General features: G+C 44.1%; 1 protein-coding gene and 1 long non-coding RNA gene across 2 annotated transcripts; both read left to right on the top strand.

The window, feature by feature from the left end:
* Positions 1 to 3,463: 3,463 nt before the first annotated feature.
* LOC310831965 lies at positions 3,464 to 13,114 on the top strand. The gene is made up of 4 exons (XR_014558069.1): positions 3,464 to 3,614; positions 3,945 to 4,087; positions 12,701 to 12,780; positions 12,986 to 13,114. It is a non-coding gene; the product is annotated as an uncharacterized lncRNA (long non-coding RNA).
* Positions 13,115 to 47,245: 34,131 nt separating this feature from the next.
* ARRDC4 (arrestin domain containing 4) lies at positions 47,246 to 69,944 on the top strand. The gene is made up of 8 exons (XM_083713217.1): positions 47,246 to 47,706; positions 54,158 to 54,227; positions 56,848 to 56,995; positions 62,184 to 62,286; positions 62,997 to 63,253; positions 64,808 to 64,970; positions 65,728 to 65,882; positions 65,987 to 69,944. The coding sequence occupies exons 1-8, from the start codon at positions 47,376 to 47,378 to the stop codon at positions 66,041 to 66,043; spliced, it is 1,284 nt and encodes a 427-aa protein (XP_083569343.1). The 5' UTR covers positions 47,246 to 47,375; the 3' UTR covers positions 66,044 to 69,944.
* The last annotated feature ends 2,145 nt before the right edge of the window (positions 69,945 to 72,089 follow it).

Here is a 72,089-nt window from a genome sequence, read left to right as displayed (position 1 = left end):
GAAATGAATATGGGTGTCCAATGCTGACATTAAATGAAATATTAGCATGTTTAAGGGTGTGTGTTCAATATACAAAGTCACTTCCACCTTAAGGAGGATGTGGGGTTGCCCAGGGGGTGGGAAGCTTGCCCCTGCATGATTGGGGGATTCCCGGCTGCGTCACCCCCTGGCTGGCCAATTGGGTTGCTCTGGGGGTGTGGCCTGCCCCTTAAAGACAGGATGCAGCCGGGGATCTCCTTCTTTGTCCGCCTGCCAGCTGCTCTGGTTTTCCCACCCTCCTGCCCTCTAAGGTCTTTGACCTTGCTATGGACCTTGGTTGTCACCGTTGAGGGGCCTGGCAGGAATTTTTCCACTTGGCAAATTGGCACCAGCCACTTGGTTTTCGCCTAAAAGGTAAAGGTAAAGGTACCCCTGCCCGTACGGGCCAGTCTTGACAGACTCTGGGGTTGTGCGCCCATCTCACTCAAGAGGCCAGGGGCCAGCGTTGTCCGGAGACACTTCCGGGTCACGTGGCCAGCGTGACATCGCTGCTCTGGCGAGCCAGAGCCGCACACGGAAACGCCGTTTACCTTCCCGCTGGTAAGCGGTCCCTATTTATCTACTTGCACCCAGAGGTGCTTTCGAACTGCTAGGTTGGCAGGCGCTGGGACCGAGCAGCGGGAGCGCACCCCGCCGCAGGGATTCGAACCGCCGACCTTTCAATCGGCAAGTCCTAGGCGCTGAGGCTTTAACCCACAGCGCCACCTCATAGCAAATCGTCACAACTTCCTGGGTATTGGTGGTTAGGCATTGGAATAGTTCTGTAGATGGGAAGAGGGGCGGTAGCGCCATCACCTGCCCCGCATATTGAAGGGTAGTCCATTAAAGGATTCCAGGGGGCTTAGCGCTGTCCAAAGCCTAGGGAGGTTAGGGCCTAAGGCACGCCCCCTATCAGTGACCTGGGGGAGCTCCTAGTTGATGTGCATCAGCAGGACTCCCCCTACTGGTGGTTAACCCTTCCCGGACTTCAAGCAGATGGGCTGGAGTCAGATATAGACAGTTAGGTCCAATGCCTAAGCCACTCTTCACCTGTAACCAATAAAGTTGTGTCCTTTTTTAGCCCATAGCCTTAATAATTGTGTCGTGTGTCATTATTCTACCTGGGGGGGTCGGGAACTCACCACGCAACAGGCTGTGCCATTGCAAACTAGGCAGGAAGAGCATGTAGTTTCTCATACATTGTGGATTTTTGTTGGTATATTTACTGAGATCCTTTTGCAGGCACCATAGGAGGTGCACACTGGCACCCAAAGGAACCAAGTTGATGCCTACAGGGCAGGAGAGGAGACCTCTTTGGGCGGACTGCCATGCTTTCAAGGTAATCAGTCATTTGGACCACAGTTTTGTGCCTAAGCATACAGACAAAAATCAACTTACATTGCTTCAACAAAATGGTCTGGATCAGGGTAGAATTTGCATCTCTCTTTACATCCCAAATACCTCCAAATAATTACTTATAAGGGGGTCTCCTTTGCCTCCATTTCCAGAGCCTAATTTAGGTGCTTTATCAAAATGATTTAAAACGGCTCTCTCACGAGGAAGCCGTATTTCAAAGCTTTTATTTATCGGGCTCTTCCAAAAGTGTGTGTTTTAATGCACATCCTGACTTTTTGCCAAAGCTGTCCGTCGAAACATTTGAGACTGGAGCGGCCCTTTCCTGGGGAGTTATATTTATGAGATTGTTCATATTAATACAGACCAATTCATCAAAATAAATCTTTCCCAGAGGCTTATAAATCTCTCCCCCAACACCCCCAGCCAGTAGAATTCCCCCAACCAGCAGCTACACTCTGGACAGTGTCCTTACCTGGTAAACTTCAGACAAAGTGTTGCAAATAGAAATAGTGTCAGAACTTGGCTGGGGAAACTCAGTCTTTACTGCTGGTGGGTGGTGGTTTCCTGCTGCAGCTTTTGCTTAACTGTCATGATATTATTATTTTCTTGGAGTTTTATTTTTGATACTAAGTTTTAAAACACTCCAATAATTCTTTTCCAGTAGTGCAGAAAATATATTTTAAGAACCTAAGAAGAACTCTGGCAGATCAGGCCTGGGACCCATTTAGTCTAGCCTTCTGTTCTCACTGTGGCCAACCAGATTTTATTTATTTTATTCATTTATTAAATTTCTAGACCACTCTTCATCCGAGGATCACAGGGCAGTTTACAATAGAAAAACACAAAAATACCATAACAAAGTAACAAACAAAAATAATAACCCCACCCACCCACCCTGTTTAAGAGACCAGATGACTCTGGGAAGTCTGCAAACTGAGCATGAGCACAGCATTCCCTGCCCCCTCCTGTGGTTTCCAGCAACTGGTGTCAGAAGTGTTGTCTCCAACACAATCTCTGCTTCTTTGTGCTTGAGTCTTCTTCCCCCTCCTTGCTGTAGTATTGGCACTGGACTGTCTCCTGGTCTTCCTTCTGCATCCAGCTTTGGACCTTGACTATTCTCTGTGCTTAACCCTCTGGCTTGTTGAAATTATGCTGCTCCTTGAACCCTGTGCTCTTGGCTAAGTGTTTTGTTAAAAGGCTCTTTTCTCCCTCCTTGGCCTGAAATCCTTGACCAAGGGTGAAGAACCTTCTTGGCTCCACAGGTCAGAACCTTAGTGACCTGTCGGTCGCACAATGTCATAATGGTACTACATGATTGGCAGGTAGGTCTGGTCCAGCTGGGTGAAAATATCACTCCAAGCTGCTCTGAGCTCTGACTGGGCCACTGAGTGGCTGGCCAGTGGTCAGTAGGACAGAAAGCCTCATTGATTTGTTCCATAACATTCAATGGGAGCTGAGACAGAATGCAGGCTGGGGAGTTTTCCCTACTCCCTTTCTACAAGTGTACCTTCAGCCTGCTCCACCAATAACTATGTTATCACTAAGGCTGAACCTAGCCTGAAAACCTGTGCTGTCTAACTATTAAATGGGTTTGAACCCTTGCTGTGTTTAAATTAGGTGCTGGTAAACATTGTTTAAAGAATTATACACTAAAGAAATCAATCACAATTCAATTTCTTATTATTATTATTTTTAGTGTGCATTTGATGATGAATGACAAGATGTACTTTCACAAGCGATTGAAGCATATAACCAAAAAAAGCACAATACATTCCCTCTTTTCCTTAATGGCATAGGCTAAATTATCCATTACATGCGGAGGCAGCATAAAAGCCATTTTGAACATCGAGCAGTGGATCAAAGAGAGGGGCGATAACTTGTCCACAGGAGAAAGCCACGCCTCTCAAAGTCTGAGAACAAGGATAAGCAGTCTGCATTTTAACTACCTCTCCTGGACTTAAAACAGTCTGCAAAGTCAAAGTCTCCTACTGCGGCGAGTGTCAAATACTAGCTACAAAGATCTTCTTTGCCCACTTTGCTTTTCTATTACAAATGACATTTTCCTCACCAGTTTCAGGTGAATTGAAGTGAGCTGTGTGTTTTTTTAAAAAAAGAAAAAGAAAGAAAGAAAGAAAGAAAGAAAGAAAGAAAGAAAGAAAGAAAGAAAGAAGCAAATTAAATTCTGCTCAGCTCTTCCTGGAACAGAAAGTAGAGAGAATGGATTTCCAGAACATTCTGTGGTACCTCAAAACTTACTTAGCCCTGTCCAGCCCGTTAGAACTCTAGTTCCCAGAGCAGTTAATAGTCAATCCCTCTTTCCAAGAAACTCTGGGAATTATAGCTCTGTGAGAAGAATAGGAGATCTCCAAACAACTCTCAGCACCCTTATCCAACTACAGTTAATGGCATTCTTAGGGGGAAGCCATGACTATTTAAAGTAGTATGATACTGCTTTAAATAAATAGTGCAAATGGGGCCTCATTGACAGGTGGCACGATGCCCCTACTGTTCCAACAATGACATGTCTGCTTCCTTGGTCAGCAGAGCCACACCCTCTCTCTTCTTGCTAGGCCTCCAGAAGACCAAGCTCCTCACTCCAGCACCTGACCATAGCAGGAAACATGGGTTGGAAGAACACTCTCTCCAGGTCATGCCCCAGACCAGTCCAAATGGATGAGGTGTGGAGGTGGAGGAGCCTCTCATCTCAGAGCAGGTGAGCAAACTCAAGTGAATCATCAGGGGCATGGCAGTATTGGGGCTGGGGCTGGGGAGTGCAACCTGAGAGATTTCCAGGGCCAAAACGTTGAAAGCTCTGGCCTGATCGCTTTTGACAAGCTCATTGCGGCCCTCTCTCAATTGGAACCATTTGTGGTGCTATATTAACGCAATGAAACCTATCCCCCAGCAAAAACAGAACCCGAAAGGTTGACACAAGAGCTGAAGGCCAAGTGAAACCAGATCTGTTTGGCGATCTCTTAAAGAAGATGGAAAGCTAATAAAACACAGCTTTTCCTTTTCTTTCTCGCCCCCCTCCCTTTTATGCCACATATTGACCATCATTCTCCACCAGGTAGAAGAGAATAACGATGTCAATCCCAAACTAATTGACTCCATCCCTTTCCGCTCTTTCATGGGGGGCATTTTTCTCTGAGGGTCAGGATGTGTTAGAAAACAACTATTTCATGACCCGCCTCTAAATGTTCTGCATTCCCCCTCACTCCAATATAGAGAGAGGAGGCTAATATTTAATGAACGGAGTCTGAGCAGCAGTTCTGTTGGATTTCAGCCAACTTGGGGGTGTTGACTGACCTCACTGATTCCGATTAGGCTGTGTGTCTGGAATTGCCATTACTGCGGCCCTTACAAAATCTCCATTACCCTGGATATCTGTTTAAAACTTGATCTTGTACTACCTCTTGATGTAATTCCTGCATGGGAGTATGTCCCCAGAGGATGCTTCTCATTACTGCTGCTGGTAATCTTATGGTTTGGGTGCTGGGTGAGATTATAACTCCTGCAACTGGCAGCATACATCTGATATATATTATCTGTGAGAGCAGCACGGCATTCCTGCAAAGTATACAATAATCCCAAACATTATGCAGTACTGTGTGTGTGTGTGTGTGTGTGTGTGTGTGTGTGTGTGTGTATTTCTTACAACCTGGTAGAACCTCTACCTAAGCCAGTTTGGTTTGGTGATTAGAGGGTCAGATCAGGACCTGGAAGACCAGAGCTAAAATGCCCACTGAGCTATGAAGCTCACTAGGTGACCTTGGTCCAGTCACTGCCTCTCAGCCTGACCTACCTCACAGGGTTGTTGTGGAGAAAAAGGAAATATTGCAGTGCAGTGAAATAAAATAAATAAAATAAAATAAAATAAAATCCACCATTTTCTTACAAGTAAAACTGGAAAAACACGACTTGATTAAATTTTGGTAGGGCTTTCAAGGCCACAAAAAATGACCTTAAGATGCATCCCACCAGCTGCCAATTGCTCTCCTTCAGCCAAAATGGACTTTCGGTGACAGATTTTTGAAAAGCCAGTCATGGCACTACAATGGTACCTCAGGTTAAGAACCTAATTCATTCTGGAGGTCCGTTCTTAACCTGAAACTGTTCTTAATGTGAGGTACCACTTTAGCTAATGGGGCCTCCCACGGCCGCTGCGCAATTTCTGTTCTCATCCTGAAGCAAAGTTCTTAACCCGAGGTACTATTTCTGGGTTAGCAGACTCTGTAACCTGAAGCGTCTGTAACCAGAGGTACCACTGTACAAACTGGATAGAGCAAAAATCAGCCTGCAGCTCTGAGCTATCTGGAACTCTGCAGCAAATACTTTTAAAACTCGCATTCCTCTTGCTTTCAAACATGTGCCTCAAAGCTTGTTGTAATTTAGCTTCTACACACCTCAGGAGGGGGGGAAATCACACAGGGTTGGGGGAGATCGCTTCATTCTTTTGAATTTCTTCTCCTTTCTTTCTGTGTTTTTTTTTAATGGCCTAACTTCTAAAGGAGCAGGTGGAAAGCAGGCTAAACAGACCTCCAAGGTCAACATGGCAGAATTTCAGAGTCCAGTTAACTCATTAAGTTTAAGTGGAAAATAGGGGATGAAAGCTTCGTTTAGGAAGAATTAAGGAAATACCTAGGAATGGGTTTACAAAGTGAAATATTTTCTCTCAAAGCCAAAAGGTTAGCAGGTTGGTCTCTCCCATCTGTGACTGATTAAATGTGTTTGAGGGGACAGGTGGCTTTAGGAAATGTAATACTTAAAGAGCTTTTAAAATATTTTCGGCACTTTGGCCAGGTTATTGGATTCATTCTTGCCAACTCAGCAAGACGATGTCTTGAAAAGCACCACCACCCAGCACTCATAGATGCAGTGCTTTCTCAAAATTATCTCCTTATCAAAAATCTACAGTTCCTAGGTCAATGCCAAGGCATGGCAAATCTTACTGCTGCTTACTAACATTTATGGAAGCGTTAGTTTATGGAAGCATATTGTGTAAACTACACAATAGTTTAACGTAGAATGGGGAAGAATTTTGGTTTGGCTCACCTTTTTACTGTGACCTTACCTAATCCCAAAAGCAATACATGGGAACTGAAACACATCTGTCCATCAAAATTCACACTTCTCCTGACTCTGAGATACAATTCAAGCAAATAAATGAATACAATAATGTGTCTATTAGGGAAAGGTGTGTAGAAAATAGTGTAGAAAATAGTGTAGAAAAACACATTGTATTAGGGGAAATCGCTTGCAAAAATTTGCACACTATTATTCCTATTTATAAAACTCAATTAAAAAGAAGGAATGTGCACTAAAATGTTAGCAGATGTTGTAAGGGTTTGTTTCTTTTTACAATGAGATAGGGAAAGAAACCGAAATTGACGGTTTCACCCATCCCTAAGTTTAAATGATTGGAAGGGTTGGTTCTGCTGTCTTAGGCATAGCGTCATGGCAGTAAGTTCAACAGGCAATAAAGGAAGCCCGTTTCCAAGTAGGGCTGAAGCAAATTTGCTCCCATTAAGCCAGGTAAAGGTAAAGGGACCCCTCACCATTAGGTCCAGTCACGGATGACTCTGGGGTTGCGGCGCTCATCTCGCTTTATTGGCCGAGGGAGCCGGCGTACAGCTTCTGGGTCATGTGGCCAGCATGACTAAGCCACTTCTGGTGAACCAGAGCAGCTCACGGAAATGCCGTTTACCTTCCCGCCGGAGCGGTACCTATTTATCTATTTGCACTTTGACGTGCTTTCGAACTGCTAGGTTGGCAAGAGCAGGGACCAAGCAACGGTAGCTCACCCCGTCACGGGGATTCAAACTGCCGACCTTCTGATCAGCAAGCCCTAGGCTCTATGGTTTAACCCACAGTGCCACTTGCATCCCAGGTAGCCTTTCAATATTTGCTATCTGCATCTAAAAGCTCCTGCAATTCAATTTCAATATTTGATAATGATATTTGACAGCCAACATGTGATGCTGTCTCAGATTTGACAGCATTTGGAAGCTGGCATTCAGTAATAATGGTTGCTGGCATGCAATGGCAAGAAGAGATGTAAAACTTATACCTCTCTTTTCTGTTATAAGAAACTCAACGCAGGCTACAATGCAAAACAACAAAGACATACTTTAAAACATAGCAACTGCACATTCAATATAACAATATCAAGACCAGTAGGAATGTGCCATGCCATTGATCCATATAGCTCAATATTGTCTACAATGACTGTTAACAGCTGTCCAGGCTTTCAGCCAGGGAATTTTCCCCAGCCCTATCTGGAGAAGGAACCTGGGATGTTGTAGATGGTCTACTACTGAACTACAGCCCTTCCCTGATAATGCTTCCCAGTGGCTGGTCCTCTTGCTGTCCCCAGCAGTCTAGTTTAAAGGTTGCCAAGTGATTTCACTGGGAGATGCTGACTAGTTGAAGAGGTGACTTTTTGTGGATGTCTGCTCAGAAATAAGCCCCATGGAGTACAATGAGGCTTACTGTAGCAAGTTTGCACAGGGAACCAGTGTGTGTGTAGATACGATTTGCAATATCTGCATTTTTGGGCCAAATACAGATTACATAGGGACGCGGGTGGGGTGGCCCTGTGGGTTAAATCAGAGAGCCTAGGACTTGCCGATCAGAAGGTCAGCGGTTCGAATCCCCACAACGGGGTGAGCTCCTGCCAAGCTAGCAGTTCAAAAGCACGTCAAAGTACAAGTAGATAAATATGTACTGCTCTGGCGGGAAGGTAAACGGCGTTTCTGTGCGCTGCTCTGGTTCGCCAGAAGCGGCTTAGTCATGCTGGCCACATGACCTGGAAGCTGTACAACGGCTCCCTTGGCCAATAAAGCAGGATAAGCGCCGCAACTCCAGAGTCGATCACGACTGGACCTAATGGTCAGGGGTCCCTTTACCTTTACCTTACAGATCACATGGCATACACTCTATGCATAGTTCCCCATGCAAGCATTTTATTGTACGCATGAAGAGTAAACACATGCAGAGGACAGGGCCTGTGTGTGTCTCCTTTTCCTTCCACGACATGCATTGAGGGAAAAGACTACAGGCAACATTCTGACGTGGCATGGCAGCAGTACATACATCCAGCTTTGCCGCACATAGCATAATTAGAAATTACACATCTTAATTAGAGATGTGAAATACATTTGTGCAGAATAATAACCCAGTCCAGTGCTCCTGAACTGGCAGGTTGGGATAGAACTCCCAGCTGGGTGATGCACTTCTATGGATTTTGCAATGCATTTTTTGTTTTTCAAGATGTGCACACAAAAATTTGCATTTTACGGAAAAGTAATCCTTTTTTGCAATAGCCTTAACTGGTATGGAGTACCATCATTCTTTTTTTGCTGGTACTCAAGACACTTTGATCAGGATACAAGTACAAGCACCTCATTTTTTACACACACACCACCCACCCACCCCAAAAAAGGACATATAAAATATTAATATTATTGGTGAATGTATTGAAAAGTTCACTGTCTTAATTGGCACCCCAAAACACATCAAGGAGACTCTCAAGTCAAGACTCAAACAATAACTTGAGTATAAAAACAAACCCCAAAGTCTTGTCTGTCTTAAGCTACCCCTTTATTGGTGATACTGATGCTCTAACCTCAGAATGTGGAGAGATATTTTTCTCACAGAGGGATTCCTGGGCCCCCTCCACCCACTGGAAACTTTCACAGCACTGGATTACATTTTGATTTACGAGATTTTGCTAAGATGTGAATTAGCTTTCCTTACCTTTCGTAAAGCTATGCTTTACCACTCTGCACTGTTAAGGCAAAGGAACTGATTCTCCATGAAAGGGAGCCACACATCATCACACAAAAGTTGGGCTCATTGAGTTTCTCGGAAACCGCTTTAAATCTCTCATAGGCTTATAAAACCATAGAAAAGCAAAGAATTGTGGATCTTTTGTGCTGAGTTGCATTACTTTGATTGAGCATGATTTTTTTAAAAAAAAAACCATTTGCTTCACTACCATTAAAAAAAAAGACAAAAATAGTCAGAAACAAATTTGCAGAGAGTAGGCTTATGTCAGCAGCACATGCGTGAAAACTAGAGTAATATAGAGAAGACTTTAAGCCTGTGCTGAAATAATCCTCTGGAAGCTGTTTGTCTTACATGTTGATTGCATGCAGACACAAGAAGTTGCTGCTTGAAGCCATACTGTACCATGAGTTATGTGTTACTTAAGTTGTGCAAATATTCTGCATGCCACATGGGTAATTGTTGCATGTGTGTCTTTTATCAAATTGCTAAAATATATGGAAATTCCACCATAAACACAAGTCTCCAAATTATATAAATACTTAAATTGAACTCTGAGCCGCATAATTATTTGACCTGTCCACATTCACACTGCTACATGGGTTTTGTAGTCTATTTCAAACTTGCAGGGCGATATTACATTTGGAGAATACATGTGACAAGTGGGACCTGTAGCAAAATGTTGCAGTGTGTACCTCAAACCCCTAAAGGAGTTCTCCTGTTCCAGGTTCCAGCCAGCTGGCTATGTCCTCCTCTCAGCTATTATAAGATACAAGAGGATCAAGTAGCCTCATTCTCTATTTTCCCCCATTTCCAGTTGACACTCAACTTTCCATGGGACCTGGAGGCCACTGAGCATGCTCAGACCTCCTTGTGACAACTCAACCCCCTGGCTGAGCTTTCTGATTGGCAAGAGGCCCCTCATGGCCATTCCACTACTACATAGCAGGAAACCTGTACTGACAGGCCTGCAAACAACTGGAACTGGCTCTCCAGTCCTACCTGGAGATACCATGGTTTCAACCAGGGACTCTCTGCATGGCATGGTTGTATGAATGAAGCGTGCAGGCTCTATCAGAATGAACAGGCATAGTAGGGTTAATAGAATCCTGGGGTCCCTCTAGACTTCTGCCTGCATTTGTTCGCGAGTTTATCCTGCCACATCAAACTGAGGCAATAATAGTGCATTAGTATAGGATTTATTCGGGATGCGGGTGGCACTGTGGGTTAAACCACAGAGCCTAGGATCAGAAGGTCGGCAGTTCGAATCCCCGCAATGGGGTGAGCTCCCGTTGCTCAGTCCCTGTTCCTGCCAACCTAGCAGTTCAAAAGCATGTCAAAGTGCAAGTAGATAAATAGGTACCACTCCGGTGGGAAGGTAAACAGCGTTTCCGTGCAATGCTCTGGTTCGCCAGAAGCGGCTTAGTCATGCTGGCCACATGACCCGGAAGCTGTATGCTGGCTCCCTCAGCCAATAAAGCCAGATGAGCGCCGCAACCCCAGAGTAGGCCACAACTGGACCTAATGGTCAGGGGTCCCTTTACCTAAAGAATTTATACCGGACCATCTACACACCATTCTGCCTTATTAGTTGTTCTGTGATGGTTCTCTGATCTAACATCAGTTACCACATTATGTTCATCTGGAGAGTCACTCTTGCACTACAGAACAAAAGCAGGACAACAAAGAAGCAAAGCAACAGAACACATGAGGCAGGAAAAGATACAGAATCTCACCAGGAAGCTATGTGAAATAGGCCACTTAGAGATGAAGCAGGATGCCAACCCCCAATACCATCATGAGCAAAAAACCATAATGAATGCACAATGAAATGGGCATCTGTATGTGGTCTCTTTTATTTTTTAAAAAAGTTGATCCAGTCTGCAGCATGGCATTTGAAGCAGTCAGCTCCTTTGCGATCTGCGTGACTCTTGCCATTTGTGCTTAATGGTTCTGCTGCTGGGTAGCTGCCCATGACTTCGAGTGCAACTTCCTTCCCAAATGCTTGCAAATGTGTCCACACCCCATTTTTGTTGCTGTTAATTCTCCGCTCCTTCCCATGCCCCCGCCTCTTAGTTGTAGTATGAGTAATCTAATTTCTCTGCACAACGCGTTGCTGTTTGATAGACAGGTTGCCAAGGGACATTTCATGTGTCAGCATCAGTGAAAATGACTTTTGAAGAAAGCTCACACCCTATCACTAGCGTGGAATCCAAATTGCCATAGAGCTTCTGCAGCCATGAGTACTCCACGCTTCGCTCCCAGATAATGTATTCCATTGCCTCTGGCAGAGAAAAAATCAGTGAGAATCTCTATTGAATACTGATATCAGCTGGGAAGCAGAATGTGGGAAGGGAATCCATAATTAGGAATATTCAGATGTTGTACAATCACTTTTATTAGTACCTTGAACAACAACATAGGAGTGCAGATCCGAACATTAGGGATGAACAGAGGCATCATTTTCCATTCCATCCTGTGGCAGAACTGTTTCCATTCCACTGCAGTTCACCCTCCACCAAAAGCTATATCATTTGTCTTTCTGTCTGCTGTGGCAATTTTTTGTAAGTTGCATGATTAACTATGTGGTCATTATACCGTTCCACCCCATTTCATTTCAATGCAAAGGAATAGAGGGGATGCTCATCAAATTTACAGATTACATCAAACTTGGAAGCATTAGCAAATATCACAGAAGATAGAATCAGGATCACCTTAATAGAGTAGATAACTTGGCCAAAGGTAATTGAATGAATTTCCACAGGGATAAATGTAAGGTTCTACAATTAGGTAGAAGTGTAGGGAAGTGTATCCCTACAAATTGAGGGATAACCAGATGCACAAATATAGGATGGGGGGCACCTGGCTTGACCACATTAGGATCTTAGTAGACCACAAGCTTAGCATGAGTCAACAGTGTGATGCAGCAGGAAAAATAGCTAATGCCATTCTAGGCTGCATCTACAGAACTATAGTGTCCAGATCGAGGTAATTATTAGTTCTAGTCTATTCTGTCTTGGTCAGACCCTCCCAACCCTGTGCTGGGTACCACAGTTTAAGAAGGCTATTGAGCTGGAACATGCGCAGAGGAGGGCAACCAAGATGATCAAGGATCTGGAAACCAAGCCTTATGAGGAACATTTGAAGAAGTTGGCTATATTTAACCTGGACAAGAGAAAACTGAGAGGTGATATGATAGCCATCTTCAAATAACTGAACCGCTGTCACATGGAAGAGACAGCAAGCTTGTTTTCTGCTACACGAGAAGGGAGAACTCAAATGACAAGAACGGCGATTCCAACGCAATATTAGGAAGAACTTTATGAAGGTAAAAGCTGTTCAGCAATGGAACAGATCACCTGAGAAGGTGGTGGACTCTCCTTCATTGGAGGCTTCTAAGCAGAGGTGGGATGGCCATCTGTCAGGGATTCTTTAGCTGTGATTCCTGCATTGCAGCGGGTTAGATTAGATGACCCTTTGGGGCCCTTCCAACTCTACAATTCTACATGCTTTAATCCCTTCATCTCTCTTCTGGCAGATGATTCCCACTTGCTTCCCCATTTTCCACAGAAGTGCAAGAACGAGCTCTGCGTCCACCCCCTGCTGCTATTCATCCAGGTCTGTAAGTGTAAGTCTTTCCAAAGCGATGAAGTGACTCTTTTTTATGAAAGGGGGCATACTGTTACACTTCACTGTCGACATCTGCCATTCAGCAAGCACCACCCTATAAAAGAAACCTAAAATGTTCTGTTCCTCAATTAAAGTATAAAAGCAGAGCTGTTTGGGGAGGTTTATAAGGTGGTTATTTCTATTTACCTGACAGATTTCTGCCCTGGTTGCAGCGCAGTGCCAGATTTCATTGTTTAACTGGGAACAATTGTTTTGTGAGACTGGTATCTATGGAGAAGCAAGATATGTGCACTACATCACTGCTAAAGGTCTTCCCAGCCCAGCCCAGCCCAGCCCCCAAAGCAGATACAGAGTCCGCAATCTCACATGTAATAGAATAAACGGCTCATGGATGGTCTTTGTCGAAAGCCATTTTCTCCACATTGCAATCAGTGAGAGATGATACAGCATCCGCAAGGGTCTTGTTCTGAAGGTTTTAGAGAGAGACCAGAGGCATGTGGGAAGCAGAAGAGAATGTGCAGTACCATATCCCGCACCTGCCTATTTGAGCATTCAGCTGAACAGGAGTTCATTTCCCTCTGGTCTGCAAAGACCTCTAGAAGAAATAAAAGATTAAATTTATGGCATGTAATTCCCTAAGAGAGAATATTATGAAAATGATGTATAGGTGGTACATGACTCCAGTCAAGCTTGCAAAAATATATCATCTGCCCGATAATAAATGTTGGAAATGTAAGGAAAATGAAGGTACATTCTTTCACCTTTGGTGGACGTGCCCAAAGATTAAGGCTTTCTGGGAAATGATCTATAATGAAATGAAAAAAGGTATTTAAATACACTTTCTTGAAGAAACCAGAGGCCTTTCTCCTGGGCATAGTTGGCCAATTGGTGCCAAAGAAGGATAGAACTTTCTTTATGTATGCTACAGCAGCAGCAAGAATACTCATCGCAAAGCATTGGAAGACACAAGACCTACCCACTCTGGAAGAATGGCAGATGCAAGTAATAGACTACATGGAAATGGCGGAAATGACTGGCAGAATCCGAGACCAGGGAGAAGAGTTGGTGGAAGAAGATTGGAGGAAATTTAAAATTTACTTACAGAAACATTGTAAAATTTCTGAATGTTGATGACATTGAAATGAAATGAAGGGGTTCTAGCAACAAGGTAAAATGTAAGATTGGATTGATAATAGATGAAAATCTGAAATTATAATATGTGAGGAAAAACAATTAAGGATAAACTAATAGGATTTGCTGAACCAATTTTTAAAAGGGATACAAAAAAGGGAGGCGTGAGGAAGTCAGGAAAATAAGTTAATCTAAGATGAGAAACTAAAAAAGAGGGATTTTTGTTTTATTTTTGTGTGCTTTTTTTCCTTTTTCCTTTTTATGTTAAATGTTTGTATTTTTGTATTTTGTAACTCTGTATTTTTGTGTTTTTATACTTTCTTGTGTTTTTTTCTTTTTTCTGTTTGTTGTTCTGGAATTTTTTTATTGTTAAAACTTAATAAAATATTATTATAAAAAAACTTATTTCTCATTTATTTAAAGTGTTTTTACCATCCTCTTCTGCCAAAAAGGTTCCCAGAATGGACTACAGATGCATTTTAAGAACGATTGTTTTTAGTATTATTATCATCATTATCAACTGAATGTATTGTTGTCCAATAATTTTAGATGCTCTCTAGGCAGCTCACAAACATAAAATGATAAAACACCATTTAGAACCCTCAGGGTTGCCTACTAACAGACACGACATGAAAGGGGAAAGGTATGTGGAGGGAGGAGGGCTGAAGGGAAGGCTAAGAAGGTGTCCTCATTTCATGTTCAGAAATCTGACTGGACTGGCAATTGAATCTTACTTCAACAATGGGGATGGGCAACATTCTCCACTAGCTTAGGCTAGCTTGGGGGATGTGGGGGAACTCTGGTGCCTCCCCTAGAGTCAAACACTTGAGGCAGCTGTCTTACTCTGTCTAATGGTAGGGCCTGCCCTGTGTCACAGCCAAGTCTGGTTCAAAGATCAAGAACCATACAAATTGAGAAATAGAGCCCGTCAACAGTTTACCCCTGGGCAATATTTTTATGAACACTTTAGTATATGTATTAGTGTAGACATTACCTGGTGTGTTGTTTTTTAAGGTAAAAAGGTAAAGTCCAGTCAAATTTGACTGTGGGTGTGGTGCTCATCTCTGCTTGCAGGCCAAGGGAGCCGGCATTTGTCCACAGACAGCTTTCTATGTCATGTGGCCAGCATGACTGAACCACTACTGGCACACGGGACATTGTGACGAGTGCCAGAGCGCACGGAAACACCGTTTACCTTCCCGCTGCAGTGGTACCTATTTATCTACTTGAACTGGAGTGTTTTCAAACTGCTAGGTTGGCAGGAGCTGGGACAGAGCAACGGGAGCTCACCCCGTTTTGGGCATTCGAACTGCCAGCCTTACGATTGGCAAGCTCAAGAGGCTCGGTGGTTTAGACCACAGTGCCACCTAAAGTGATTCTGGGAACTCATTCCAAGCCCCTGAACAGAAGGTTACACCTGTTACACCTGTGCACTGTACGGTTCACCTCCTTAATGCTAAGGGTGGATAATGAGTCCAGGCTAGAGATGGACAAATCTGCCATTTTCAGTTTCTCTTTGTTTCTCTTTTCCCCCCAGTCTTCAGTTCTCCACATTTCTACATCAGTTTGCAGGGGTTTTTTGATTTAAAAGTCCTCGTGAAAATGCATCAGCATTGTAGTGCAAATTTCTCTCAATATGCACAACTTTGTATGACGTTTTGCCTAACGTACACATTATTATTTTTTTGCAAAGCCATGTTTCCTAATATAATTCCCCTTTGCATGGCATTTTAATGCACACCTTGCTCCAGTATTTGCAATGGTCTACATGTTACTTGGCTGGAGCAATGCCTTGCAAAATCCAGAAAAGTGCTCATTTCAAAGGATGGTTGTGTTTCGCTTTCCACGCTGTTGTGAAAAGTGTGAATTAGGTGAGTTTGCCTTTAAATGCAAATAGCATTTCTCCCCCATCCCTAATTAATGGGCAACAGGGGATGGGAGCATGCCTTCTCCTCCCTCTGGTCGTGGGGAGTGCAGCCACTGAGGATCAAGCTGGCTTTTAGCTGCAGAGCCCAATGCCGCACTCTGTTTTCTGAGGCATGCGAGAGCTTGGCCAAAAGAATATCTGGAACTGGAGGAAAGGCGGGAGGCCTCATAATATTATACAACGCATTAGAGACAATACAGCCGCCATGGCATTTCCTCTGCTCTCGTTACTCTTCCATCAAATAGTTAATTTTCTGATTGAAGCTGAGAAGAAACAGCTATTATCCAGGTGCCAATTATTGCTCTTAGCACCATGTGCATTAGAAGCTGATCCTAACAGCCCCCCTATTAAATGATATTGGACTGATAGACATAGGCCATCTAAACATTAGCCGTTTGGAAATCATGGTGCTTTTTGTCTGCCCCTCTCTTTTCTTGCTCCCACCCCTTTTTGGTCTTTCTTTCTTTCTTTCTTTCTTTCTTTCTTTCTTTCTTTCTTTCTTTCTTTTCAGCCTGAAATGCTGGGCTGAGCCACCACGTTTTAGTCAACGTGATTCTAAGAACATATGAAACGGCTGTGTATCAGGCCAGATTATTTGCCCATCCAGCTAAGCAATATTGACTCTGCCTGGAAGCAGCTCTTCAGAGTCTCAGGTAGACAGCATTTCCCATCGCCTGGTCGCTTTCCTTAACTGGGAATGCTAGCCACTGGACCTGGGGACCCTCTACATGCCAAGCTCACGTGCTTGGCCTCTCCATATCTGTAACCCAGTGCTGTTTTCAAGAAAAACAGATGCTGGAACTCACTGTGACCCTTGTTGACTTATAATGGCAATGACACCCATCTGAAAGGTGCTGGAACTGAGTTCTGGCAAGTTCTGGTTGAAAAAAAGCCCTCTCCAAGTGTCCCTATATTCTAGGGACAGTGCCAGAATGACAAAATCCATCCTGGTTTCTACATGGTCTGAAAAGGTCTTTTGGGTATTTGGGGTCTGAGTCATTTAGGATTTTAAACATTTACATGAGCTCTAACATTATATTCAAAGTCAGGTTGTTGTTGCTGCTGCTGCTGCTGCTGCTGCTGCTGCTGTTGTTGCTATTATTGAAAGGCGAGCCCTTCTTCAATATACTCTTTCCACCATTGACTCATTCTGAGTTTGACTCATTCTGAGTCAATGAGTATGCCATGATGGATTGTGTCTTCCTCATCCCCACATCCCTGCCCCGTCTGTTTCTTCATTAGGAATTCTGGGGAGGGGAAAACTGGTTTTTCACAGGAGGGCTGGTTTCACAGAAAGCTCATTGTTGATCTTTGGATGCCTCCGGGCCAACAATCTGTGCTACAAGTTACGCTGCTTTTTTTCCCTTTTTCTTTTTTTAAAGAACACACCAAAAAATAGACAAGAATATAATACTGATCCGAGCATCTGTAACTAGCTAATTAGGCCCTTGTGGGCAATGCAGCAGATAGGAAAATGGAAACAAACAAATATATCCTTGTACAATTGTACTTTAAAAGACCATCGTCACCACAAAGAGGACGCTGGTAAATTTGGGAGTGTTTTGTTCTAAAGGACCTAATTGAGGCTGGCTTCGTGGTTGCTTTTGCATTCCCCACCACCACCACCACACAAACACACACCCTTTTTCATCTAAAAACAGAGGATGTTTTTTGCCTCCAAACCTCAGCAACCTGTTAGAAGTTGATAATTAGTATGAGTTGTTAATCTAGTTTGGCTGTGATTAAGCTGCGATTGAACACGAGTGTAGTTCTTGTCAGTGAGCTGTGGGCCTGTAAGCCAGGGGGATGTTTAACAAGCCGCCAGTTGTCTGGGGCACCCACCGGGCATTGTGGCGGCTGATCAGCATTTTCAGCACAGGGTAAGCTAGTGAACAGATCTGAAACTTTGCATCTTGGGCTGGAGGCCAAGCTCTTGGGCTGCTGGCAGCACGGGTGAGGGGCATGTTGTTTCCATTACTGCGAGATGCTAACAAACAGGGTGAGGAAGCTGTGGCCCTCTTGTCAGGAACAGGTCAGTAATAATTCACACAGTGCCAGTTAAAGTTAACTCTTTATTCAAGGAAGCAAGGTCTGCTCAGGAGGCCAGGTCTAGTGAGCACAGCAACTCATCCCAGTAGATCTTGCTCCTATGAGGCTGTTGTGAGGACTGAAGAACCCATCCTTCCCACACTTGCCTAAATCTCCGCCTTCCCCTGGTCCTTCCCAAGCAATCTGGGACTCTGCCGTGTGCCTGTCTTTGCTCCTTCCTCTCCAACCTCTTCTGGTTCTGGGAGACCAAGGAGGAGGGGAATGGGTCGCAGCAGGAGGGGGAGACACCTTGGCTTCTTCACCACCCTGCCTGCTCTCTGCCTCTTGGCCCCCCCCCCTCCTCTCCAACCTCTGCTCCTGACTCTGAACTGCTCTCTGCCACAGACTCTTCCTGCTCACTAAACCCTGTTACCTCTTCAGCTTCCAACACCACCTATTCCTCCCAGTCTTCTCTCTCTTCTCCTGTTGACCGCTCATTGGCATCCCATAACCAAGCCCCTGGCTCTGAGCCTTCTTCCCTTGGAGGTTCCCTAGCTGGAGCCTCCCACCACTCTTCTGCAACCAGCCAGCTTTCCGGGTCATGTGGCCAGCAGGACTAAACCACTTCTGGCGCAATGGAACACCATGATGGAAACCAGAGCACACGGAAATGCCATTTACCTTCCCGCCACAGCGGTACCTATTTATCTACTCGCACTGTGTGCTTTTGAACTGCTAGGTTGGCAGGAGCTGGGACAAAGCAACGGGAGCTCACCCCATCACAGGGATTCGAACTGCCGACCTTCTGATCAGCAAGCCCAAGAGGCTCAGTGGTTTTGATGTTGAAGGACCTGGTGATACACCCATAATAAAGTGATCGTTCAGATGAACCCCCGATTAATCCAGGGGCACATTTATATGACTGGCAGAAATGTAGATGCACAAATAAGCACATTCCCGGCACCCAGAGAAGCCCATTCATAAATGGGAAAGAATGCCAGGAAAGGAAAAACTGCAAGAATCTTTTTTTTCTGCAGTTGGAAACAAGCCTCCTGGCAAGAGACTCGAGGAAGTCAAGCTGCTTAGCTTATCAGAAAGAAGGATAAGAGGTGACTTGATTATGGGGTATAAGTACCTTCGCTAAAGGGCCCTTCAAGCAGGAGCGGAAAGCTGCTGATAGCACGAATCAAGGGACAAATTCAAATGAGAAATAAGGCAGGGCTGAAAATCAGCAGGGAGGAACCACAGGAACGGGCTTCAGAGGGGAGGAAGGACGACTTGCTGTCATTTACAGTGCATTTCTCACATCAAGATTATTTGTCCTCCCATAAAATCAGCTTCATCAATCCAGTCATATATAAGCAGGTTAAAAAAAAAAGAAAGAAAGCACTTGCTGGGTCAAGTCCATGACTCATCTAGTCCAGGCAAGTCCAACTCCCAAGAGACTTCGATCTACTCCCATTTTTTAAAAAAACTGGCACTGATCTACCCAAGATGGCGACTAACTGCCCAGAGCTGTTGAGCTTTTGGGGGGCAGGGGCGTAGCTATCTGCTCCGGTATGGGGCCGCCAACACGATCCTCAAGCGGGGGCCACCAACGCTGCAATCCCCCCCCCCTTAGGTTTGACACCTGAGGCACACCCCCATGGGGGGAACCAAAGTTGTTGAGCTTTTTGTGGAGAGAGAGGCCACAATTTTTCCACTTTTGTGGGGGGAGTGATCACTTCCTGTCATCCCATGATCTACCTGGAACACCCCAGTGATCTACCAGTAGATCACAATCTACCTGTTGGACATTCCATCTAGTCCAACATCCAGATCTCTCAGTGACCAAGCCGTTTTTTGTGAGAGGCCTGCAGGCAGCATCTGAGCCTGACAGTATTCTGCACACTTGTGATTCCCAGCTACTGGCGTTCAGAAGCATAATGCCTCTGAGAGTGTAGAGAGAACATGGCCATTGTGGCTAGTAGCCACTGATTGCCTTATTTGCCAGGAATTTGCCCAGTCCTCTTATAAAGCCATCCAAGTTGGTGGTCATCACTACTTCTTGAGGGAACAAATTCCATAATTTAACTCTGCACTGTACTTTCTTTTGCCTGTCCTGAATTGCACAGCATTCAGTTTCTTTGGGTGTCTATGAGTTCTGATATTATGAGAGAGAAGCATTTTTCTCTGTCCATTTTCCTCACACCATGCATGATGTATAGAAGTATTATAAATACTTCTATAACGCATCCTCTCACTCACCTTTGTGCAATATGTGTTTCTTCATAGGAAAAATGCTCCACTATAGGGATGACTTGGATTCACTTAAATGACTGGATGGGCAGTGGCGGGCAAGAGGCAAGTTGCTCTGCCGCCTAAGGCCACCACCAAACTCTGCCTAATGGGTGAGATGGTCCTGGCCATCCCTGTCATTCTTTCAGTGTGGACTAAAGACCTCCCTCTTTCAACAAGCTCTTTCCTGGCCTGCGTCTATATTGGAATTGTATTTACGGTAAATGTCTTTGGATGTTTCCGTTGTGTGTTTGCCAGTCTGCGCTTGTTCATGTGGAAGGATGGGATATATATTAATTTAAATAAATAAATATGTACTCTGAGCGACGGAGGAGGGCCCCAAAATGTTGAAATTTTGTTAAAGCTTTTTCATAATAAAATAAGATAAAAGAAAGTACCGTATTTTTTGCTCTATAAGACTCACTTTTTCCCTCCTAAAAAGTAAGGGGAAATGTGTGTGCGTCTTATGGAGCAAATGCAGGCTGTGCAGCTATCCCAGAAGCCAGAACAGCAAGAGGGATTGTTGCTTTCGCTGCGCAGCGATCCCTCTTGTTGTTCTGGCTTCTGAGATTCAGAATTTTTTTTTTCTTGTTTTCCTCCTCAAAAAACAAGGTGCGTCTTATGGTCTGGTGCGTCTTATAGAGCGAAAAATATGGTAATTTAAATAAAACCAAAAACAGAGAGAGAGAAAGGGAAAAGAAAATGTAGAGTCCTCTCTGAAACATAGCTCTTAATCCTTGCTACACAGAGGAAATAGGGACCTGGGAGCTTTCCTTTCTTCTCTCAGCCTCTTAGACTGGGAGATCTTCCCTTCCCTGCCTCTCACGCAGGGTCCTTCCACCAAACATCCACCACCTTCTTGTGTTTAATCCCTGTACTCCAATAATGACCCAAAGCAGAGGACACCAAAGAGAAAAAGAAGGAGGTGGAATGAAGAAAAAATAAGGAAAAAGGGAAACAGTATAATAAAGGAACAGATACAAGGAAGGAAGGAAGAAGAAAAGAACGCTGATTTTCCGTCCATCAGTTACAAAAAAGAAATCATTCAAAACATTCACTCTAGTAATGACATCCAACTGTTCTACTTTATCATAAGCAATTTCCACCTAAGTCTCAAATTCGTTCATTTGGGGAAACAAAACGCTATGAGAGGTGGTGTATAATAACAAAAACAAACAAAACAAACCACACTTGCTTTTTGCACTGAAAAGGTCTCTAGGCAACTTACAACCTATTTAAGATCATACACGCAGGTGTATGCTATGTCATCATAAAAATAAACGGAATCCATTAAAATCCAAAACAGACACCCACCCCCACCCCCACAATAGCAGCAGCAAAAAGCTTCATTATTTTTGGCCCATGCTGGATATAAACTCAAATAACAGAAGAGAAATACATCGCTTCCATTTCTCCAGGCAAATATTGAGTGTGCTCCAGATTTGTTTTCAATTACTGTGCATATCCAGTTCAGGTAAAATTGGCTACCAAATTATTTGCGCTAATGCAACCCTGGAGGAACGAGGCACTGCTTTTTGTGATAGATCCGAGTAGCCACTGGATGGCACCGTGTTGCACTTTTGTACCTGAGAGAAAGTTTTAGATGAGAGGAAACACCATCCGCTTCACTCGCCAGATTAATTCAACCTCGCTGAGATTTGGGTCAGTGTGAACTCACCCTTCCTTTAAATAATGTACAGACCTTTCTTAACTTCCTACTTATAACTGCAGCTTGCCACGCACACAATTTTGGCAAGATGGGTTTTTTATGGATTTACTGAAGCAAACCTATTACTAATCTGAGTGGATTCCTGCTCCTTAGCATACACACGCTACCCGCCCATGCACATCTGAATATTTTTTTTTAACACTAGACTGAATTGACATCATACTATTCTGATAAAATTCACTTTCTCCACCCCGTCTGTCCTGGCACTTTCAGATGATGTATTTATTGAGTATTCTTCCTGATTTGTTTGCACAGAGATTAGATTATGTTGTCTGTTTACAAAGCACTGCTGCTTAAAAATAGCAACAGTCTGGAAGTGCCCCTTGTTCCTCACTCAAAAGTTTGGGCTAGGAAGACTTTCTGGTGCTCAAAATGTTCTCCTCTGAAAGTGCTAAAATACCCTCCATGCCTGCTTTGATCCTGCTAATTCTCAATCTCTCCCCCCTCCATACACTCTTAAATGAAGACAGGGGGGTTAGTAAAGCAAGCGGGGGGGGAACCATCATCTGATGGATAAACTGGGTGATTTTAAAACTAATAAATATGGAGAAAAGGAGCCCTGGTGCTTTTCATAAATAGCCCTTTGTAGTTCTGACACCCCTGGGAAAGCAAAAGTATTGCTGTTGTTATTATTATTATTCTTTGCCACTTGTTAACTCGCTTGATGCCCACTCAGGGGCTCCTGCATCAGAGGTATTGTTTGAAATAGGTTGCTGGGAGTCATTTCAGTCCTGTCTGCTGATGGTGCAGACTTAGAGAATGCCATGGAAACAGAATCCTGAGAGGCTCAAAGGGACCTATAGAGATGATGTCTTTGAGTGCCTGGTGAAGAATTCACAGACCAAACTGAACAAGAAAAACAACATTGGCTGGGTTTTCATTTTCTCCCCCTGCCCCACAATCATTTAGAATGCAAATCTCTTTGTTCTTCCTCAGCCCTTCATTCTCCTTGCAGAGGAATCCACAAGATCATCTAGGACGACTTCACCAGACTTCCTCCCTCCAGACTTCCTTTCCATCATTCCAGATGTCACTGCAGGAAAGCACCAAGATCCTTTCATCGGCACATGGGCAACTGCAAACTTGCTACTCTCATTTCAACGTGCACCTAAAAAATATCAGTCTTACAGCACAGATGGAGCTTGTTTGTTTATATGGAAATTTATAAGCTGCTTGTTCATAAAAGTTTGCAAGCAGGGAAGAAAACATGCAAACCCAAAGCAAGTCCATTAAAATCTTCATAAAAGCAGTATTAGGCAGCATGCTAAATACCCTCATACCAGAGGCATAGCAGAGATGGGGGGGTGTACATTTTGCCCCCACAACACGGAGCCCTGGCATCTAAGGTGTGGTGGCAGGAAGCTTGGTCTAGTGGGTAGGTGGATGGAGGCAGCAGGCAAGGAGCCTATTGGAGGCTGCCCATAGCTTGGCTCTCTTCATCTACTCTCCAGGCTACCAGAGATTGTGCTTGATGAGTCTCCTGGGGGGGGGGGTCCAAAAGATGGCAAATAGGACACCCTTCCACTCAGAGTTCTTCCTCTGGCCTCTGCTCACTTCTTCCCTTCCAGCTTTTTTACATGACAGGGGCTGTTTTTAATAGGTTTGGTGAAGAGCAATCAAATTGGGAAAAACCCATCCTTTTGCTTCCCCATCCCCACCCCCCCAAAAATCATGTCATGAACATGCCTCCTGGTCAGGTGGGATCCTGGCACATCAAACCTATTTGCCCACCCATTTAGCAGCCTCTTGAAGAAAGCAGGTTGCAGCCCCATCTAGGCAGGCGGCGCTCACACCCTGGTTGCATGCCGAGAGTTGCCCAACTGTTGCAGCGCGGAGAACGTGGCAGTAAACAGAGCCTGCGTCAAGCTCTCCTAGGACACGGCGTACCAGCTGGGCATATGCTGCTTCTTGCTGAAGCTCCTCTTGGCAGGCCATGGAGAGCGAGAGCAGCGAGAAGTGTGATATGAACAGATGAGGCCTGCCTTACAGGGACAGGGGTGCAGGCTAGAGAAGGGGGAGAGGAATTCGATCCAGTTCATGCTCATAGGCAAAGCTGCCTAATCTGCCCTCTCTGAAAACAATATGTGGACCAAAACACAGCCCTTTTCCGAAATTCGCACGTCTCTGAATTTTGCAAGGCAGTTCTCCGGGCATGTCGTGTATACAATATTGCATATACTGCAGTGTGGTTTGCATTAAAATGCATATATTGATGAATTTACAACACAAAAATGTGTTATGTATGGGGAAATTGCTATGCAAAAATGTGCGTATTAGGCAAAATTGCATACGAACATGTTTATAGTACAAGGGTTGGGGACCTCCGGCCTGTGGGCCAAATCTGGCCCAGCACATGTCCCATTTTGGCCCAGAAGACTGTTTTCATGTTTGATGTGAAGTGAGGGGCAGGTAGAGATGTGGATCAGGTGGACTCAACTGTACAGCTGATGGTTGCAAAAAGCAGCTTTGCCAGTCCTATGTGTGGTGCTCCACCAAGGATCAGGCTGGCAATGCCCCTTACACTGTGATTGTTAGGCACTTTTAGTGCCTAACAATCAGCTATTTGCTTCCTCCCACCCTGGCACTACATCCTCTTCAGTCTGTAGAACATGCAGCTTTAGAAGTGCCAGATAACATTCGTTCCACATCTATTAGAATTCAGCCTTTCAGTGAGGCAACACTTTGAAAATCCCTGCCTATTGACATTGGGCAGTCACCCTTGCTAATGTGTCTGCCCATTTCCAATAGGCAGAGAGTATCAGTATGTTGTAGTGGTTAGAGTGTTAGACTAGGACCTGGGAGTAGAAGGTAAAGGTAAAGGGACCCCTGACCATTAGGTCCAGTCATGGCCGACTCTGGGGTTTCGGTGCTCATCTCGCTTTATTGGCTGAGGGAGCGGCGTACAGCTTCCAGGTCATGTGGCCAGCATGACTAAGCCGCTTCTGGCAAACCAGAGCAGTGCACGGAAAGGCCATTTACCTTCTCGCTGGAGCGGTACCTATTTATCTACTTGCACTTTGACATGCTTTCGAACTGCTAGGTGGGCAGGAGCAGGGACCGAGCAGTGGGGATTCACGGGGATTCAAACTGCTGACCTTCTGATCGGCAAGCCCTAGGCTCAGTGGTTTAACCCACAGCGCCACCCACATCCCTTAGGACCTGGGAGAACAGGGTTCAAATCCCCACTCTGCCATAGAGCTCACTGGGTGACCTTGAGCTGGTCACTGCCTCTCAGCCTAACCTACCTCACAGGATTGTGGTGGGTATTAAATGGGGACATGGAGAACCATGTATTCCACTTTGAGCTCCTTGGAGAAAAAAGGTGGGATATCCATGCAATGAAGGAAATATGTATATTCTGTTTTAGACAAGTGCTTTAAAAAAATGCATGAGAAGCATGTGAGTTCAGCCCCTGTATTTGTAGACAAATGACTCCAACCTCAGCAGCAAAGTCCTGACAACAGCCCCACCCAGAACCCTCTGGGTCAGAGGGTCCTCACCCCCGACTTACAGAGCAGGTGCATATAAGCGGTTGGTGAAGCCTCTGCAAATATGTCCCACCGAATCCATTTGGCATTTTCTGTTCTCCAAGACTCATGGCAAGATCAAACCAGCAAGATTTCTTCAGGAAAAAGTGTAAAAGCTTAGGCAGGGAGGGAAGGGGAGGAGGGGATAGAAGATGCCGGCAGGATCTGGCATGTCTTTGGGGGTTTTGTTTTCACGATGCAAAATTGGCTGGATCTCCTCGGAATAGAGCGATGGCTCCATAAGAACGCTAGGTGGCGCTTCCTTGCCAGGAAGGTTGGTCCAGCTTACATAAGATGATTCAGCCATCACTTTTCCAGGATTGTTCAGAAGACAAGTGTGGATCATGTTGCCCTGAGCACATGCAACCTCTCTCTCTCTCTCTCTCTCTCTCTCTCTCTCTCTCTCTCTGTGTGTGTGTGTGTGTGTGTGTGTGTGACAAACACACATGCCACTTACGGTTATGCCACAAACAGCCACAAAATAACCATACTTGGGTATTCCACACTGATTTCCAGTACATTCCAATAGAATACCTGAATTATTGCTTTAAGGCTGACTGTTCGAAAAAAGCTTTTTCTGAAAAGAAAAAAAAAAATGACTTCTCAAAGGCAGCTCTATCGCCTTCCCTTTTTCTGAATTGCTGCATCAGAAGAAAGAGATTGCGCTTCAAGCATATATATATACATATATATTTGCTTACTACGAAAGCAAATATATATATATATATATATATATCCCTCTCCCCTCCTGCCTCTCAAACAGGCCTGTGTAACTTGGATAATTTCAAAATGCCATCTGGTGCCCTCAATCCGTGCACAGATTTTCCTCAGCAATGTCTGTGGGAACTGTACGTACAGATCAAAGCCAAGCTACTGTTCTGAGTGCCTCAGCAGTTTAAGAAGTGAAAAGCATTAAAGCCAGGGAATCTGGAGTCCGTTTTTTTTTATCCTGCTGTGTATGTTTTTTTAAATATATGTGGATATTTAAAAGTAATAATAATAACAATGACTCTCTACAGCCCTTAGAAATGTGTGGAGCTGTGTCAACCTCTTGCTCACAGAAAATGAATGAGACAAACTGAGAAAATGAGATTAAGGCCCTCCGATGAATTAAAGTGTACACACACACACACACACCATACTGTATGTTGTAGAGCATAGGAACACCCATAAAAAATCACATGCCTCATGGTGGCTGGTGCCCAATGTAACCAGTAGGGTGAAAAGCAGGGAGACTAACAGTAGGTGGCGCCAGAGCCAATGACAGATGAAGCTAGTTCTGATTCTGTCCCCATCCTCCTCCCTGCTGAATAATCAAGGGCAATACTAAGACTAAAAAGTGGGAAGCTGACAAGAAGTGCCCATCCCTAAACTGATATGGCTGATAGGGGCTAGCTAAGGGCAAACAGAGGTTCGTGGGGCAGCACCCTATTCTCCCTGATTGAGTTGCCTCCACTGTATGTACCTTCCAACTGTCTTGATTCAGCTGGGACAGCCACCGTTTTCAGACCCCCCGACTCTCTGTTTTCTGTAGCTGTAAAATGGAGTCAATGTCCTCCAAATGGAATAAATGCAATATGGTGAAGATACATGTAATATACAATTGGCTTGTCATTTTGTGTATGGCTTGCCTCACTGCTTTAGACATCTGTAACCAGGGATGTTCTTAGGAATTGAGTCCAGTAGTAGTCCTACTCAGTGTACACCTATTGAAAATAATGGACATGGGGAACTTAGGTCCATTAATTTTAATGGGTTTAGTCTACTCTGAGTATAACTTCGCTGGCTACAATTCTTTCATGTATATATATTCTATACCAGCCTTACCCAAAGACCACAGGGTGGTTTACAATATAAAAATACAAACATAGTACATAAGATAGTAACAAACACAACCAACAACACCCCCACCTCCCCAGCCCAGAGGATATAAATTATATGTCTTTTTAGATGCCTTCAGATCACCTTCCCCTTTCATTTTTCCTACTATGACACATTTTCGCCTGAATTGCAATAGCCCACATGGCATAGACCCAGACCATAACTCCTTGGAGACAGAGCCCTCCATCACCTGCAGCTTCCCGGAGATGGTTCCATTCCCTTGTCCATCATATGCGGGTCTATGGACACAAGAGCTTCAAGGAGAGACCTATACCACCAGACTCTGTTGGCTACTCCACAGACTCCTCAGGCAGAACACAGAGGTGAGATTTCTACAGCTAGAAGCCCCATTTTTGCAAAGAAGGCAACAGCACCAGCTCAGGTGCTGGCCAGGATGCAGAACTCAGGCAGTGGGGCTGTTGGACCTCCACTTAACAACTACCTAGCATTCCTATAAAACAGCCCGTCGCTCCAGGAACTTGCTGAGACAACTTGGATGCCTGGCCTCAGCTGCAAGTCTGCTGTCCATGGTTCTGTACTCACAACTCTGACTCTTGCCTTGCCTTGCTGTCCACCCTGCCAGGAATTTCTGACCTCCCCTTGCTGGGTCTGTCGCCACACCTCAGCAGTGGACATGCCTGCAGATCCTATTGCCACCATCAACTGCAGACCTGCCAGACTCTGCCCCTAGTCCCACCCACTCATACATAGGAACATCGCTGTCTTCCTCTCTGAAGTCCACAAACAGGACCCAAGCACAATAGCTCTCTGCTCACCTGTAATTCCTGGCAACTGGCATTCTGCCTCCAACAGTGGATGTAAAATGTAGCCATTGTGGCTAGTAGTCATTGACAGACTTACCCTCCATCAGTTTGCCTGCTACGACTAAGGTAAAGGGACCCCTGCCCATTAGGTCCAGTCATGGCCGACTCTGGGGTTGCGGCGCTCATCTCGCTTTATTGGCTGAGGGAGCCGGCGTACAGCTTCCGGGTCATGTGGCCAGCATGACTAAGCCACTTCTGGCGAACCAGAGCAACGCACGGAAACGCCATTTACCTTCCTGCCGGAGCGATACCTATTTATCTACTTGCACTTTGACGTGCTTTTGAACTGCTAGGTGGGCAGGAGCAGGGACCGAGCAATGGGAGCTCACCCCGTCACGGGGATTCAAACCGCCGACCTTCTGATCGGCAAGTCCTAGGCTCTGTTGTTTAACCCACAGCGCCACCCACGTCCCTATCTGCTGTGACATCCTAAATACTGGATTGCAGAAACTGCCAACTTTACTGCCCCTGCTCCTCTGCTTTTTAACCACAGACTTGTACAAAGAAAATTGGCAAACAAAGAATTTCCTGGCATGGAGCTGAATTGATGGGGGAGGAAAGGTCTGCCTTCTTTGTCGCTGCACACTAGACTGCTGTTAAGAGCACTAGAGCAGAGCTGGGAAGGAAAGGTGGCAACCTCTCTTCAGCACATCTAATATGTGGTCATGAGGCACACTGAGCTTTGGAGAGTTGCCGATCCCGGCTGGGGAAGAGGGATGATTTGTTCCCCTTTTGCTCCCCTCCTGAGTTCAATCTTTTTAGAGTACCCTACTGATCTAGTGTCATTTAGGAGTGAAGAGGAACCATCGTTGCAGAGCACATAGAAAAGACGGATGATGTGTAATGTGCCATCAGACGCTAAGAATGCCGGCATGCCGAAATTGCTTTCAGCAAGATTGTGTGTGTGTCAGCGGGGCCGCCACATGCAATGAAAATGCAGGGTCATACCCTATTAAAAATAAAAGCAGAGAAGTTATTATTTTATTTAATGGAATGGCAACGCTCGCCTCGTCTTCCTAACGGGCTGGGGGAGTTGATTAAAATGCGGGAGAGGAAAGAGAGTGGAACAATTGGGCCATTAAAATGGAGGAAGAGCAAAAAGCCTCCAATTTTCATTAATCCCTTTGGTGACAAATTGTCGAATTTTATTCCTTTGCAAGGGCAAGAACAAAAAGTGTTGTGCAATTTCTGGTTTCACACACACATGCACACACACATGCACACACACACACACACACAGAGAGAGAGAGAGAGAGAGAGAGAGAGAGAGAGAGAGAGAGAGAACAGTGAGTAACCAGTATTTGATAGTGACAGGTATGAGAACATAAGAGGAGGCGTGTTGGTTAGAAGACGGTGCTGCAAACACCAAGGTTGCAGGTTCGATCCCTGTGTGAGACGGCTGCCGATTCCCGTATTGCAGGGAGTTGGACTATGACACTCGGGGTCCCTCCCAACTCTATGATTCTGTGAAATGTGGCTGGGTACTCTTGCCTGATCCACCTTCCAGAACATCTCATGTAAGTGGGAGCAGAACTGAGCCCTGAGGGCGTTCCACCTCATCTAGAAGATGTAAATTCCCAAAGACAGAAGAAGTGCACCCCCTCACTCAATTCCTCCTGGACGAGCATCTTTATCATACGAAATGACTCCAGGATTGAGGCTTCTCTGAGAAGCTGCTCTTAGACTGCAGATAGAAAACTGGGATTTGCACGGAGTCACAGATGGCACACTCCCCCCCTCCGCCTCCACTATAATTCATAAAATGGCGCCATTTCTGCCATTTCCCTGCGCCTTCTATTCATAGATTGTACATAGGATAACAGCAGAGATGTACGTATTGAGAGGGGAGGATCGCAAACTAAAACTGTCCCCTAATGCAGAGTTCCCACCTGAGGAAACTTCTGGGATACCTGCCAAGGGCCACACTTCTGGGACACCTGGGTGGGGCCTGAAGCAAAGGTGGACAGACCATTGAATGCAATGGTCCTCCGTCCAGGTGAGCATGAGGTCAAGGACACCTTCCTGCTTGGCAAATGCACACAAGGAGGGGGTGGAGCAAGGCAGGTGAGGGGTGTGGCCTGCAGGGAAGGGGCGTGGCTGGAAAGAGGTGTGGGCAGTGACCCAAAAGCCAGATGGACAGAACTGGAGGGTGACATTCAGCCGCTGGGTCTCAGGTCCCCCACTCCTCTCCTAATGGGAGCCTGTTTTGCCCTGAGTTCCCTGGGAAGAGGGACTGAGTGTTAAAGCACTCTGAGAATCGAAGCTCTGTGAGGGGATCAGGCAACTCCTAACCACTCTCATTGGCCTTAACAAACTACTGTTTCCAGGATTCTTAGGCAGAAGCCATGACTCTTTTAAAATGGGATGGTGATGCTTTGGTTACTATGTTTTATACTTGATCACAAACTACCGTATTTTTCACCCTATAGGACGCACTTTTTCCCCTCCAAAAATGAAGGGCAAATCTGTGTGCGTCCTATGGGGCGAATACAGGCTTTCGCTGAAGCTTGGAGAGCGAGAGGGGTCGGTGCGCACCGACCCCTCTCACTCTCCAGGCTTCAGGAAGCTATCAGCAAGCCTGGGGAGCCCGCGGGAGTCCCCGCAGGGCTCCCCACGCTGCGAATAGCAGCCTGCCGCCCGGCGCGCAGGATGCCCTGAAGCAAAGCGCCCCGTGCGCCGGGCAGACATCCGCAGCCTGGGGAGCCCTGTGGGAGTTCCCGCAGCGCTCCCCACGCTGCGGATAACAGCCTGCTGCACGGAGTGTGGGGCGCCCTGAAGCAGAGCGCCCCGCGCTTCGGGCAGACATCAGCCAGCCCCACAAGCTCGGGGGACAGCGGAGAGGCGCAGCGCCACCATCCCACTGTTTCCCGACCTGGTTTTGGTGGGGAAATAAAGGGGGGGATTTCCTTTATTTCCCCCCAAAAAAACTAGGTGCGTCCTATGGGACGGAGCATCCTACGGTACCTTTGGGAAGCTTCTGACAGCTTGTGGGCTGTATTCAACCATTTTTCATTTATATCCTGTCTTCCCCCAACTCCAAAGGAGCTCAAGGCGGCAAACAGAGTTCTCCTTTTCATTCAACACCCACAACAACCCTGTGAGGTAGGTTAGGCTGAGAGGCAGTGACTGGCCAAACATTACTCAGTTTACTTTGTGGCTGAGGGGGGATTTGAGTCCTAGATTCCCAGGTCCTAGTCCTATACAGTGGTACCTCGGGTTACATACACTTCAGCTTACATATGCTTCAGGTTACAGACTCCGCTAACCCAGAAATAGTGCTTCAGGTTAAGAACTTTGCTTCAGGATAAGAACAGCGCGGCGGCGCAGCAGCAGCAGCAGGAAGCCCCATTAGCTAAAGTGGTGCTTCAGGTTAAGAACAGTTTCAGGTTAAGAACGGACCTCCGGAACGAATTAAGTACTTAACCCGAGGTAGCACTGTACTCTAACCACTAAGCCACACTGACTCTCACAAAAACGAATTGATTGTTTTTTAAACCATTGAAATGAATGAACCCAAGTCAGCCAATAGCCTCTACTCTTAAACGTTCATTGAATGCAACCATATAAACAGATGGAGCAGGAATGTAATGGCATGTGTATGATAACCAGACAATATTGTTTCAGAATCTGAGCTAGGTCAGCTTTGGCCTTGTCTGAAGCCGCAGGAACACTCCTTACATGAAACAGAACATCTTTCTCCTACCGTTGCCTGTGCAGCCATAACTTGGTGCTTGATGGATGCTAGGCACAGAGGCAGAAGTGTGCGCTCAGACTCCAACAGCTGTGTGAGCCGAGTTAGTAAGTTTAAAATTCACACAGCTATATCTTCGGGGAGAGGGGGTGCGGGGTGGAACGAAACCATTTTATTTTTGTTTTTAAATCTGCCATAACGCAGCTGGTGGCATCAAATTGTCATTAAAACATGGTATTTAAGATGATTTAATGGGTTGATTGCCAAGCAAGAACCACAGCAGTTTACGCAAACTACTGAGCATGAAAAAAGATGTAAGTATTTAAGTGGCATTCGGCGGGGGAGGGGGGAGAGAGAAGGAAGGGAAAAGGATCGTTCTTAGAGAAGAAACGCACAAACAAAACTTGTAATGTGTGTGGATTTCTGGGATGTTATTCCTCTTCTCCACCCCACTAGCAACATTTATATGTTATAGCTGTTCATACGCAGAGTAACTATTCCCCCAAAAGATTCTAAAACACAAATATTTAACCAGGTTTCAACTTTACAGTGAAGATGTCAAACCATACTTTAAAAAGAAAAAATGTACTTGGGAATAATCTGGTGATGGCAATTAAAATGTAATGCACATGATGAAGGAACATGATGCTATGCAGGGGCCAGAGGAGGTTTTAGGGCAGGCATAGGCAAACTCGGCCCTCCAGATGTTTTGGGACTACAGTTCCCATCATCCCTGACCACTGGTCCTGTTAGCTAGGGATGATGGGAGTTGTAGTCCCAAAACATCTGGAGGGCTGAGTTTGCCTATGCCTGTTTTAGGGTCTTGTGACCAGTGCTGCCATACTGAATGCAGCACTGCAGGGGGTGCCACAACAATGCTGTAGAGTGGAACATGAGAGGCAGGGGAGCACCAAATTTTTGCATCACATGGGGCGCCCCTGAAATTTGAGACCCCAATGTCTGCCACTTAGTGATATCCAACAAAGTGCTTCAGCTAGCACAAATATTTCTGCTTGTGCAACAAAACTTCTCCTCCATTTTGCCTCCTCTGCTCCCCCCCCCCCACCGTCCTAAAATCTGCTCTGGAGGGTTGGGGGTACACCCAGAATAGATTGAGGGGCATGAGGAGAGGAGAGGGAGGGAAGATTGTATAGTATTGCCAAATGTCCTTACGCTAGCTGAAGCACTTTGCTGGATATCACCCACAGTAACATCAGGCCAAAGGGCAGCATCTTGCCCCAGGGAGCCTACGGTATCAATTTTGATAGTGGGGAAGACAAGATCTGAAGGAGAATTGAGAGAGGTGCAAGAGTTTCACAATATAGAATCACAAAGTTGGAGGAGAACCTGAGATGTGCATGGGTAGGCAAACTAAGGCCCAGGGGCTGGATCCAGCCCAATCGCCTTCTAAATCCAGCCCGCAGGTGGTCCGGGAATCAGCGTGTTTTTCCATGAATAGAATGTGCTCTTTTATTTAAAATGTATCTCTGGGTTATTTGTGGGGCATAGGAATTCCTTCATTATTATTATTTTCAAAATATAGTCTGGCACAAGGTCTGAGGGACAGTGGACCAGCCCCCTGCTGAAAAAGTTTGCTGACCCCGATAGTCCAACCCCCTGTAATGCAGGAATATGCAGCTGTCACATACAGGGATCAAACCTGCATCCTTGACATTATCAGCACCATGCTCTCCTAATCAAATAAGGAACAAAAACAGTAACTCACGTCAGCCTCAGCCAGAACGGCAAATGGTCAGCGATGACAGGCATTGTAGTACAACAGGAGTTGGAGGGTCACAGGTTCACTATCTCTCCCCAATGCCATGAAATTTGTAAAAGGTTCTTCTGGGTGTATGTTACCCTCACAGAGTTAACCCAAGACATATATGTTATTTATTACATTATACATTGGATATACAGTGGTACCTCGGGTTAAGTACTTAATTCATTCCGGAGGTCCATTCTTAACCTGAAACTGTTCTTAACCTGAAGCACTACTTTAACTAATGGGGCCTCCAGCTGCCACCGGGCTGCCGGAGCACAATTTCTGTTCTCATCCTGAAGCAAAGTTCTTAACCCGAGGTACTATTTCTGGGTTAGCGGAGTCTGTAACCTGAAGCGTCTGTAACCCGAAGTACCACTGTAACCACATACAAAAATATCAGAAACGACAAAGGGGGGCATGTGTCAGGGACTGGACAGAGGAGGAATGGTGGAGACCTCATCCCCCTCCTGAACCTTCCTGAGAAGAGGAAGGCAATATAGATTTACAATATAGGTTTGAGGAAGGTCACGGTTCAGAGGTAGATGAGGGGCAAAGTTGGGAAATAATGGAAGACGAGGAGGGGGAAGCAGAGCTGGAACAGCTGGCTGACACATTATCACTAGAAAGCATTCCAGACCTCCCTTCTCCCAGAACCCGGCGAGCATTGAAAGTAGGAGAGCACAGGGCTTGGAGGCAAATGGCCCTAAGTGGCCACTGTGAGGTGGGTGGTGCTGTTGACAATTGAGGAGAGAAGGGGGGGTGGAGATTCCTCGTAGCAACGCCATTACTCCAAAAGGCCTCTCTCTGTGAATATTGAATAACAGACTTCAGTAAGAGCTTTCCCTGTCTATCTATGCCTGTCAGCCTACCATGGAGGGATCAGATTCCCATCATCTAACCACCATGTAAGCTTTGTGCATGTAAATCAGGATGAGTGCTGTATAAGAAACCATCTTTCAGAATTTGCACTTCTTCAGATATCGCAGTGCAGTACATAAATGCATACAACAAGGTGAAGTGTCCCTAAAAATGCACGTATTGGTAAAAAAAAAAAAAGCATATATAAATGCATTATATTAAGGGAAATTGCTCTGAAAAAAGTGGAGACGTTAGGGTAAACCTCATACAAAAAGATGTTTGTTGGGATAAATTTCTAATAAAAAGGTTGATGAATTTTCTAAGGCATTTAAATAAAAGTGCAAACTGATGTGGAAATGTGAAGAGCTGAGAAACGCCCAAATGGCCCTAGTCACAGCCTATCCTTACAATCAGTATTTCCATTTTGGTCTGAAAAGCATTACTTCCACATGCGCTCAGCTTTCCATGCTGGCTTCTCCTTGGTTATGAGGACTGGACTGCAGATGGGAATAGGATTTTGATTACACCGGAAAATGCATTTGAACCTAGGATGACCCTCTGCATTCATGCTATGAATTAGTCCATCTATATTCATTAACTTATGTGGTTGGGGGGGGGGGAGTTTAAGCCAGAAACAAATTATGCACATGAGGTGTTAACATACACAATCCACCTGGTGGAAGCTGAGATGCAGTTTGGATGGAGAAGGCTGTGTGGCGTGTTTTGCATCATGTTCTATTCATGGTCTCCTTTTAAAAAAATGAATAAACTGGCCACTCTTGCGTTATATGTGGTGGAAGGGGGGGGGCTAAATTTTATTTTTAAGACAGAGGTGGGGAAGCTTTTTCATCCCAAGACCCACACTCCTTTCTGGGCAACTTCCTGAGGCTCACATGCTAATGGTGTGCAGGACCAGAGGTGAAAGTGGATGGAACCATTGATGTAAATGTTACCTTCACACAGTGAGCTAGTTTCTAAACACACACACACACACACACACACTGTCCGCCAGCCAGCCAAGAGACATTATTGGAGTTCAAGGACCTCTTCCAGCCAGGCAAAATCACTCTACATGCAAAAATAAAAAAAAGGAAGAAGAGCCTGCTGAATCAAGCCAATGGCCCATCTTGTCCAGCAACTTTTTCTCACAGTGACCACCCAGATCCCTGTGGGGAAACCTAAAAGCAGGATCTCAGCACAAGAGCACTCTTCCCTTCTGAGTTCTACCAGGAACTGGTACAGTGGTACCTCGGGTTACATATGCTTCAGGTTACATACGCTTCAGGTTACAGACTCCGCTAACCCAGAAATAGTACCTCAGGTTAAGAACTTTGCTTCAGGATGAGAACAGAAATCGTGCGGCGGTGGCGGCGCAGCAGCAGCGGGAGGCCCCATTAGCTAAAGTGATGCTTCAGGTTAAGAACAGTTTCAGGTTAAGAACAGACCTCCAGAACGAATTAAGTTCTTAACTCGAGGTACCACTGTATTCAGAACAGTTATTGCCTCTGAGCATAACCATCATGGATTGTAGCCACCGATCATCTTCTCCATTAATTTATCCAATCCTCTTTTAAAGCCATCTAGGTTGGTGGCAATTGTTGTCTCCTGTGAGACTGAGTTCCATAGGTCAACTGCGCTATCTGAAGAAGTGCTTTCTTTTGTCTGTGCAGAATCTTCCAGTATTCAGCTTCATTGGGTGCCCATGGGGCCTAGTGTCATTAGAGAGGGAGAAGAACTTTTCTCCGTCCTCTTTCTTCCTGCCATGCATAATTGTATAAAAGTCACTCACCTCACCTCTCGCTTGCCTTTTCTCTAAACTAAAGATTCCCAGACCCTGCAAGCTTTCCTCATGGGGGAGTTACTCTATCTGCTGGATCATCTGAGTTGCCCTTTCCTGAACATTTCTCAGCTCTGCAGTATCCTTTTTGAGGTGAGGCAACCAGAACGGTACACAGAATTCCAAATGCAGCCACATCATGGATTTGCATAATGGCATCTCTATGCAAAGCAGGACCAGTGTGGAGCATGACATGGTGAGAATTCTAAAGGCCAGCAAGAGACCCCTTGAGGGCCATATTTGGCCCCCAGGCCTGAAATTCCCCACTCCTCTTTTAGAGAAGCCTCTCTTCCACATGGTTTCAGTGACAAAAGGTTTAAAAAGGTAAAGGGACCCCTGACCATTAGGTCCAGTGGTGACCGACTCTGGGGTTGCGGCGCTCATCTCGCTTTACTGGCCAAGGGAGCCGGCGTACAGCTTCCGGGTCATGTGGCCAGCATGACTAAGCCGCTTCTGGCGAACCAGAGCAGCGCACGGAAACGCCATTTACCTTCCTGCCGGAGCGGTACCTATTTATCTACTTGCACTGGTGTGTTTTCAAACTGCTAGGTTGGCAGGAGCAGGGACCGAGCAACGGGAGCTCACCCCGTCGCGGGGATTCGAACCACCAACCTTCTGATCAGCAGTCAAAAGGCTTACCTCCTGTGCAAAACCCTAAATGTGTCAGAACCCACTCAACAGCCTTCTTGATCAACTATCAAAAGAGACGTGGTTCTGTCTCTCAAAAGAAGAGAAAATGGAAAGAGTTCTGACATGATAGCAAGGGGTCATCTATTAATAAGTGGGCAGCAGTGACAATATTTCTTCTTCTCTGAAAAGAAAAAAAGAAACCTTACAAGGGGGTGGGGAGCATTGGAATATTGGCTCATACTTCTCCATTGGCGTTCCCTGAAAAGCTTTGATTAGTTTTCTTAAAAGACTACACACTCCATAATTTGAAGCAAGAGGTTAATGGTGTTATTACAACTATTATCCCTTTTAAAATTGTTATCCTCTTGTTTTTCCCGTCTGTATTACCTTCACCTTTTGGTGAACCCATTTTCCCAGCTGTTTCTTTCTGCCGTAAAGTTTGCCAAACACCATCCCAGGAAAGAATAAATGGAGTGTTTTATCAGTTAAGCCTAAGGGAATTTGCAGATTCCCGTAACCCAAGCCATACAGAGAGATTAGAACAAAAATGTATTTAAAAAGAAAAGATGACCACAGTTGAAATATAGTCTCCTCCAAGTGAATAGGTGAAATGAATTGGAAAAAGCTCTTCTTGTTCAGGAAATTTAAAAGATTGGATATCACAGTGAATAAATGGCAAGTTCACATGATGGATGTTTACAAGGAAATCTAATTCATCCATCTAATTTGCCTGTCGTTATTAGAAATTTGTAAAATGTCCATCATTACGGAAGGCTGGAAGTGATGTGCAGGGAGAGGGGAGAATGTCATGGACTGCATTGCTTCCCCTCCAAATGCCGAACTTTATTTCTCCCATAGGAATGAATGGCAGCTATTCACAAATGGGGAAAGATAGGAAAAAAGCTTGAGGTCACAGGGACCATTAAGGTGGGGCTTAAACCTGCTTCTGGTGATCCCAGTGTCTGGCGTGAGAAGCAAGTTTTGTTCTCTCTCTGGAGCTTATTTTTGTGCTGCTGAAATCTCGCCCACACCTCTATTGTGGGAGGCAGGGGCTATTGTTTCGTTATTTTTGTTTTAACTACTTATTTGCATTTTTATCTCGTGAACCGCCCTGAGATCTTTTGTTGAAAGGCAGTATATTAATAATAAAATTAAAATAAAATATTTGCATTGCCCCATTCCCTCTCTTCCCCCCACACGCATGATTTTAGAGTTTAAATGGATATTGGAGTTGTAGGAGAGTGGCAAACAGAGAGTGAAGGCATTTGTATCAGAAGCTCTGAGGGTTAGACTGCATGACCTGCAAAGTCCCCTTCCAACTTCAGGATTCTAAGACTGGGTTCTCGGGGAAGGGTCTGCTAAAGTGGTCAAACCCATTGGACAGGATATTATTTTAAATGCCCTGGGGCAGGACTCCTGAGAAATGATTGTTGCTTTGGTGCTTCAAGGATGAGGTGGGGCTTGTGGGACTCACATTCTCCCAGTGCCAAAGCACTCTCCCAAGCTTTGCTCTGCAGCCTCCTTGAGTGTTTTCTGCCTGGCTGGAACTCTGATCATGTAATTTGCTTGCCTGGATTGAGGACAGAAAGAGATGTGTAAGTGGGTCTGTAGAAACAAGACTACTGTAAAATCTACAGTGGTACTTCGGGTTAAGTACTTAATTCATTCCAGAGGTCCGTTCTTAACCTGAAGGACCGCTTTAGCTAATGGGGCCTCCTGCTGCTGCCGCGCTGCCAGAGCACAATTTCTGTCCTCATCCTGAGGCAAAGTTCTTAACCTGAGGTACTATTTCTGAGTTAGCGGAGTCTGTAACCTTAAGCGTATGTAACCTGAAGTGTATGTAACCCGAGGTACCACTGTACTTCTATTGCTCCAACTTCTTTTGCCTCTCACCCTGCTCACCATGGACATGTGGTCCCCAGCAGGTTGCCCAGGAAGAAATGTTGTGAATAACCCAAATATGACAACACACAAATAAAGAAGAAAAAGGAGAAGAGGAGGAGGAGGAGTTTGGATTTGATATCCTGCTTTATTACTACCCTAAGGAGTCTCAAAGCTGCTAACATTCTCCTTTCCCTTCCTCCCCCACAACAAAAACTCTGTGAGTTGAGTGAGGCTGAGAGACTTCAGAGAAGTGTGACTGGCCCAAGGTCACCCAGCAGCTGCATGTGGAGGAGCAGGGAATCGAACCCGGTTCACCAGATTACGAGTCTACTGCTCTTAACCACTATACCACACTGGCTCCTACTAAACCAACCTCCAGTGACCTCCTTCCAAAGGGAAACAAAAACAGGCAAGCCCTGCACCCCTGAAAAGATGGCAAACTTAGAACCACTTCTCAGCATAGGTCCTCTTCCCCCATATACAATGTTGTGAGCTTTTGTTGTGTGCTGCCGTCCGTTCCCATAACCTTGCATTGACATTGGGGTGAAGGTACCGAAGGGGCATCGGGTGGGAGCTCTTGTTCTCTACGTTCTATATTTGGCTCAGCTTTTGTCCCAGGAGCTCAAAGAACAAACACCTGGCACGATTAAAACGGGCACAGTTAAGTTCCCCAGACACTCACTCAATATTTGTCTTTCAAGAAACAAATCAAAACACCGGGTACTGCATGCCACTCAACAACTGCATGATCTTTTGATATTAGCACAATGCTGATGAGCAGATACCCGGTTCTCTGGGCATGCTGTGTTTGCCCTGACTTTTGAAAATGGTACCTCTTGCCTGCTGCAATCAAAGGTCACCTTACTTCTCTGAGAAAAGCATGGCAGCCTTTTAGAGATCACTCAAGGTGCTGGAGGAGACTCTTGAGAGTCCCATGGACTGCAAGAAGATCAAACCTCTCCATTCTGAAGGAAATCAGGCCTGAGTGCTCACTGGAAGGACAAATCATGAAGCTGAGGCTCCAATACTTTGGCCATCTCATGAGAAGAGAAGACTCCCTGGAAAAGACCCTGATGTTGGGAAAGATGGAGGGCACAAGGAAAAGGGGACGACAGAGGACGAGATGGTTGGACAATGTTTTCATAGTTACTAACATGAGTTTGGCCAAACTGCGGGAGGCAGTGGAAGGCAGGAATGCCTGGTGTGCTCTGGTCCATGGAGTCACGAAGAGTTGGACACAACTAAGCGACTAAACAACAACAAGGGAACATAAGGAGCAGCATTCTAAGTGTCATGGGGACAAATGTCTGTGGCAAGAGCACCTTCTCCTGCCCTAGATGTTGCCACCAGCTCTCCTCCTGGATCTGATCTGGGGGTGGAAGATGGGATCTACACAATTCATAACACTCTTCATGAATTCTAAAAGGTCAATGAGACCAGTCTTCTCTTTGCAGAAGCATTCTTCCATACACTCCTTCCATATTGTCCTTCTATACACTCAATAATGCTATATTTAATAAGGCTTTCCACCAATTTCCCTGGACTTTAATTGAATCCCTTTTTTAAAAAAAAGTTCTATCACCACTAAGTTCCTTAGACTACCATCCTGAAAAGTCAGTTCAGGCAGAGAGATTTTCCATGCATCTTCCACAATGAAGATAGACACAAATTATTCATTCACTTTATTTCTGTAGCCTCCTTTTTCACCTTTAAAAGGTAAAGGATGCCTGACAGTTAAGTCCAGTTGCGGATGACTGGGGTTGCGGCGCTCATCTCGCTTTACAGGCCAAGGGAGCCAGCGTTTGTACACAGACAGTTTTCCCGGGTCATGTGGCCAGCAACAGAACACCGAACCCAGAGGAGTGTACGGAAACGCCGTTTACCTTCCCGCCGGGGTGGTACCTATTTATCTACTTGCACTTTTGGGCATGCTTTCGAACTGCTAGGTTGGCAGGACACTTGTCACCTTGCTAAATAGTTTCTCGCTTCTGATGTGTGTGTGTGTGTGTGTGTGTGTGTGCCCAAATGCGATTAAAAAGGATATATATATATGCCCAAATGCGATTAAAAAGGATATATATATCCTTTTTAATCGCATTTGGGAAAGACTTCCTTTTCTGATGGCTTGCCTGAAATAGCTTCCTTGACTCTACTCATTAACCACATTGGCATCCTCTTTGACTTGGTATCATCTTTCATGATCTGTGGCACACATTCTAGTTGAGCTTCAATTATTGTGGTTTTGAATAATCTCACAATGTTCCAGAGAAATTTAACCCTCTTCAATTTCTCTTTCAACTTCCTTTTTGCCAGCCTCCTAATTTTTTGAGAAGATTCCACCTTGGAAATCAATTTCCTCATCTGTGCGAGGGTAATTGAAGTCACCCATTACTATAACACTTTCTCCTTTGAATGCCTCCCCGATTTCATCCTGCATCTCAAGATCTCTTGAAGCATTTTTGTTGGGGGCGGGGGGGATGATAGCACACTCACAGTATTAAATTATTTTGGGAAATGGTATTGCTATTGTCACCCACAGAGAATCTGCAAAGGAGCCTCTTTTGAGATTTCCAGTTTGTTGACTCTCTGTTGGAGGAGGGGACTTTCCTTTGCAGAGGACTCACAATTAACTATCTGCAGAGGGGAAAAACAAAGCAGGAAATAATAAAGCGAAATGGAGCTGCCTGATGTGGCAGGGAAGGTATTGCTTGTGTCTTTCAATGCTGAGGCAAGAACAGCCACAGCTCAGTGGCAGAGCATCTGCTTTGCATGCCAAAGGTCCCAGGTTCAATCCCCAGCATCTCTATTTAGGGCTGGAGATGCCCCTTGAGGAGATACTGCTAGTCAGTGTAAGCAATATTGATCTAGAATAGGCATAGGCAAACTTGCCCCTCCAGATGTTCTGGGACTACAACTCCCATCATCCCTAGCTAACAGGACCAGTGGTCAGGGATGATGGGAGTTGTAGTCCCAAAACATTTGGAGGGCCGAGTTTGCCTATGCCTGATCTAGAAGGACAAAGGGTCTGGTTCCGTATAAGACAGCTTCCTTTTTCCCATAATGCCTTTCTATGAATCCATAGTACAGCCACATATTAAATACTGTATACAGCGGTACCTTGGGTTAAGTACTTAATTTGTTCCAGAGGTCCGTTCCTAACCTGAAACTGTTCTTAACCTGAAGCACCACTTTAGCTAATGGGGTCTCCCACTGCCGCCACGCTGCCGCTGCACGATTTTTGTTCTCATCCTGAAGCAAAGTTCTTAACCCGAAGTACTATTTCTGGGTTAGTGGAGTCTGTAACCTGAAGCGTCTGTAACCTGAAGTGTCTGTAACCCAAGGTACTACTGTACAGTCCTGATAATCCCTAGCATGGGATTTGTGTGTTTCACAGCTGCCACACTGTGAGTTGAGGTTTCTACTGAGCTGCCCACTGTGGCTCTGAGCTCTCTTTCCTGGTGAGTCAGCATCAGTACAGACCCCACCCATGTGTACATGAAATTAGGGTTGTTTGCCCCAATATCTATCACTTTACACTTTCTTATGCATTGATCAACATTTCCCATTTTCTTGCCTGTTTGCCCAGTTTGGAGGAATCAGTTTTCAGAGTTTACCAACATCCCACCCCACTTTTACATAAGTGCCTGTTGATGAAATTTATTAGCAAGAATTGTGTCACAATGTCAGAGGAGGAAGGCTGCCTTTGCAGAAGACTTCCAGTTAATTGTCTGTGGCAAAACATCTACTCTGCATGCGGAAGGTCGCAGGTTCAGTTTTCCTTGGCATCTTCAGGTAGGGCCAGGAATGTCCGGTGAATGAAACCCAGAGAAGCGCTGCCATAAAGCTGGAAACAGAACATGAAGCAGAGCTGCCTGGTGTGGAAGGGAAGGTGTTGTTTGTGTCTTAAAGTGTGGGGAGAGAGAACACACCCACCTCACAAAAGCGTGAGCCCTTGCACACTGTCAGGGTGAACGAGACCTACAGTTCTGTGCTGGGAAAGAGCTTCTCCGGCAATTAAAGGGAAGAACATGAAGTACTTGGAGGTTTGGAAACCAATTTGGTGCTGAAAAGTAGAATTTAAAACACAATGATCTGAAATGAGTTGCTTGTGCTACCCCTTGTGTCTTGTCCCTCTGCCTTCTCCTGTGGATTGATTTGAAGCCGAACTACATGATCAGATAAAGCATAGCACACAGCCTTAACTGGACTGGATGTCTCTTAAGACAGATCAATTTTACAACTGAATAACCCCCTCTGTATGTAGAATCACAGAATGGTAGTGTTGGAAAGGGCGCTGAGGATCATCTAATCCAAACCCCTGCAATGCAGGAATATGCTGCTGTCCCATACAGGGACTGAAAATGTGCCCATGGCATTATCAGCCCCATGCTCTAGCCAACTGAGCTGTTCAGAAGACTTGGAGTAAGGCCTATATGCAACATTTCTCTGTGATATGCTCAATTTCCACATGCAGTGTGTGTGTGTGTGTGTGTGTGTGTGTGTGTGAGAGAGAGAGAGAGAGAGAGAGAGAGAGAACATTAAAATATGTTATTCTCCCCTAAGCATTCTATTTTCTGGCACTGCACTGCTGAACAGCATTGCATTGTGAACAAGCCTGTCCCTTAGTAAAGGGTTTTGTGGCAGCCTGCAGGAGCTTACCTGCATAAGCTACATTTTTGCTGACTTCTGGTTGCAGGACATCGAAGTCAGTTGGTGGTAACAAAATATGAAAGACCACCATCGACCTAGAATGGTTTTTTAGTTTGCTCATGCTGAACAACCCTTCCCCCTTAACCGCAGTCCTACTTTTGTTCACTCTGAGTAACTTTTGCTTAAATGTGCTTTGCATAATGCAGTTGACTCCACTGTAGTAGTTCAGTCCCCCCCCCCCTTTCCCCCAGTGTTATATGTCTGCAGAACTTTGATGGTCATGACAAGGACTTCATGAAGAGACAAACTTCAAGCAAGAGGAAGTTGCAGAAGGAAACAGAGACCCAATAACTTCATTTTATCTCCCTCGGTTAATTGGATTGCCATCCATCACTCCAGCTAGTGTTGGCCCTGGGGTCAAACCTTCCGCTCACAGGTGCAGCAACTCTAGCTGTAGAATCACATGTTACTTCTACCAAGCCCTTGATTCCTGCATTGCAGGGGGTTGGACTAGATGACCCTTGGTGTCCCTTCCAACTCTATGATTCCATAATCAGGACTCAGGAGGAAATTGTTTCCCTTATTCAGAGTTTCCAGATCAAACATCTTTTTGAATCTAGAGAAATTTCAGGAAGAATTCTGTTGGATTAAACTTTATTATTTAGCCTTTTTCTTTCTTCTTATGAAATGGGGGTGAGAATTGAGCCTCACATTGTTTCCATAGTCCATGCACTAATTGATTTAGGTCTATGTGATTTAATGGATGTCTAGTGCACCTTTAAGGACATATACCCTCCCAAGAAGCCTTAAATCAGGAACTTGCCATAAAAAAGCCTTGATGAACAAAACTGCTAAGGGACATTAAAAGCTGCCTTATAGTCCATCTAGGTCAGAATCTGAGCTCAACAAATTGCCTCTGTTTATGTGTCTGCTATATGTTGTGCGGTTTTTCTTCTGTTCCCATTTTACTCTATATTGTCTGATTAATAACAATAGCAGCAATAATAATTCATATTAGATATTGTTTCAGCTTATGTTATGAACCTCCTTGAGTGCACTTGGACAAAAAGGAAATATATACACTTTTCCTTGGGGGCGGCCAGACAGCCAGTACAACTGCAGAAGGGGTGTTAAATTGCTTTCTTTAAAAAGAGAGAGAGAGATTTGAGAGCTCTTGGAACTGTACGTGCAGAAAAGCATATAAGCACAGATAAGTACAAGTTAATAATAAACCTATAGCAGTGCACGGTAATATATTTTACCAGCCCTGTAAAAGATCTCACCTTTCCAACACTGTGCAACTACATGGTTTTATCGACTCAGTAAGCACTATCCCCTTCTCTAGTTCATTTTTCCATATCCCCCCAAGAAGAACAACAACCTATTTTGAAATGAAACGTAAAAGCTGCTCAGACAAGATTCCCACCTTCTTCTATGACAAATCATACATTCCGGGGCGAACCCTATCATTACACATGGCAGGAGAGTCTGCTGCAGGCAGCAGATTCTCATTCAGAGTCAATTATTTAGGTCCAACTTCCCCAACTTGGTGCTTTCCAGATACTTTGAACTACAACTCCAATCAGCCCCAGCTAGCATGGTGATGGGAGTTGTAGTCCGAACACTGAGGAACAGACATTTTGTTCTGTTTTTCCCATGGGGGTGGGCATCATTTCATCATCATCATCATTATTGCCTCAGGTCCCAAATTCTCCTAAGTTCCCTCTGCTTTATCCTTCTTCACTAATCCACAATAAGCTTTCCAAAAAGAAATCATTTCAAGAGGCAGAAGTATGTCACAGAATGGTCTGCCTCGGGCCAGGGTTGTTGTCAGAGGTTAGCAGTCAAGCACATTATTGCTATTATTATCATTATTAATTATTTTAGAATGATAGGCAGCCCTTTGAAAGTGCTTGAATGCCACAGCGCTCTCACCACTTCCAATTCTCATCAACTGCTCCACAGAGCCAATCCTGAACCAGGTGGACCTATGGTCTGATTTAGCATAAGGCAATTTCTTGGGTCCCAAATGGCTGTTCACTATGGAAGGAGTTGTAGTGCTTAATAACAGCCTGCTGGATCAGGCCAGTGGCCCATTTAGTCTAGAGCCATGGACATACAATTAGCCGTGACTCTTACTACTATGGGACACGGGTGACGCTGTGGGTTAAACCACAAAGCCTAGGACTTGCTGATCAGAAGGTCAGCGGTTCGAATTCCCACGACGGGGTGAGCTCCCGTTGCTCGGTCCCTGCTCCTGCCAACCTAGCAGTTCAAAAGCACGTCAAAGTGCAAGCAGATAAATAGGTACCACTCCAGTGGGAAGGTAAACGGTGTTTCCGTGTGCTGCTCTGGTTCGCCAGAAGCGGCTTAGTCATGCTGGCCACATGACCCGGAAGCTGGATGCTGTCTTCCTCGGCCAATAAAGTGATATGAGCACCGCAAACCCAGAGTCGGCCACGACTGGTCAGGGGTCCCTTTACCCTACTACTTTTTCTCACCAGAAGCATACCTAGGCTACCTTTTGCTCTTGCCAAGGAGTTGTACCAGAGCTCTCCTCCCATCCCTTGAACCCTTGGCAAGTAGCTCCGCCAAGGCACCCAGAGGAGCCAGTGCCCAGAGCAGTAGAGAAGCAGCCTAGGGAGTACAGGGGGAGGCGGACCAGGCAAGCTCCTAATCACACCAAGCCCAAGTGGAGAGCAGCAGTTTTTGTACCCCTCTGGGCATGGGCGTAGCCAGGATTTGGGGGGGCAGGTCTTTTGTTAGAGGGGGCAGAACTTCAGTTTGCTATTTATTTTTATTTATTGGGGGGCAGCTGCCCCTCCCTGCCCCCCTTGGCTACGCCCATGCCCCTGGGCCTGCACCAACCCTTAGGTACACCCCTGCGTCTCACTTTAACAGCTAAAGCTGCCTCAGCGTCCTGCCAGCTTCTTCAGCAAGGAAACGTGAGAAAGGGCGCCCCACCATCAGTCACGTCCAGCAGAGCAATGGCCTCTCCCAGGCCATGGCTTTAAGAGCGGCAGAAGCAGCTGGGATAGGAGGAGTCCACAAGTAATAATAATAGCAATAATAAATTTAGAAGTTATGTGACTCTGTTGCTCAACTAAATCTTTTTACTTTTATGTACTGCTGTATTTTGTGTATTGTGACTTGCTGTTATTTTTAATTATTGTAGTCTAGTAATGATTACATTGTAAACCGTTGAGAATAAATTCCTGTTTCTCGGCTGGTATGTTGGGAGTTTATTTTATTGTGTACTATCATATGCTAATGAATTATTGAACATTATTTGATATAATTTGTTCATTTAAAAGTCTTTTTTGTTGTTGTTATGAGTTGTTTTCATTGGATGCGATTGTTAGATGATTGATTTCTACGTCATATTCCCCTCTTTCTCATGCTTGTCAACCCCCTTGCCTTACAGCAACGCAGAAAGGCGGTATACAAACTAAAAGTGAAAACGAAATGAAAACCCTGCGCTCCCCGCGGCCACCCAAGTGTTTCTGGTAATCCCGCTGTCTACACCGGAACCCTGAGAGGAAATCCTAGGGAGTTTCCACCAGAGAAAGAACCACGTCACTCTCAGGCCCTTCCCCTTTTCCCTGCCTGCTTGCCTGCCTGCCTGTGTTTACCCACGCAGCCCGTGCACATGGCTGCTTCCCTTCTCTGATTGGCCGGGGCTCCCGGGTCTGCCGCGGCGTCTCCAATGGCGGCGCTGTCCACGCGCCGAGGCCCGGCTAGCGGTTGGCCGCGGCGCCCCGATCACGCCGCTTGACGCCAGGGGCTGTCACGGGCGCAGCCAATCAGGCGAGAGGGCCTGTGGAGGGAGGCTGAGGCGAAACTCCCCGTTCCTTCCTCGTCTGCCTTCCCCCTCAGAGGGTTGAGGCGCCGGCGCCGGCGGTGTCCGTCGTCGTCGTCCGGGCTGGGGGAGCCTGAGGCGCGTCATGGCGGCCGAGGAGTCGTCGTCGTCGCCTGTGGTGAAGGCGCAGCTGGCCTTGTCTCTGTCGGAAGCGGCGGCGGGCGGCTACAGCGGCGGCGAGACCGTGTCCGGGCGGGTGGTGCTGGAGGCGGCGGCGCCGCTGCCCCTCCGCGCCCTCCGCCTCGAGGCCACAGGGCGCGCCAGAGCCGCTTGGGGCGAGGGAGCCGCCGCTGTGGCCGCCGCCGCCGCTTCTCCCTCAGGGGCTGCAGGAGGGGGCCCAGGGGCCCGGCTGGAGGCGGAGGTGCCCTACTTGGACGTCCGGCAGCACCTGCTCGGGCAGGACCCGCGCCCGGCAGGTGAGAAGGAGGCAGGAAGCGGCCCATGGCGTGGGGAGGGGAGGCTTGGCTTGGTCGGGGTTTTGGGCTGCGGGGGGTCGCTTGGAGGGGTCCAGAAGGGAGAGAACAACGTATCAGGGGTGCCAACCTGAATAATATGTTGGGGTGGGCAGGTAAGCCCCGCCCCACATAATCGATCAGAGCAGCATTTGAATGGTAATGCCCATCAACCTGGGGGGCAGCCCCATCAAATAGATTATTGGGGAGTGACGTCGGCCCCTAGGGGGTTGCCTCCTATGGAACAGATCTATTGTCTGATTTTGTTCAGAATATTAATAATGTTGGCATTGTTAATAGCGCGCTCACTGCAAGTTGGTGTTTGTTTGTTACTGTTTTTGTTTTAAGGCATTTGTGCCCTGCTTAATTTCTCACATTCCTGAGCAGTTTGCGTGAAGTTCACATAAGGGACCAAGTGTGGTGTGAGGAAAGGTTCAGGTTCAAATCCCCTCTTGGTCATGAAGCTCAGTGAGTGAACTTGGGCAAGTTGCTCTTGCAGCCTAACTAATCCACCTCACAGTGTTGGGAGGAAAAGATGGGGTGCAAGCCTTCAGCTGCTTGGAGGAAAGGTGGGGTATAAATATATGTAAATGAAACCAGGGGTCACACAGTGTAGGAGGGGCTGGGATGAGGTTGGGGGTTGCAAGTGGTGGCTTTTTTAAAAACCATGAGTACTGAGTGAAACATTACTCATTAATTTATTTCACTGCGTGCACTTATGTAAAACTTAAGTATTTTTCCCAACTCTCTTGGGTGCCAAGATCAGCAGAGGGTTGTTCCTCTGCCATCAGAAACTTGGAGAGGGAACATTATCTGTGGCAGCCGCTAAGTTGTGCGAGATCACTCGCCAAGGAAGTGTGCCATGCACCTTCATTATACAGCTGTTGTGCTCACACCCTCCTTGTGGGTTACATAGAAGCATCTGATTGGCCATTGCAGAAAGCAATATGCTGGACTAGATGGACCTCTGATCAGATGCAAGAGGGCTCTTGTGTTATTATTCCAAGCTTACTGGCAAAGGTGTTTGCCAACTCTAAATAGAGATGACAGGGATTTAATTTGGAATGTTCTGCATGCAAAGCAGATGCAGTATTGTTGAGGTATAGCTCCTCTCCTTTATAAGAACACAGGAAGCTGCACTATGCAAAGTCAGACCATTAGGCCAGGAAGGAGGCTTGTGTGATAGTTTATAAGTTTCTAAACTTGAGTGGTTTATCAATTTTTAAAAAATTAAATAATATAAGCAAAAAATCATAACCAATTTTAAACAACAATTATCATCTCATGCACACACAAGCCAGGATAAATACAGCAGCATAAAATCAATTTAATAGTGACATGAAGCAGAAATATCCAGTAAAACAATGCCCCTCAAATTCTCAGAATGACTTACAACCGGAACTAAAACATTAAAAAAAAAAAAGATAAAGCAGATCAATAGTGAAGCATACATATGAGAGCAGCAAAATCTAAAAGTGGCAAAGTTAAAAAGAAATCTAGAGCTGAAACAGATGTAAAAGGCCTGCCAAAATAAACTGAATGAGTAAAGACCAGTTGGCTGAGGTTTGTGTAGTTGGGGATGAATTATAGCGGCACCCTGTATTAAGGCTGCAGTTGGGAGGAAGGTCTGGAGTTAAGAGGGAAGGGGACTTAGGTGCAGATTATGGGGTAGGCTGAGAGAGTTGTATGTTTATTTAGGTAATTTACGTGCCTTTGCTTTCTGTCAAAAAGTCCCCTAACATCACTAACAATGATAAAACAAGATTTAAAAAAATGACAACATTATAAAACATAATCATGGAGCAGTGGCAATAAAACCAATTGGCCAGTATTTACTTCAAAGTTCCTTTTGAAGTAAAGTTTTCACTTCCCTCCAGAAGGTGACAGTGACTGAGCCATTTGGAACAGAAACAAACATGCGTGCACAAAATTTCATATGCCATGATCTAAAACACAATGGCTAGACATCTTTCATCTGATCCTAATGTTAAAGTAGTGTTTGAAATACTGAGTGTTGCTATAAAACCAAAAAGTAAACCCAGCCCTAGCGCTTACTATACAATTCTCCATTTGAGGGTGCCCTTCAATGTGTAGGAAATCTGTTCTGCTCATGGAGAGATATTGCTCAGTGTCATTCTTTTTATATCTACATATATTAGCCAATAACAGAACAGGATCCATTAGACAAAACGCCTCAATATGAATATTTGTGTATGAGAAATTTCGCCTGTTGAATCTCAGCCTGTTACTCAGCTCTTAAAAGCACCTGAACCATGCCAGAAAGAAGTTGGCAATTTTAGTTCTGGGCCATCATGTGAAATAACACTTGAGAAGATGTTTCTAATAATTGCTTTCCTCCTCCACACTGAAAAACTACATAGTTGTTTGGAATAGGGAGGTAGACAGGCCAAAGGCAAGAGTATGACTCGCTGGCACAGGTGTGAAGGAAGTTAGCAAGGGACTACTCACAAGGGTTTGGTTATGGATGACTTCTACTTTTAGGCTGTGTTCCTTGTGGCAATTCTTTCTGTTAGAACTAGGGTTGGACACATCTCCCTGCAGCTGTGAAGTTTACAGTAGCTTGGTGTTAAATTACTGCAGAAGATCGAAGAAAGAATTTTCTTTCATCCACCTCGGACACTTAAGAAAAAATGTTGTGGTCATTGGTGTTCTGCTTCTAGATAAAAACAGTTCAGTACAGTATCTCAGCGTATTTCCTTTCTCATTTCAAAGCAATATGAAAAATAGGCCTGTACAATTTGTGATCCACCCAGATGCACATAGTGCACCCCCCGCCCCAGGTGTTGTGTAGCCAGCAAAAAACAAAGGTAGAGGAGATTTATTAAGTCTTGGTGGGTTGCCATACTTGGCTGGTAGGCAACATTCATAATCATGCTGGTGATGTAAGAGTCAAAATTAAATCAAGAAGAAAAATTATCCATAGGTTAAAAATCTATTTAATATCATTCATTGGTAGTGGAAACCACCACAGATGACAGTAACTTTCCCCATTATATTAACAGCACTTTTAATTATGCAAAGTGCTTTAAAGTTTTTGCTGTGTGTGGTGATAACTGCTAATACAATCTGAGAGGGGGATTCTTGAAACCAGACTGCTTGACCTTGAAACAAACTGCTTGAACTCAGTGGGAGGAAGGACAGTCACTAAGTGGTAGAGCATTTGTTTTACATGTAGAAGATCACAGGTTCACTCTCCAGGCAGACCTGGGGAAAAACCCCAAACCCTAGAGAGCTGCCGCCAGTCAATGTAGACAGTACTAAGCTAGACAGACCATTGGTTTGACTTGGTATGAGGCAGCTGCCTATATTCCTAACCTTGATTACTTTTCATTTCTTTTGAAAACCACCCAGATTCATTTGTGACCCATTGACTGAATAAGGAGTCAGACAAAGTTGGTTTGGCTGAAGTAAAGACCACATTATTAAGCTTAAACGCAACAAACAAGATGATTATCTGCAGAGGGAAACCCCTATAGGTGCAGGAGTAAACTGAACCTCGGATGCAGGAATAAACTGAACCTGCAGCTAAGAAGACAAACCACCCTGCCTAGGCAAATGGGCGATCAGATCCCAGCCTAGCAAAGTGACGCAGGGCCCTGTGCAGCTCAGGACTGGTGTCGCTTCGGCAGCAAGGTCTGGGCTGGCACATGATGGGCTCCATTTGCCCTCTTGCGCTCCCACCATGTGTGCACTCCCTAGGCACCATGAGAACACACTCCACCACTGTGAATGACCCCACACCCCAAGATCATGTATTTCAGACTGATTTCAAAGTTAACCTTCCAGGTCCTATTAATGCCCCTGGGGTTCCCCTGACAGTACCACACCAACCTTGGCAGAATATCAAACCAATCAAGCCTAACCACAGGCCAATGCTGCCTGATGAACGGGAGGCCTATGTCCTTTCCACCCAAGTGAATTAGCAAGACTTGGGGAGAGTCCCAGATCAGTCCACAATTGAATAAACTTCGCAGCAGCTGATCTCACTGCATGCTATGGTAGCCTAGTGGCTGGACTTTCGCACACTAGCTCAGTCCCAGCTGAGACAAGTTTCTTTTTCCTCTGGCAGTGGATGTGCAGGGTAGTATTCTGGCGGGGGGGGGGGGCTCCTCCCCTTCCAGCAGTCAGCTTTGAGCTATGGAATGGAAACCCTACATGAATTGAGATTTTATTGTACTGGTTCCTCTGAACATGATATGACATTGAGACTGAGTAGATTGGTTAGATTCTTCACACAATGAAGCTGAGATAGAGCTGAGACTTGAACCTCAGTCTTACAAATCCAGTTCTCTGTTTACTGGCCTGTGCTGGAGTTTTGGGGGCATGAGTACTGAGGGCTAGCCCCACTTAAGTACTTGGGCATGCCCAAGACCTGTTTGAGCCTTTAGAGAACATTCTGGTGGTGGTTATGATGTTCCTTGAAGTATCATCCTGCTCAGTTGTTTGAATTTCTTGCCAGTTTACTCTACAACACTGCTTCCAAGCAAATCCATCTCTGTTTAAGTAGAATAGTGTTGATTCTACTAGCTGTAATCAAAGGGCAGAAGTAATTGTGCCTAAATGTCTAGATCAGTCACAAGAGTTGATCAACTTGCTTTCAGCACAAAGCTACTTTGGGTAACATCTTATCATACCAGTCAAAGGACAGATTCTTAAAGTATGTAGGAAGAGGAAGTGCTTGGCTGGGCACGTGTGATGTACATCCTTTAGTTACGTTGTTCACCATTGATTCAGAGGAAGGTTCAGACGAATCTTCCGGTTGTTTCTTGAAGCAATTTGTAATCAATTTCCTCTGTGTGGAACAGTTAATTACATGTCTTGTTGGTTTTTAGTGTGGTCATTAAGATTCTTCAACAGACAGGTATGATGCTGTGCTGTGCACAGCCTACCTTGGGCTTTATACTGATTGCTTTAGTTCAAAAAAGACTACAAAGGGCCTTTCTTGTTTAGGTACTTCCTGTGATGGCACTGCAGTTGGGAAGGCAATCTAAGAAGTGCATCATGCTAAAATTACTTTTGTGAAATCCACTGGATTTCTTTCACAAGTTTTAAAAAACTGGCCTTCCCCACCAGTGAGGAAGTGGGAATCTGACAAGAATTTGAGACCAAACTGTAGCAAACGGTTACACTATTCTGTAACCCTGGCTCTTCTACAGGCTGTTACACAACACGTGCAAGTTTCTGCTGTAGCAACAGGCCTAGCCAGTGAACATGGTTTCAGATCCTGTCTAGTAATACTGAGTTAGATAGACTAATGGTCTGACTCAGTAAAGGCGGCTTCCTTTGTTCCTAAAGAATGAAATGCATAGGATTGTAATGTGGGAGCATTGCACCCAGACAGCATCACAAACCATGATGTTGTTGTATTGGTGCAATACAATAGGCTGGACTGTGTGGTATGGTAGGAATTCGTTCACACTGTTCAGTTTTGTGTAGTTAGTGGTGTGAGTGTGACAACACTTAATATTGAACATGATTCTTAAGTTTAAATGCTACATTACAATAGCTCTTACTTACACTTTGTAAATATGTGTACCTCATAAACACTAAATTTTTATTTTTCATGACAGTAGTAAACTCTATCTTCTCTGTCCTTTCTTCTTACTTTCTTCTATTACAAAGTTGTTTAGCTGTTCACTCATTAACAAAAGCATTATTCCCATATATTTCTTACGTTGGAAACAGGCAATAGTTTCAAATGTGATTCACAAGAGAGAGCACTGCTTGTAGCATACACCCACATATCACATTTGCTTCTGGTAATAAAGTGTTTGTATTGCTTGTATAAGGGGAGACAGTAGGATGCAAGAAAGTGAATTCTAACCCAAGCCATTTTGCGTCCTTTAGCAAGTTCAGCAGTAGCTCTTGGTCATAGATGAAGCACAATAGGAGTCCTCTTCAAAGTGGCACCTAAGTAATAGGTAAAGGTAAAGGGACCCCTGATCGTTAGGTCCAGTTGCGGATGACTCTGGGGTTGCGGCACTCATCTCGCTTTACTGGCCGAGGGAGCTGGCATACAGCTTCCAGGTCATGGGACCAGCATGACAACATTCTGGCGAAACCAGAGCAGCGCACGGAAACACCGTTTACCTTCCTGCCGGAGTGGTACCTATTTATCTACTTGCACTTTGATGTGCTTTTGAACTGCTAGGTTAGCAGGAGCTAGGTTGGCAGGAGCTGAGCAACGGGAGCTCACCGCATCACAGGGATTTGAACCGCCGACCTTCCGATCAGCAAGCCCTAGGCTCTGTGGTTTAGACCACAGCACCACCCGCATCCCCTAAGTAATAGATTGCCTTAATTCTGCAGTTTGTGTGTTCAAAATCATTATGATCTATAATTTTTTCAAAAAGTGGGAGAAAAAAGCCAATCACGTGTCTTCTTTTCCCTGTAGGTGATGAGGGCTTAATCCTGTTAGAAGCCGGAAAACATGAATACCCTTTCAGCTTTCAACTCCCCCAGCAGTAAGTGATGTAGCATAATTTGACATATTGGTTTTTATTGTTTTCTTGAAAACTATCTAGGGACTCTTCAGAAATAACAGAAATATATATATAGATTATACTTGGTGATCCAAATTCTGTCCATATATTGATTTTGTTTGGTTTGTATCTTTTTAGAGTTTAAAGAAAGTGCTTTATTCACCAGTAGTTGAGAACTGTAGAGCCTTGGGAGTGAGAATTTAGGTTTTAGTACTCTCCTGCCCTTTTTCCTATTAAATGAATCAAGCAGGATGACCTGATGCAAGCAGTTGAGATGGGGCAGAGGTAAAATGCAACATAAGATACAAATGTGCCTCTTGCAGTACTGTTTTATCTTGCGCTCACGGGCTGAAACAAATTGTGATGGAGGAGGATATGAGAAGGCAGCAGGTCAATGTAAGCAGCTTAATTTTTGCAGTTGGTAAAGCTGAAACAGTTGAATAGCATTGATATAGAGTTTTGTGAAACTGTAAATACTGTTTGTATGGGAATTGGGTAACTTTTGGCCCTCCAGATGCTGTTTGATTCCAGTTTCAGTCACCCCTGATCTTTAGCCATGCTGGCAGGGGCTGATAGGAGTCCAACAACATCTGCAGGGCTCAAGTCTCCATCCCTGGGCTAGGGCATAAAGAGAAATGTGTTCTCTTTATAAGGAGAGGGGACAGAAAAATGTGGATAGTAAGATGGTGGATGACCTAGGGAGAGAGAAGGTTATTCCTGTAGATATTTTTCTCCCTAATAGCAGAAGCTTCTTTATCCCATGCCTTCAGCAGGCAACACCTGTGCCTTTCATCACAATCATGAAGCCAAAAAAGTATGGTTGAACAGTTGACCAGTCAAAAAACAGTTGATCAACAGACCAATCAAATAATGGTCAAGTGTGTTTTAAAGAGATAACTTCTTAGAAGAAAGGTAACAACTCTACAGTGTAAAGCTAACCCCTAAATCTGTTGGCTGGGAGAATTAAGATGTGTCAAAGACCCCTCTCTGGCATCCTGGGAAGGTGGCAGTGCATGTCTGCCTCAGAGGCCAGTGGAAAAACACCACAAGTGTAAATTATCACTGGTAGTGTGTTACCAGGTGAGGCCCTGAAACAGGACATTCTGGGGTGGGGCAGAGGCTGGATCAACCACCCTTTTAATTCTCCAAAAGAATTGTACTCACCCACTTAATTCCTCCCCTCCTTGGTTTAGAAGGAATGTTTCATAAAATGGGCAAAACAGAAGAAGTAAGTGTGTGTGTGTGTGTGTGTGTGTGTGTGTGTGTGTGTGCGTGTATGCATGCATATATAGACCATAGCTGTCAACTTTCAGATTTGAAAATAAGGGATCAGCAGCCTCACCTGTCCCGGGGACAGTCTACTGGATATCTAACAATCTGGGGAAGCAGCGGGAAACGGCGCTGGAATAAGGGAATTTCCCACCAAAAAAAAAGGGAAGGTTGACAGCTGTGGTATAGACAGACATGTACTACACTGACTGGCACAAGCATGCAAGACTTTGGAGTTGGGTGATCCATCCCTTCGCTTTCCACCCACCATCCCACTTAGAATTGATCTGCCCATTGTCAAATGGTTTGATGTATATTCTAATTACAAAATTATTATAGTGGTACAATAAAATTAACTTTTACCAGTATTTACAACTTTTAATAAATTGACTTCTGGCAATGTTAGATTAGTTCTGTAGAAATGTGAATGATTCGCTGAGCAGTTAAGCCATATTCAGATATTTACTTGTTCACATGATGAGAACAGGGACACACTTGCTGGCCCTGAACCATCCATTATGTCCTTGGCTGTATATTGAGAATCTAGGCATGTAGACACCTTATGCAATTCAGAATCCTGAATGAAAGGTGATTTAAATAACATTGGGAGACTATACTTATAGAGCAGTTTCCCTGCTTTTTCCTCTAGCACATGGATGCATCTAGCACATAGGAAATGGGGATGGGATGCAACAGCTGGACTAAACAGGATTTATTTTGCTGGCTTTTGTCCTGTACACCAGACTTGACATACAAAATTACCCAAAATAATGCAATTAAAACAATGATGTTTCCATCAATGGCTGTTTGTGTTACTGCTTAAAGAAACCTTCAGTTGCAGCAGGTTGTCAGAGAAAGTTTTCTGCAATTCTTGTCTCTGCCCCCTGACTACTGCACAGCTAGGAGGCAAACAGTCCTCTCCTGTGTTTGCAAACAAATGAACCTATAGGGAAATGATACAAGTAAACTTCCACCCAAACAATAGCAATCTTGTGCTCATTGATTATTTTTTCCCCCACCTGTTGGTCAAATAGGTGGTAAATACACTGGCATGCCAATCCTGTTACTAAGTATTTTGATGACGCCTAAGGTGTGCAGGAAGCTCAAATGCTGCTTGGCATAGTTTTGTTCATTCACAGGCCCATATAATGCATACAGTCAATCTTAAAACTGTTTTGTCATGCCCTAGCTTCTCTTAAACATGCCTGCTTGGTTTATGTTGCTTATGCCATGGCTTTCTAGCAAGAAGGTGATTGACCATGCATTTGTTAAGTCTACCTCTGAGAAAGGTGCCAAACTTGTAAATGGGTATTTTGTTTTGTTTTATGTCCAGACCTTTAGCAACCTCTTTCACGGGCAAATATGGCAACATCCAGTACTGTGTGAAAGCAACCCTGGAAAGGCCAATGGTCCCTGATCAAACTGTGAAGAGAGAGTTCCAGGTTATCAGCCACATAGATGTCAATTCACCCATTCTACTGGTAAGAGCAGATCTAGCTGTGCTATACGTGCTATTAACCCTCAGCTATAACCAGGTCTGTGATATTTTGGTCTGTAACTTTGCTGACTTTTCAAATGCATGTAAGCTCCCTTCTAAGCTTCCTCTATAAATAGATAGCCTTTAGGCTGCATGGATTGCCAACAGTTTTTTGTTGCTGTTTAATACCATTGATTACATCCCTGCTGGCACAGCTGTTTCTGCCAAAAGTTGGGGCAGGATTGACATGCATTAATAACAATAACACAAAGCCTAAAGTACTTTATATCAGAGTAGCTACATTTATATGGCTGCAAAGACTGACACTCTCTCAGTAATACTAGGCTATAAGTGGAACCAGAATAAAAAATATTGTAGTGTGAAGTACAGTACGGCTGTTCCGGATTCCAGCCACTCTGTTCCATCCTGCCACCCCACCCCCTGGTTTTCTGTTTCCTCAACAGCCAGCCAGTCACTCATATGTATTTGTTAGAAACCATTGGTCATCACAAAAATAACGTGTAAAAGTATATTTTGGCACAGGTGGTCCCCAGCTGGTCAACATTCCACTGAGCACACTCACTCCTCATTGGGCTGTTTTGGGTTTTTCCCATACCCTCCTGGGGTTTTTTCCCCCTAAAGTTGTTTCGTACTTCTGCAAATTTTCCAGCTGCTTGTTGGGTGGTGGTGCTGTTGTGGCTATGCAAGCAATAGTATTTGCAGCCTGAATATCAGAGATAGAGGGAATGATAGAACAAGCATTATAATGAACTATTTATCATTTCTACCCTGTGATTTAAGCTCTGGTTTTCATCCTATACATCCTTCCATTTTGCATTTCTTTTTTCAGCATTACGTGTATAGATGCAGCTGTCTCAGATCTTCTGTTATTAATATTATGGATTTACTCACATTTAAAACATTGGGCTTCTCATGATCAGTGGAATTATTACAGAATATAAGATCAGTCTAAAGTAACAGAATGGAAGTGGGCTGAATTCCCATTCCATCTAAACATAAAATGAGATCTTCCCTTCTTATTATGGGACCTAAGATCTAATAACTGCTTGCTTAAATCTGATTCTGTGATTTCTGCTGCTCAGGAAATGCTGGAACCATTTTATCTTCTCATCATAATGCTAATGTAGCAAGTATTCTGTGCTCTTGGTATTCAGCATTGTTTTTCCCCTGCAGCTTTTGCTTCTTGTTAGATTGATGGTTAGGACTGGATGTATTATTTGCCCATTGTGTAAAGGAGAGGTGGAGAACTTGTGACTCTCAAGGCATTGTTAGATTCCAACTACCATCACCCTCAGCCAGAATGGACCAATAACCAGGAATGATGGGAGTTGTACTTGGAGGGTCAAATGTTCCCCACCCCTTATAATAAAGTATAACATTCTTGCTGAATACAAATCAGGTTCAATGATTAGAAACTATGCAAGATTTAAAGGTGAATAGCCTTGTGTCCTCCTCTCTGTATTTTTTGATACGCCATATCTGCCACTGTACCATCAGTGTATATATACCTGCCTGCCCAGCTCTCTTCTCTTTTCCCCCTGCACCTTTTATTTGAACAAGCCTTTGCTAATGCTTACATGAGAACTTGCTCAGCCAGAATATGGGAAGCATTCAAGTGTTACTAAAGTGCCTTACTCACCAAATAACCATTTCATTTGGCATAGCTTCCAAACTCCATACAAAAGCAGTTTTCTGCAGCATAGAGTTCACCTTACACCCTTACCTATGATTCGATCTGAGAGCAAGGAAAATGTTTGTTTACAAATATATATATATATATATATATATATATATATTACAGTGGTACCTCGGGTTAGAGACGCTTCAGGTTACAGACCAGAAATAGTACCTTGGGTTAAGAATTTTGCTTCAGGATGAGAACAGAAATCGTGTGGCGGCAGTGGGAGACCCCATTAGCTAAAGCGGTACCTCAGGTTAAGAACGGACCTCCAGAACATATTAAGTTCTTAACCCGAGGTACCACTATCTATGTATTTATATATAAAAGCACCTGAAAATTTGAAAAACAAAGCACAGAGGATCCACTGATTCTCAGTCCAGTAGCCTTCAATTGACACAAAATAAATAACATTTACAGGGCTCTTTGCAATACAAAGCAGCAAGCTTTTGAAGAAAAGGTATTGACTTGATGGTTGGCATGCATTTGATCAGCACTGAACTAAGAGATCCACTCTCTGTGCAAGCACACCCACACATACACACACCCACAGAGAGAGGGGGGGAGAGTTTTTAAAGGGTTGCAATCACAATTGTAAATTACTCTGAGTCATTCTGGAAGAAATTTCCTAGTTGTCAGTAGTTACCAGGTAATATAAAAATGAAAAGCCTACAATTGTTCATGGCATTTAGTATCGCTTAAATGATATATGGATCTAATTTTGAATTTTGTTCTTCACACCTCAGTAGATGGCTGAACCAAAATCCAGTGGGTTATTTTTATGTATAAAGTAGGTTAAGTATAACCTTGTTTCCAGAAGTGTGTATATTTTTACATGAATGTCTGGTCCAAGGGACCCAAAGGTCAATTTTCAACGTCCTCAAGGCTTGGTTGTACCAGTGAGTTTGGCTAGGAGTCTGATGTTCCTAATCAATGTGTCATACCACAAACTACTCCTGTAATGCTTTTCTCTTTCAAAATTAGCTTGCCTTCCAGCAGGGAGCTGCTGTTTGAGAAACACAGGTCCAAAAACCTCCTTGGACATGTAGAACTAACTGTCATATTATTTGGATCCTGCAAAAAATTGACTGGAAATTCTACCTGCCCCCCCCCCCCCGCTGCCCGAATGACTTAATGGAGTATGAGCCAGTTCTGTACCCTTTAACTTTATTCGGTGTAATAACTTATTTTAGTGAAATGAGTTTTTACAGCTTATGAAATGTCAGACCAGCAGGAAAGGCAGACTTGGGTTAGCATTAAGGAAGATCTGATAACAGAATTCATGCAAAGGAACAGATTGCTAAGGGAATCTTTTTTTTATGGAAGGTCACTCACAAGTTTGAGCGGTGGGGGAGTGGCTTGAACTAAAATACCCATGAGGTTCTTTCTGAATCTGTGACATTTGCTTGGCTTTGTGCTTCTTAAAATTCACTCCTGTTACACAATAATTATGCACTCGTTTTGTCTGTAAAATATGTACTGCTGTTCTGGTACAGTAGTTCGAAATGGCCCAGAGAGAGGTAGATGAAAGCCAGTGGAGCTGTAGCTCAACCTCCTTCTGTTGCTATTAAGTCTATAGCAAGTACAGTTCACTGTAGCAAATGCAGATCACTGCATTGTGTCTCTGGTCATTCTCTCTTTTGTGTAGGATGCCTTCAGTTTACTTGAACTTTCATGTTAGTTTTCTTAAGTTAGCCTAGTAGGGCTTAGCACAGGTGATGTTAATATTACCTCAAGTAACTCTCCTAACCTTGTTGGCTGTATATTTTCATTACTTCAATGTTAATTAAAAATGTTAGTCACACTTATTTTCTGATGCATAGTTAATTCAGCCTTGTAACATAACTTGCCAAATACTGTAACTGCTTTACCCAGCTGAATAGGTTGTGCAGTTTGTTTGGTTTTGTTTCTCAAGTCTAAACTAACATTTGAACTTCCATGCATTATTTTGAAATGGTAATATAAACCAGTTGAGACTGCTCACTAAAACAATATCCTCTTTGGCCAAAGCACCAGTGTGCCTCCTCTTGTTGGCAACAGCCTCTGGGCATTGAAAAAAGAGTTTTGCAGGCAGGGGTTTTTTTCCAGAGCAGCTTCCCATTAGGTGTACCTTAGGAAATCACATACACAAACCCACTTATGGTAACACAAAACACAAAATCCACTCACATATAAGGATGCTAGAGTATTTGAAATTAATGCAGTCATCTCTTTGTTGTGTGTTTACCATATTTATGACTGCTTCCCATATTTCTGCTTGATAAATCTGGTAACACTGAAACAATACAAAGTCGCATGACTTTGGTTAACTTTCAAGTGGGGTCATTTTTCTGTCTATAAAGTATTAATTGACTGCTGTCCCTTTTGACCACCCCATTCTAATATTTGTAAGAATGTGAACAAAAATGAACTTGCATTTTGCAGCATAGCATAAGGTAGTAGTTCATAAAATTGTATAAACTGGACTGGTTGTGTGCCATATGATTCTTAGTAGGCTTGAGTTCTAAATCAATTACTGAGGGATTCAGTAACCTTCCGTTACAAAATTAACCACTGTCTACAGAGACTTCTTTATGCATTTTCTCATTTGGGTCCATTTAGATGGAGGAAAGCATGTCATCCCTTTAAAATAAAATAATATGCTATTGAGGGTTGGCAGAAGCTTTATCCCTTCCCACCATAGAGAATGGAGGGAGATGCATATTCTGCCCGTGTAATTGCTGCCTCTGCTTCACACCTCTGTCTGTTCCTGCTGAGTAAAGAAATCTTACATATGCATGGTCTCAGTGGATCACTCGTACATTGTGTTGCCCCAAACAAATAAATATTTAGGATCAATTATAACAACAAGAGAGTAGTATTACACAGTGACTTAGTACTTTGCACATGTGGCCACTAATGTCATTTAAATAATAGTAATTGATATGAACATCTGGATAGTAAATTTGAATTGCTAACCTGGGATGCCTAGTTACTGCAGCAGAGAGCAATGAGACTGCAGTGATTGCCAAAAGTGTGTATATGCAGAGATGCCATGTGGAATAAAAATGGGAAGGGGACATGTCTTCTCCAAAAAGAATTGCACTCACTTTGGAGCTGTCTGAGAGAATGCAAATCCTGTTTGCCTCATATGGAGCAGTAACCTGTTAAAGTGGATTGTGGTGTGCCACATGGGTAGAGCTACCTGCTTTGCCTCCCTTGCCATGTGATGGCTACTACCAAAGCTAATGCCACTGTGGGTCTCGCCTTAACTTACCTCACTTATCTCAAGGTGCACATTTCTGCACAGACTTTTGTGGGTTGAATATGTTATATTGGTTTAATTATATTGAGCTGTATGTAGCTTGCTCAGAGACCACATGGGTAAAGGACAAGCTATAAATGCCTGTAAATAAACAAACTCTTAATTGGTGAGTCAAGCACAGGTGAATTGCTGATACCTATGGGTTCGAAACCACTATTCTTTTAATGATTTTTTATTTATTTTTTATAGAGCCCTGTAAGACGAAGCCAGGAGAAGATGATTGGATGCTGGTTTTTCACTTCTGGTCCAGTTTCCCTCAGTGCCAAAATAGAGAGGAAAGGCTATTGTAATGGCAAGTGTATCTTCTTCAATAAGACTGAAACTGGATATTAGGTTGATAAATGCCAAGTCCCACCCCTCTGTCAAGATCCTATTATCCCAAATTTCTATTGGGGGTGGAATTTTCTTGGGAGGGTTGACAAGTGGGATGGAAGGGCTCAAGCATTTCCACATCAACTGGTTTTCTTCAAAAATATATCTCCACTCTGCAGCTCTCACCCTGTTCTGCTGTTTTCAGAGCCAGAGTTAGGAAAAAGTGATTTAGATGGTCTGCGATGAGGGCACTCGCAGAGTAGAATTGGTGGGCAGAGGAACAGCTAAGGACCTCCCCTCCCCAACCCTCTTGTTCTCCTCTGCAGGTGTCCTGCTTCTATACTAGTGTTGGAATGCCATGTTTTCCCCATAACATCAATGCCATATCTAAAAAGCCTCAGGTTTTGTCACTTTAAGAGGGAAAAGGTTAAGCAGAAAGCCAAATAAATGATTATTAAAATCATTGCAGATGTGTATACAAATGTAGGACTATTCATGGTTCTTGTTGCCACAATAAACATAGGAAGTACCCACTAAATGGTTTTTTTTCCTAAACATTATAAACTCGCAACAGAAGGAAGAAAAATAATTTGCATCATGTGATGAATGAAGTTCTTTGTCACTCAAGTACATCATAATGTTTGGTAATTAATTCATTCTTTGTGAATTTCTTTCTTTCTTTCTTTTTAGGTGAAGCAATACCAATTTATGCAGAAATTGAGAATTGTTCCTCTCGCTTAATTGTTCCAAAGGCTGCTATTTTCCAAACACAGACTTATCTGGCTAGCGGGAAAACGAAAACTTTTCGGCAGATGGTCGCCAATGTGCGAGGAAACCATGTTGCTTCTGGGAGCACAGATACCTGGAATGGGAAAACTTTGAAAATTCCACCTGTCACCCCTTCTATCCTTGACTGCTGTATTATCAGAGTTGAATATTCCTTAGCTGTAAGTGTGGCTTTTCACCGTTTAATTTAAGGTTTGAAGACTGTGTTAATGTAACTAAACAGACTTAAATTCAGGCATACTTATTTTTTACTAAATCTTCCTAAGCATTGCTTGCTCCTTCAGAGCATTTGATTTTTTCTGTATGTCCAAAAGCAGTAGGGTAACATTTAGCTGCTAGAATTTTAAGGGGTTAGGAGTCCACAACTGAAGTGGTTGAGATGGTGTTAAAATGGCTGGAAGGTAATGTTGAAAGTATGAAACAAAGCCAAATTCCTGAGGGTAGATGTAATATGAATGACAGCACAGTTATATGTGCTTTACCCCCAAATAGGGATAAAGGAAGAATCCTGCAAGCGTAGTTTCCAGAATGAACACATCTGATCTCATCCACCCAAACCAATGTGCAAATCAGATCAGGAGTCCGTTTCAGAAGCTGCACATGGCTGGATTTGTAGAGATATTGTAGCTCTCCATAGGTATGAGGTGGCCTGAGGGCTGCCTCCCTCTTTTCTAGATATAAGAACAAAAACAACCCCAGCCCCCCAACAATACATTTAAAAAGGCATCAGTTGTAAATCAGCCAAAGACCTGGTTTAAGAGGAATGTTTTCATCTGGCATCTAAAGGTGTATGATGAAGGTGCCAGGTGAACTTCCCTGGGAAGAGTTTTCTGCAAATGGGGAGCCACTGCAGAAAAGGCCTAATCTCGTGTTGTCACCCTCCAGACCTCTCATGGAAGAGGCACCCAAAGAAGGGCCTCACATGATGATCTGAGGGTCCAAGTAGGTCCATATGGAGAGTGGTGGTTCTTGAGGAGTTGCTGTCCTGAGTCATTTAAGGCTTTGTAGGTCAAAACCAGCACTTTGAATTGGATCCAGAAACTAACTGGCAGCCAGTGCAGTCTGGCCAGGATCAGTGTAATATGCTCAAACTGTCTTGCCCCTGTCAGCAACCTGGCCACTGTATTCTGCACTAGCTGAAGATTCCAAACCATCTTCAGAGGCAGCCCTATGTATAATGCAGTGCAAATATCTTACCTAGAGGTTACCAGCATAGACAATAGTAGTTAGGCTATTCCAGATAGAGACACAGCTGAGCCACCAGCCACCTGAGCCTCAAGTGTCAGCAAAGGATGCAGAAGTACCCCAAGTTGCAAAGCCGCTCCTTCAGACGGTGTGTGACCCCTTCAAGAAGCCCTGTGCACTGCCTAGCTGCTGGTCTAGGTGCTTGAAAGAAGCTTTTTAAAACAACTGGAGTGAAGACAGGCAATCCTCAGGCCACCTCATACGTATGAAGATCTATAACCACCTTGTGGTGTTTTTTTAACTTGTAAACAACATTAACCCCTCCCTTTTTAAAAAAATATATCTGTGAATTTCTACGTGGAACTAGGATGGGGCAGATTGTAGTTTTGTCATTTGCAGGATTGGTGCAACCCTAATCCAAAATTGTTGGGTTTATGGAAAATTTCTGATCTTGCCTTTGGATACATTTGTAGTGCTAGGTTTGGCTCCTCTCTGACAGATTCTGTGAAATTGTGTCTCTCTCATCACAGGTGTACATTCATATTCCTGGTGCTAAAAAGTTGATGCTTGAGCTGCCTCTAGTGATTGGCACAATTCCATGTACTGCATTTTCCAGCAGAAACTCTAGCCTTGCCAGCCAATTCAACATGGATATGAGCTGGTTGGCACTATCAATGCCAGAACATCCAGAAGGTACAATTTTGGGTTATGAGATTGGTGTTTGTATTATTCTTGCTGGGTTGTTGTTGTTTTTCTTGCAGTAGCAGGAGCTGCTATATACATTGCAAAAATAAATTGTGTATCTCTCATGAAGTGAATAGAGCCAATGTAAAAAGTCACAGATAGTTCCAGAGGCAGAGCAGGGGGACATGCAAGTGCTTATTTATTCTTTTAACCCACCTAGAAACATACTTTACCCTTTGGGGGGGCCTCCACCCCCCCCCCGGTGCCTCCACTGTATTAAATTGTCTGTTGGGCTTGAACTGGGGAGGTTTTTGTCAACATAACCAGTGATGGTAAAACATGTGGCCCTCCAGATGTTGCTGGACTCCCAACTCCCATCAGCCCCAGCCAGCAAGGCCAATTATCAGGGATGATGGGAGTTTCAGTCCAGTAGCAACTGGAAGGACATAGGTTCCCCATTCCTGCCTTGGGCTAGCTGATGTTTTGTCAGGTGACTATGAGAAGAAAATGCCATGCTGGGAAAGGAAGAAATACAAGTACATTAAGTAATAATAAATCATGAAATCCCTCTGGTTTGTCACAAGTATATTGGTGAAACAGAAAGTAATACACGTGTTCAAATTCCAGTGCTTCTTAAGTGATTCATTATTTACACTAAAATCTCATCAGCCATCATAGAGTGGGGCTTAGGAGAAGATTCATCTGCAGAAGAGAACCATGGAAGTAGTAGCTAATGTATGTTTTAAAAAATATTTTCTTTTGCTAGCACCACCCAATTATGCTGATATCGTGTCAGAGGAAGAGTTCTCAAGACATGTTACTGCTTATCCACAACTAATTGACTGCAATGAAGAACTATGCTGCCCTATGTTGGCCTACATTCAGGAGTTCCGGTTTCAGCCCCCACCTCTCTATTCAGAGGTAAATCAAGATCCCTGAGTGCAATTTCTGTCTAAATCTACCAAAAAAAAGTTTATATTAACTTCAGAATCCCAAGCAGTAAAGTGTATTTATTTTCTCTGCAGATTGACCCACATCCTACTGAGGTAGAAGACAGACAGCCAGTTTCAATAATGGCTTAAGGATGATTGAGAAAGCTGCATCTTGATCAGATGGAATATCTTGATTTTGTTTTCTACAGCCTAAAAGTTTTTTTAAAGCAAATTATTGCTTTAAGGTATCAAGGCAACTGAAACATTAAGATGGACTACACCTTGCCTCTTTGAGGAGAGGCAAGAGATGGAAGAAAGTCTTGTTTTTTAGCTGGCAAAGAAGAAACCATGAGGTCAGATTACCAGGAAAGTGGCCCCTATCTTACCTGGAGCAACTGAAAAATAACTAAGAAGAGAGAAAATTTAGAAACTGGTGCATATAGTGCAAAAATCATGCCGAGGATATTTTCAAGAGCAGCCAAACCACATAACAAAAAGGCTGCACTGAGGAGATATAGTTGTTTTATCTGCATGACTAAATTATCCTGAGAAGGGACATAAAAATAAGAGTAAGCTTCTAAAAAGCACTCCTTTAGTTTACAAGGGCTTCTGCTTGACAATTTCAGTACCCAAGCAAGAAAATCTGAGGTCCTGACTGTACTCAGCATCAAAAATAAGAATGTATTTATTTAAAGAAAGAAAGAAATGTCAGATTGACACCTATCAAGTAGTGGTCTTAAAATGCATATTGATTTATAGGGAATATTAATATATAGCAAGAGTTATGAAGGTGCCAGCTCTTTTTAATTACGAATGGCAGACATTTATTTCAGTGATGAAGCTGGAGTTTTGTTGCTGCACTTCAAGTTTTTGTTTTGTTTTGTTAAGGGAAATACAGTTAATTTTTCTACAACTCTCCAGAACTGTTTTTTCCCCCTGCATCTTTACCAATGGGACAAAAATCTGGCAAGGGCAGCCAAATACTACACCAGTCCTTAAATTCAGCAACTTGAGCCACTGCCACTAGAGCAATTATAGGTAGGATTCTTTAGCACTCTGCAGGAGTGTCTATAAAGAATGAAGAAAGGAGTAGCTATGATTCCCAATAATGAATTACTGCGTTTAAAAGCCTTTTTTAAAAAAATCTACCTCTGTTTTCGATATGAGAGCCGGCCGAGACCAAAAAGTGTAATTCTGCAGTTGGATCTGCCCCTGTTAAATTTCCATTTTGATAGTCATTTCTCTATGAATTTTGGGGGTTGTTGGGAAAGAGGTTCTTGGAGAATCATTATTTAGTAGGGCAGTTCTCCTTAAAAGCAACATGAGAACCTTTATCAGTGTACGTGTTTATGTACAGCAATCTGGCTCACTTATCAGGGAATTGTTCTTTGCTTTCTTCAGAATTGGGCTGTGTCTTTACTATGGTGCAATATAACTTGAGTTGTTCCTCAGGTCATTTAGAATAGTGAATATTGCTGCTAAGCATAAAGTCTTATATTAGGGGTGCCTCATAGATTGAAGGAAATCCTGTATAGTATGTACATTATTTTTTTAAGCAGATATACTGCAGCTGGCAAGAAACCTAAATTGTCCATTAAATTCTGGATTTATTATGTTTGCAATGAGTAAAAAGGAAGTTCTAAAGGGGGAATTTCTTAGCTTTTATATGATAGTGCATGCACCTGCATGATGCCGCCTTGCTTTTTCCCTTCAAATCACCTTTTCTATCAAGCCTTTGGTATAGCCCCCTTGGGCCTATGCCCAACAGTGCATATACATTTCCCTGTTTCCCGCTACATTCACTTCTCTTCTTCTCTTCCTGTCTCCTTTATCAAATTATGGATTGCAAGCTGCTTGGGCAGGGACTTGACCTCTTGTACACTGCAAAGCACCATACCTTAATGACCCTGTATGAACAACAAATAACTTTGAAGCAGTCACCATCTTAAGGAAAAAAGCAGTGCCTCTAAGATGACTTCTGCATCTTTAAAAATAGTTTTTAACAGGTGTAAGAAAATTAAGCTGAGGCCTGATTTAATTGGGGTCATCACTTCTAAACAATTTACAGTAACAGAATAATTAGCATTGAAGCTTTAACACACACACACACACACACACACACACACACACGTGTTAAGGGCCCTGAAATCTGCATTACTGACTTCCTCTAATATTTGTGTTTTCTTGCTGAGTGGGTATTTCTACTAGTGATGGGGTCTGTTAGCAGTTTGTGGGGAGGCCAGAAGTACATTTTTTGTTAGAATTGTATTCATGGAGGCTGATAGAATTCATTTTGATGGAGGCTTGTCAGGCATAGCTATTGGGGAGAGGAGAATTAGGAGAAGGGAGCAAAAATGATTGATTATGGAGAGAAATGGCAGTGAAACCCTATATTCTTAATTTGAGCACACCAAGAAGAAAAGGGAGTGGATCCCTCCCATTATTGTGGAGTGGATAAAAGTCTTACTTGCTCAAAGAGCTTCACCAGCCATTAGTAAGCAGAGTGGAGGCTGGATTGCAGCCAAATGTGGCAGAGATTTCTCCTGACTTGTTTTCAATGCCTCTTGAGAGTTTATATGTGTGTGCTTATTACTGCCTGTTGCACTGTTGCTTACAAGTTGCCAAACAAGGTGAAATTTAAACAACATGAAGGGAAGAAGAGTCCATGGTGCAATACAGGGAGTATTTGCTACAAGTCAGCAAATGACTAACTAGTCAAAAAAGTGAGGCGGGACTTTTCTAAAGCCAAACTATATTTCACATGGAGCAGCCAGTTAGTTCTTTAGGGTCTATCTTTCCCTCCCCGCAGCCAGGTGAATTTCTTCCTCTTTTCAAGCTTATCTGATACTAGCAAAATGCCAGTGTTTGCAGTGGATGGAGTGTTTCTGGAAAGGCAACTTTGCAAATGAAAAGAAAAATCATTTGTAGGGGTCTGGTGTGTCCCCAGGCGCTTACATCCTTCTTGTGAGAGTTGGGTTGTCCAGTGCTGGAGATAGAGATCGTTGCAACATTGTTTCCAGGCACAGCAGCTGGCATCCTACCCAACCCAAAAATATCAACAAGTAGTTTGCATTGTGAGAGGAAGTAAGGGGAATGGACTTTAGGGTGGCTTAGCTTGGGCCATGCTGTTCCAAACCACTTGGTGTCAAACCTGCTGGGTCCTATTGCTTGGGCACATTAGAGTAACAGTTTGGCAAAACTGACTTCTAGACATATTTATTCATTAATTATCTGAAGTGAGGAGCTAGAAATGCCTAATGTTTTATGCTTGTTCAGATGAGATGAGAATGTGACACTTTGCCCATTTGCTGTGTTTATGTATCAGAAAGAAAAAGAAGCTTGAACCAAAATTGCATTGCAACTTATTCTTAAAAAAAAAAATACATTTGTCTTAAAATCCAATCCTGAGTGGTATCCCAGATGCCTTTTTTATGGGATGCCTGTTTTTTAAAAAATGCAGGATTTCATCTGATGAGAACTAAATTAAGTCTCTTAACTCCTATTTATTACTTGAATAGCAATACCATGGCTGTATAGCATGCATGTCTTGGGAGGACTAAAACAATGGTTATTAGGTGCTTGCAACGACTTGACTATAATACCAATATGAGCTGGCTGTTGGTTTCATTCTTGTCATAGAGCAGAAGAGCATGCATCAGTACAAAGAATGACAATGCTGCTCTTTTGTTTTCAATCTTGGGATCACTCCTGGGTTACTTGCAAATAAACTGTAACTGTGGCCTTAAGTAGTATGTGAGCGGGGGCGGGGGGAGTCTTCAGAAGCATGCTGTATCTTTATAAGGCTCTGGTTTGAAACTGAAAAAGCAAAGCTCTGCCTCCTGTACTTAAGGCAGAATTTGCTCCTTAATAATGTATGTTGCATAATGATGAATTCAATAATGCAGGGGTTTGTGTTTTTGTGTTTTCTCAGCTACTGTAAAACCAGGTTAAAAGCCAAGCAAAAAAAAAAAATCACCCTGAAAAATGATTGTACTTTATATTAAAGTTTGAACCCTATGGGTTCTGTTTCTTAATAAAAGCACAAAAAGCACCTGTTTGTCTTGATTGTGTTGGGAGGGAATTGTAAATAATAATAACAATAAATTTTATTTATACCCCGCCCTCCCCAGCCAAGGCCGGGCTCAGAGCGGCTACAACTAATAATAAAAACAAGTTGAATGAATACAACTTAAAAACAAGATTAAAATACAACATTAAAACATTAAAATGCAGCCTCATCACAGGAGGAGAAAGGAAAAAAGAAAGAGGGGGAGGGAATCAAATTGACTCCAAGCCAAAGGCCAGGCGGAACAACTCTGTCTTACAGGCCCTGTGGAAAGAAATCAGATCCTGCAGGGCCCTGGTCTCATGAGCGTTCCACCAAGCTGGAGCCAGTGTTGAAAAAGCCCTGACTCTGGTTGAGGCTAATATAACTTCCTTAGAGCCCGGGACCTCTAGGGTGTTGCTATATATGTAGATCATAGTGCAGTGGTAAGCTGTTCTTGACCTTTAAGGTAAGGTAAAAGGTAAATGACTCCTGGACAGTTAAGTCCAGTCAAAGGTGACGGGTGCGGCGCTCATCTTGCTTCAGGCCAAGGGAGCCGGCATTTGTCTGCAGACAGCTTTCCGGGTCATGTGGGCAGCATGAATAAACCGCTTCTGCCACAACGGAACACCATGATGGAAACCAGAGCACATGGAAATGCTGCTTACCTTCCCACCGCAGTGGTACCTATTTATTTACTAGAACCGGTATGCTTTTGAACTGCTAGGTTGGCAGAAGCTGGGACAGAGCACTGGAAGATCACCCCATTGTGCAAATTCAAACTGCCGACCTTCCAGTCGGCAAACCCGAAAGGCACAGTGGTTTAGACCACAGCACCGGTTTAGACCACAGCACCACCCATGACTTGACTTGTAAAGCCTTTCAGCACAAGGGTACATAAAGTCTTTCTCCACATGTGCCAATCTGAACATCATCATTAGAGTCTGTTCTCTAGGTTATTCCATGTGCATTACAATGGGCAGGTGCCTTTTTAGGGGTGGTTTTGGAATGTTTTCCCCAAAGAAGATACTAAAAGACCTGCAGCACCCTAAAGATTTAACAAAATTATTGTGGCATAAGCATTTGAGGACTTCAGTCTACTTCAGCAGATGCATTAAATGTTATAATTGTTTTAATGGCATTCCAGTTGTTAATAGCCTCTTTTTTACAGCTAAGGTCATTTTTATGCTTAACACATTTTTATCGTTTTTAATGATGGCTGAAATATGACTTAAGCACAACATGAAATGTGGGTTTTATTTTTATAGAAGCTGCCTTGTAAGGATGTTTTCCCTAAAAGGCTATCCTAAGTTGGCAGGTGTACACACACACCAGGGGGAATGGGTTGTGTGCAAACAGTGAAATGCAAAGGAAATGCAGGGTTAGGTCCAGATGACATTACTTGTGTTTTAGCGCCACAGAAATAAACACGCTATCCCTCTGGAAATCTTAGAAAGGCTCATTTGACATTCACTTTGCTTCTTTCTTTCACCAGATTTAGACCTTAATTTCCCCAGACTTCTAAACTTTTTGTTCGGTTTTATTTTCACTTGTCTATTACTTTGCTGTGGCTTTTATGAATTTGCTTGTTTTCAGCTATTTTACTATGGTTTTAAAAAATAACTGCCCTTTTATAACTTGATTGAAGAGCGCAGATATAATAGCTCTTAATAACGAAACACAGGATAGTGTTCTAAAGAATGTAGGCCTCTGTTTCATCACACATTACAGAAATGGCATCACGGTGGAGTTAAACTCCATGTATTTCAGTGTGGCTTACATGAGAGCCCTGACTAGATTATGCTCAACAATCTGCATTGCACCACAGTGAGTACTTTTAAGGACTTGGACTGTAATCAAAATGCATTAAAATTGTTGGCTTGTAAGGAAAGAAGTGTCTTTCCCACAGAACCTGCTGCATTTCTTCATTTAAAGCCTTTGTCAACTTTACCTTGCCTGTCATTGATACTCATAATGTGCCTTCAACTGGATCCCATCATTTCAACTCCCAAATGACACTACAGTGCTATCCACATCTATCCAGAAGTAAATCCTATTGAATTTAGCCTTAATTGAACTTAGTTCTGAGTCCCATGCCAGCAGTGGTTGAAACTATAGTTTTGCCCTTCCTGATTGCTTCGGGGATGTTCT

Source organism: Podarcis gaigeae (assembly GCF_964106915.1).
Source record: "Podarcis gaigeae genome assembly, chromosome: 14".
Classification (NCBI taxonomy): Eukaryota; Metazoa; Chordata; class Lepidosauria; order Squamata; family Lacertidae; genus Podarcis; species Podarcis gaigeae.
Note: the sequence above shows the minus strand (reverse complement) of the source record. Positions and strands in the feature narration are given on the sequence as shown.

Bases quoted from the DNA above. Each gene is read 5' to 3' on its own strand.
- ARRDC4 (XM_083713217.1), top strand. From the start codon at position 47,376: ATGGCGGCCGAGGAGTCGTCGTCGTCGCCTGTGGTGAAGGCGCAGCTG. The intron at 47,707-54,157 runs GTGAGAAGGAGG...TTTTCCCTGTAG, and splicing joins GCAGGACCCGCGCCCGGCAG to GTGATGAGGGCTTAATCCTG. The intron at 64,971-65,727 runs GTACAATTTTGG...TTCTTTTGCTAG, and splicing joins AATGCCAGAACATCCAGAAG to CACCACCCAATTATGCTGAT.